Source organism: Solanum stenotomum, chromosome 6 (assembly GCF_019186545.1).
Source record: "Solanum stenotomum isolate F172 chromosome 6, ASM1918654v1, whole genome shotgun sequence".
NCBI classification, from domain to species: Eukaryota; Viridiplantae; Streptophyta; class Magnoliopsida; order Solanales; family Solanaceae; genus Solanum; species Solanum stenotomum.
In genome coordinates this window covers 35007732-35079820 of record NC_064287.1, presented here as the reverse complement: position 1 = coordinate 35079820, position 72089 = coordinate 35007732, and the positions used below count along the sequence as shown (strand labels likewise).

Sequence of the window (72089 nt, the reverse complement as noted above, 5' to 3'; positions counted from 1 at the left end):
CTTGAATATGACCTCAGACAATGTGGTGACTTTAAACAGAGTCTTGCATATTCCAAAATTGCAAAAGAACTTAGTTTCTATTCTAGTTCTGACCAAGAACGGATTCAAGTGTATATTTGTTTCTGATAAAGTAGTAGTGAGTAATAATGAAATGTATGTAGGAAAAGGTTACCTCACTAAGAGCCTCTTCAAACTCAATGTAATTGCAGTTGATATGAATAAGAACTATTTTTCTTCTTACTTGCTTGAGTCAAACTATTTATGGCATGAATGTTTGAGACATATCAATTACAAAACCTTGCGATAACTGATCAACCTAAATGTTTTGCCTAACTTTGAGTGCAACAAATCAAAATGTCAAGTATGTATTGAATTTAAGTCTGCTAAGCATCCCTATAAATCTGTTGAAAGGAACTCATACCCCTTAGACTTAATTCGCACTGACATTTTTGACCAGAAATCAATACCATCTTGTGGTGGAAAAAATATTTCATAACTTTTATTGACGATTGCACTAGATATTGTTATGTCTATTTTCTAAATAGTAAGGATGAAGCAATAGAAATGTTTAGGCAATACAAAACTGAAGTTGAAAATCAATTGCAAAAAGATAAAATGATTAGAAGTGATAGAGGTGGAGAATATAAATCTCATTTTGCAGAGATATGTTTGGAGAATGAAATCATCCATCAAACTACTACTCCATACTCACCTCAATCTAATGGAATTACGGAAAGAAAAAACTTAATTTAAAGGAAATGATGAATGTCTTACTTAGAAGTTCAAGTTCACCGTAAAACTTGTGGGGGCAAGTTATCCTTACGCAGATCAAATAGTCTATAGAGTGTCTCACATCAAGACTGTAACACCCCTTATCCGAAAACAGACCTCAATGCAGATTTCCAGAAGTTGCAGGTTTAACCCACGGTTGCCACCCACGGACCGTAGGGTGATCCACAGCCCGTGTTGGTGGTCCGTGGTTCGCATCTACAACCTTCCCCAGAAAACCCCCTAGAAAATTGTCTAAGTGTTGACCCACGGCCGAACCCACATACCGTAGGTCAGGCCACGGACCGTGGCCCGTGTTCGTGGCCCGTGTCCGTGGATCAAGACCCCAAGTCAGCCCCCCAGTCGCTACTGGAGGTTGACCAGCACGGACTGTCAGTCGATTGATGGTTCGTCGGTCCCGTCCATCGGTGACTCCGACAATAGTTAAGTCAGGGGTCTTTTGGTCTTTCCCTTATGAGTTGGACCCCTAAACTACGTCGTTTAAACCCTAAACTACATAGTTTTGGTCAGTTTTAGCCTAGAAACATAATTAGAACTTACTTAAGTCAGATCATTTATCAAACCTTAGAAAAAATAGAGTGTAAGATGAGAAAGAGGTCAAGAACCCTAGTTCAAGACCGTAGCAAGGTTCGATCAGTTCTAGCCCTAAAATCAAAAGATTTCTCCGTGGAATTCGTCACCAAGTAAGTGGGATTTCACTAGTGGGTTCCTTTCACCCATTAGGTCCCTAGAATTCAGTCAGATTCTTGATTCCCGTAATATTATCTAGACTTAGGGTTTTTAGAATTTCAGTAGATCATTATGAATTAGTTGGTTTAATGTTCCTAATCAGATTATCATGATTTTAGTATGGTTTTGTGTAGATACCTTCTTAAATTCAAAACCCTAGCTATGTAGTTCTTTTAGTTCATGAATTACACATGCTAGGTCAGTTAATTCAGTTACAGATGAACATGCCTCAGTTTTTAAATGCATTATTATCAATATATAAATGTTGCATTCTTAGTTTGCATGTCAGTTTTGACCTATCCAGTATTACAACATTTCAGTCATAAAGTGTTAATTACTTAATAATATAGGAAGCTTAATATCAAGTGAACTAGGGTCAATCACCCTCAAGTCCTAGAAATACGTGCCCTGTAGATTGTAAGTCCCCTATATGGGCACCATTTTAGTGATCACAGCAACATGCCTCTATACCTCTGGCAGTGTATATTCGGTCCTCTCAATCGGGCGTATACATCGGACTCCACATTTAGCTCATGTGGTTTTATATCGGTTATAAGTAGCTCCCTTACAGTTCAGTCAGATTCTATTGCATTTATCATGTTATCAGTATAGTTCAGAAATCAGTCTTAGCATGTTATAAACTTGGTCATTGCTTTCAGTATTTCATGTTCATTATTCTCAGTTTGTATCATACTTATTTCATGTCATTGCTCAAATATATGCTTTGATTCAGTTATGTTATTGTTCAGTATTACTCTATCCTTCATGCTCAGTACCTTTCAAGTACTGATGCATACTCTGCGCTACATTTTCTCGTGATGTAGGTTTAGTTCCTCAGCAGACAGATCACATATAGATCGATTCCCGATCTTCAGTTCAACAGTATCAGTGATGAGTCCTCATTCTTCGAGGACTAGTGACATGACTATATTTATCATTTGAAGAACTAATGACATGACTATCTTTATCATGTTTAGCTTTAGTTTCAATTTTGCTAGATCTAGCTGGGGCATGTCCCAGTATTTCTAGTCAGTTTAGAGGCTTATATCGGACATAGTTAGTTTCAGCTTTAGTCTTAGAGTTTGACTTTTCATTTGTATTCAAACTCTCAGTTTTCATATATTCAGACTTAGTATATGGGTATTCCCCATCATTTTAGTTTTATCATGATTTAGCTTCCGCACAGTAATTATTGTTTCATTTTATCTTTAGTATGCTTATGATTATGCCAGCAGGGTTAGCTTGGGGTCACTCGTGATCCTAGGTCTCGTGTTGCGTCCAGGGAGTAGCCTCGGGGCGTGACAAAGACACATGTCATTCCATATGTTAAATGGAAAGGTGGAAAACCCAACTTGAAATGTTTTGAAGTGTGCGGGTGTCTAACTAAGGTCCAAGTTCCTATACCTAAGAGGGTTAAAATAGGACCTAATACTGTTGATTGCGTTTTCATTGAATATGCCGCAAACAGTAAGACATGTGGATTTTTGGTTCATAAGTCTGAACATTTGGATATTCATGACAATACGGTAATGGAATCATATCGCGTTCAATTCTTTAAACACATCTATTCGTATAAAACTAGAGTCAAATCATCTAGTGAAGGGTCTAAACAACCTCGAGAAGAACCTAAAGAGAAAATACCTAATGAAGAGAGTCTAAGACGTAATAAACTTCAAAGGACATCTAATTTCTTTGGAACTGATTTTGGAACATTCTTTCTTAAAAATGAGCCTCAAACATTCAAGGAACATATGTTGTCTATGGACTCAACCTTTTGAAAAGAGACTATCAATAGTGAGATACATTCAATCTTAATAACCGTACTTGGGAGTTTGTTAATCTTCCTTCAGGAAACAAACATTTGGGTTTGAAATGGATTTTCAAAAGGAAAATGAAAGCCGATGAAACTATTGATAAATACAAAGCAAGACTTGTCATTAAAGGCTTTAGACAAAAAGAATATCTTGATTATTTTGACACATAATCGCCAGTGACTAGGATTACAAGAATTCGAAGGTAATTGCCCTAGCTTTAGTATACGGTCTTGAAATCCATCAAATGGATGTAAGAAAAGTCTATTTAAATGGAGAATTGGAGGAAGAAATTTACATGGAACAGTCTGAGGGCTTCGTAGTTCCTGGTAAAGAAAAGAAAGTGTGCAAACTTGTTAAGTCACTCTATGGACTAAAACAAGCACCCAAACAATGGCATGAAAAGTTTGACCAAACCATTTTGGCAAATGGATTTACGATCAATGAATGTGATAAATGTGTTTACATTAAAGATGATCCAAATCTAGAGGTTATTATATGCCTATATGTGGATGACATGTTGATAATAAGTAACGACATTGCTAACATAAATGCTACTATGCATATGCTCGCTAGTAAGTTTGATATGAAAGATCTGGGAGTTGCCAATTTGATATTGGGAACTAAGATTCATAAAACCACTCACAGTCAAGCATTGTTTCAATCTCATTATATTCGAAAGGTACTTGAAAAGCTTAAGTACTTGTGCAGAAAACACCAATTGATGTGAACCTTGATCTCGCTAAGAATAAAAGTGAAAGTCAGTCTCAATTGAATTATGTCAAAGTATTGAAAAGTTTGATGTACGTCATGAATTGTACACGACGAGACATAACATACGATATAAGTAAACTTAGTAAATGCACAAGCAATCCTAATTGAAATCATTGGTTGGCATGAAAAGGGTTTTGGGTAATTAGATGACACTCAAAACTATGTTTTGCATTACAACAAATATCAAGCAGTTGTTGAAGGATATAACGATCCAAATTGAATTACTGGGTCAACTGAAATCAAATCTACAAGTGGATATGTTTTACTATTGGTAGAGGAGCAATATCTTCAAAATCATTCAAACAAATATGTATTGCTCGTCTTACAATGGAGAGTGAATTCAAAGTCATAGACAAGGCATGTGTAGAAGTTTAATGGCTCTGAAGTTTCTTAGAAGATATTCCATTTTGGCACAAACCGACGGCCCCTATATGCATACATTGCAGTAGTCAAGTTGCAATAGGAAGGTCTAGGAGCATTTTATATAATGGAAAGTCACAACTATGTTAGGCAAATACTCTCTAGTGGAATTACCACAATTGACTATGTAAAGTCAAACGATAATGTGTCTAATCCACTTACAAAAGACCTAACGAGAGATCGAGTTGAGAGATCATCGAAAGGAATGGAACTATGGCTAAGGACAAGTCATCGTGACGGTAACTCTACCTAGAAGACTGGATATCCCAAGATCTAGGTTCAAGAAGATCAAACAAAGTCATGGATGACAAACATTGTCAAAAATTATTTTATGGTTCATTCTCATGATGAGACAATATTCAGTAACAAGGATAAATGCATTAGGACTTTTTAATGGTTTCTAAATTTGATACAGGGTATGTGAGATGGTGTATCTACGGGATTAGAGATTTAGAAATCACTTATGTAAGTGTAAAGTATAAGCCGCTTCAAGGAGAATCTATTAATGCCAGTTCTCTACGCACTTATAAACCAAGATGTGTTCATGGCTGAAACGAACAAAACAATGACAACCAAAAATAGTTCAAGGTTTGAGTGTGTGACTTATGTTGTCCAGGTATACACAAAATCTCGACGATTCAAAGATATCAAATCTACTAATTGACCGAGTGTATTTGGTATACTTTCAATATGGAAAGTTCAAAGAGATACCTACTTATCCAAATGCAATTAATTATTACTTACGAGACACACTAGTTTTGCATACATATGTTTTAAAAATAGTCATTTCCCATTCATGTTGGGGGTTGTTGGGTTTAAGAAAGGTGTGATGGGAAATGAGAAATTGGGAAATGTGGGGGAACTAATTGGAGGGAAAATGAAAAGTCATTTCTCTCATGTTGGTAGAAGAAAGGAAAATGAATGTCCTTATATTAGGAAATAATTTCTTTAGCTCTTAAAGGGTTAAGTATTGGGTACCCCTCTCGCTGTCGTTGTCACTCGCTCTAAGCACAGTCAATGCCGAACGCTTGAGGCTCGTCTAACATATCTTACACAAATTAATTATGTGTTTAAATATTTAGTTAACATTGTTGACTCTCATAATTCTTGAATAATTAAATGATACTTAATAATTTTTAATCTATAGAGATAAGAAAGTTGAGAATAACTCAAATAACAAGTTTTGGTACCGCATCTTTCCTATTTGGTAACACTATGTAAGTAATTATATATTACGTAACATTTCTTTTAAAAATACGGTGCGAAATTTTACTTTTTCACTTATCATTGATCTTCATGGTTTTGTCATATGTCTCAAAATTATTATATTTTATTTAGCTAGTTGAAAGTAATTTTATTTTTATTCATGATGGAGTGATATTTTTATCATAATACTAGTAAGGTTATTAATTAATTTCTTTTAGGGGGTTAAATCGTATAGTATGATAAAAAAAATATTTTTGAGAAATAATGATTCTTTTATTATTAGAAAGTTAAGATATTATATTATTTATACTTGTATAATCATGTTAGAACTTTTATTTTCTATTAGTTTATCTAATCATATTTGTAATTATTTCAAACTATTGATTTATTTTTATAATTTTGTGTTATTATATTATTATACTGTATTATAAATTTTAAAAAATTAAGATCCAAAGGGCTTACGCCCCACGTCTCGAGGGTTACGCCGCGCCCTATACTAAGTAAAATGCCTCGCCTCACGCCCTCGTCTTTTAAAACATTGTTCACACTTATAGATTGGCTATAAATAAAGAGGTTTTCTCTCAGTTTTCGACATTGAATTCTTCCCTTCTTCTGCATACATTTCTTAGAAAATAAAATCGATTGATTGTGTCTGTGTGTCTAATTTCTTTTTTAGTTTGTTGAAATTATCGAAGTTTGAAATACCAAAACTTCTTTAATGTTTAATTCATTTTATCTTGGGAGAAATTAATCTACAACCTCAGGTACTTGAGGGGATTAATTTTTTTAAGGGCACACAGTGGGTTATGTGGACTCAGATTATTTTATTTTCTGTCTTTCTTTTTCATCTCTACCTGTTTCTGTTTTACTAATTTGAAGACAAGAGATAACAAATTTTACTTTATGTTGATATAAGAAATATATAGAGTGCATAAAAGTGAGAAGAAAAGAGATTTTTCTTAGTTGAAGGAGTGTGTTCTTTTGATGGAGCTTTGGACTCAACTCTTGTCAAGAATTATTGAGTTATATAGTGTTATAAGGCTATTGTAACTTGAAGGTGATACGTCCACAAAATTATTGTTGGATGAGTAAAGTTTTGTTGAAGTGGACTTGAATTTCCTTAAAGAGAGATATCCACCCCTAATTCTGAAAATATTTTGTTTTATTCATTTTATTTTTCAATTGTAATTGTAATTTCACAAACATCTCATATGCATGCAAAAGAATGCCAAGGATTTTCAAGTTTTTCTCTATCAATATACATCATTTCATGAATAATTCTAACATCTTCTTCTTCTCCATGCATGTCGTATAAATTTAGCATCGTCGGTGGCTGTTAGAAGAAGATATACAGACACTTGTTAGGCAGAGGCGAAGCCAGGATTAAGAGTTTGGGGGTTCTAAACTTCTTTAACAACCGTCAATCAATTTTGTAAGGGGTTCACAAATTAATATACATGCATATTTAATTAACTTTCTAGTACAAATATAGGATCGACATAAAATATATTGGATTCATCCGAACCCATGAACCTCCACTTAACTCCACATCTGCTTGTTACAACATTTCTCTTGCACCTTTGTCTGATTGTAAGGATAATGGTACATGGGTTTTCAATTTCAGTTGGAGTGAATTGTAAAATAATATCTCAGAAATTGGAAGTAATTATTTATCATGTGTTGGGACGGATCCATTGATACTTGTATTTGACCCAATTAAATATACAGTGAATTCCAAAATATTACCTTAATTTTGATTTTATAATGTGCAACTCAAAAACATGAAATTGTTAGTAATGAACTTAGCTACATGCAAGGGTGAAGCCTATATATAGTTTGTAGGTTCATAGTAAATTCATGTTTAAGCTAGTGGTTATTTTTACCCGAATACACAAGGACTAGTAATTTTTTAATCTTTCTCATCTCTCGATACTTATATGGGGGGAAATGAAATTCCAATTCACGACAGAAAATAAACCAACTCAGATAAAAATAGAAATTGTTATAAATAATTGATGGATGTGGATGTCCTATAGCCCACACTCATTTAAGGCCTATCTCCACTTGCCATTAGCCTACTTCTTGGTGGCCAAGAAAACCATGCACTGTAGCAATTTCCTTTCCTCAAGTATGATCATTTTCCTTGGCTATAAATAACTATTCAAGTATATCATGTAATATATAGAAAAGAGAAGCAAAGTAAAAGAAGACTATATATTCCTCCTCTCAACTTCTTATATCAAATAATATACAAATCTCTTCTCTCTTCTTCTTTTGTTATTTTAGTTTAATAGTTTCCTCTTATTTTATAACACCTTATCAGCACGAGTTTCTAACCAATTGAGATAACTTCCAATCTTTTACTAAGAGGAGTTGAACTAATTTTCTTTTCATGGAACATATAAAGAAATCAAAAGGTATATGTTACTAGTTATCTAATCTTTGTTCATACATCTCATTTATGGAAAGGTATAAAAAAAAAATTCTCAACTCTAATTCTTCACTAATGATTTTTTATTGCCCTTGTCAATTGTCAAGATTCAAGATTATCATATATGAGATAATTACCTTTTATATTTCACATTAGAAGATGTTATGGAAATAAATTATTTAACTGTGCTAAGTCCAAAAAATATATATATATATATGTTTGATTTTTCGCATCAACCATTAAGAATTAAGGTATTTTAAAACTCAAGTTCACCTTACAATATTAATATTACCACGGTATGGAAACATCTTTCAATAATTTTTGCTACTCATTAGTTGCTTATAGCGTTTTCATCTTAATTATTTTCTTGCCTTAATTTATTGAACTAACCATGGATGTAAGAAGGAAAATATAAATTTTAATTTTCCTTCCTAATTTTGTGCTTGTTAAAATTTGATAGACTATCATATGGAATATGAAATTGTATTACTTATTATGCTAGAAATTTTCCTATTTCTCAAACAAGTTATTTAGATGTAAATGTTTGTTTCTCATTTGAATGGATCATGAACTACTAATTATAATAGTGATGAATCTATTAGTTTATCGTGAATTCATCGTATGATCTTTTGTCTTGTTAATTTAATTGATGATTTTGATATAAATTAATTTCTAGAACATATAGTATCTCTAAGAAACTGGGTTTATCTACAAATGCAATTATGTATATTTCAAGATAGTATTTTTAAGGAGAAACACATGTTAGTAGTGATGGAATTTGGAGCAATTTTTACCTACTATAATGTTTAAGTTAAAATATATATTTCTACATCTTAACATTTTTATTTGTCATCATGATGTGGGTTTAATACTCTATTTCTCATGGATAACAAAAATCCTAAACAATTTGGAAGTTTCAGTTGCTCATTTTTCTTGAAAAAATTTGATAATGATAACTACATATTTTTCTAAGATAAACAATATTTTTTGTTGTAGATAAATTCAATATTATGTGTATAATTATAAAGTAGTAATAAATAATAATGTTAAAGGCTCTAGGGTGAGTCCAATTGCATTTTGGCTTATTATGTCAATGGTTAAAGGTAAGATGATTAATTCAAAAGTTTCATCGCACCAAAAAGGTAAGACATTGATTAAAGTTTTGATGCACTATGATGATAAAATATTGGATCCAAGTCACACTAAATATGGCCTACAAGCCTTCTTATATAAAAAAACCTTCATTCCAAATTCTAATGCAATATATTGATGAGATAATGATGAATGAGCAAATTGATGCGCTCTTGATGAAAAATTATGAAATACATAATTTTGCTCCATTCTCTAAAATGAATGTGGTAGCAGTACATGATAAATATGAAAGATGACAAAATCACTATTGGGATAATTATAAAAGAAAGAGCATGCATTATGAGTTCTCAAAATGGCCTTTTAAAGAATGAAGGTAATTTTTTTCATCAAAATGGTATGAAAGGTCATTCGAAACATTTTTTTTATGAGACCTAATAATTTGAAAAGTTTATAAATCCTCCATCAAAGAAAAGGATGAAAAAAGTGGTGATACACTTGACTTTCAAAAGTAATGTCGACGTATGTCATATGAATATGACAAATTTCAAAGCATGACAATGAACTTCTAATGAAAAATAACTAATATATAATTATAAAGCATGTATATATATGATTATCGTCAATTTCTTGAAGAGAATGTGGCTTGTGATAAGTATCATGAGAAGTGGACCATTCTTGAAAGTGAATGTGTCAAGAGATGATGAATATTATAAATAAAGTCATGCTCATGTATGATTTAATAAATACCACAACTCACTCCTATGGGAGGTTAAAGAGAAATAAAAAAAAATTATGTTGGTATAAATGGTCACTGGTCAATTACTTTTAGTACATCACAAATATTGTGGTACGTTTTATTATGTACTATCAAAATGGCAAAAGAAGGAAATAATTCTTGACCACAAAAAAAATTGTCATTGATTATGTATCCCAATATGCCAAAAATATTCGTCAGATATTAAATAAAAAGGGAGGAGATACTAAAGACAAAAGTAAATCAAGAAACAAGTTTTGCTTGTAATGATTTTGACCATGACAATAATGATATAAATTTCTCCTTGAAAGAGATGTTCACCACACAAAAAATGTTATGAAATATGTGGTAGTACCCAATGTTAATTGTGAGCTTTGGTGAGCTAATGTGCTACTACTCAAAGAAATAAAATTGTTCATGATATTGAAATTGTAGTAAGTCTTGTAAGAAACCTTTTAAGTTTCAAAGAAGTAGTCAAAGAAAAAAAACTATATTGAGACTATAAACTATGGAAAGATTTAAGATCTTCATATTATTATAATCAAAGTGGGTTTAAATATTTACGTGAAAGATTACCCATATTTTCATATTGTTTGTGGTAACTAAATGTGGACATGATGATAAAATCACATGCAAAATAAATTAGAAGTTTATTGAAATAAATATCAGTTGGCATGACCCGTTAATGACCATCCTGATTTAAATATGATACGAAAAGAAATGAGAATTCATGTGGTTATATATATTGAAGAAATAATAAATTCTTCAAAAATTCTCTTGTGTTGTTTGTTCTCATGATAAAATTATCATTGCACCAGCTAAGGTTGAAATTGTATCTCCTGAAATTTTGAAATGTATAAAAAGGTGAATATGGGCCCGTTCACCTGCCATGTGGACCATTTACTATTATATAGATGCATCTATATTATGGTCACATGGACTTTATTATCAACTTGCAATTTGATTTTTGCAAATGTTGTTTGCTCGATTTGTTAAATCAAGAGCACATTTCAAATTATAATATTATATTGATAATGTTGGTTTATATCCAAGTGGTTTAAGAAGAAATTATATGCATCTAATTATAGCTAAACCATTGGTATGAGAACAAAACTCCCAAAAGAAATTTGGTATGAGATGTGTAGTTTAGAGTGTAGCAACACTTGTACGTATCAAGTCAATAAGGTTCCCCTATCACAATTGATTGGTCAGGAACCAAATAATTCTCATCTAGAAATTTAAATGTGCGGTATATTATTGTTCTACCGTTACGTAATGCAAAAATATGAGTCCTCAAATTAATAAGGTTGGGTGAATGTTAGATTCTCTAACATCAGGGGGAGAAAAGCAACTGGAAAATAAGTTACACATAATGAATTATCATTGGTATGATCCTCATTGAAGAGATAATTTAAGTCAATTGTCAGACTCATTCGTTGACCCTATGTTATAATCCAGTTATAATTGCTCCAATAAAAAGTCCTTGAAGGACATAATTTATGACACGCTTGAAGCGTGATAGATTAATTGATTCGAAAGATAAAATTTCTTGAAGAGGAAAAGAAATAAATGATCAAGATGGTCATAATAATGAGGCAAGTGCTTTAGAAATAGCACCATGACATAACACTTTATAAAAACATTGACAAATGTTCAGGTACCTGAAATGATAAAAATAAAGCGAGTTTGATAAGTTATGTCACATTAGAATCGACATCAAATAATCGTCGATAATATCTTTAATATAATATAGCGCTCAAAATTATAAATGGTGATGAGGATCTTGTTATTAAATCTATTGAAAGTTGACAGATAAATGATTGGCCAAACAAAATACAATTCAAGTATATATTATTTCACTTACAAAGTGATGTTTTGGACATATTTTGTCCATATACTAAAATATAATGTCAGTGGGGTACAAATTAACAATTGGGCGATAAGTAAAATCATAAAATATAAAGTACGACTTGTGCATTGGAAAATAAAGATTTTTCGCAAAAGTCCTGACATTATTTTATGGAGATGTATTCTCCTGAGTGGATGCAATGAGATTTCTTTTAGTCTGACAATATGTCACACCCCGAACCTACACCCTGGGCAGGACTGACACTCGAGAACCATTGATGGCCCCAAGCAAAGCCTTGGCCTGGCTTACTTAGTCAGCAGAAGACTCTAAGCATTATTACAATGATCAAATTCACTTTACTCAACTGTTTAATATAATAACTAAGAATGTTTAAAGGTCAAACATTCAACTTGGCTAAAATGGCAACTCAAGTCTTAACATATGAAATAATAATGTAAAGACAACTGACTACTAATTGTCTATGAAGCCTCTAAAACAAAGAGGGATGTCGGGATAGGACCCCCGATCATCCTAACAACTGAAAGTTAAACAATTATGAAAAAGACCCTCCGGAAAGCAAGGAGGCTCACCAACTGACTCTGAGTGCTCAACCTGATCAACGAGGCCCTGGATACTGATCTTGGTTATCTGCGTCTACATCATAAGATGATGTAGGCCAACTGGCATCAGTACATTGAATGTACGAGTATGCGAGTTGGAATGCTAAATACAACTTAAGTTTGAAAAGGATCTGAAAGAAACACTTACCTTGACTTTACTCAACTTATGAATAACTTAACTCAAAATGCAGTGTAAAACAACAATAATAGTGCAATTTATACAAAGCATTTAGAACAGTAAATAACAAATCAATTTGTTAAAGATATGCAATAACAAACTCACTTTACTCATATATCAAAGTAATATAGTTTCTGTGGGAGTTTTTCTAACCGTCAACCACTACTATGAGCCTAAGTGGTGATACAACGTCTTGCCCACGTTGCCAGAACTGTCCTATACTTTGTTGTCATATAGAACGCCTTAACTAAGTGGATCCACTAGTCTATGCCAAAAAGCACTTAAGGAGTCATCTAAAAAGTATGATCCTTTACTACCCATGATGGCTACATGGTTTATGGAGACGTGAGTTATCTGAACTCAAACTCGTCCCCATATCGGTGCTCAATACTAATCCAAAATATACTTAGCTCATATGTTTGTAAAAATAAAACTCTTTCTTTGGTTTGAGATAATAACTCAAAAACTTAGCTTAAAAGCTCTCTTGGAAATCGGTGTTTCCCTTTCTTGTTCAAATGTGAAAACATTTTAAACTCTTGTGAATACTTAGTTCCCTTATAACTCTTGGAAAAAATGAGTTTTACTCTTACTCTTCACTGAAAACTAGCTCAAAGGCTCTTTTGGAAATCTCAGTTTTCTTTCTTGTTTAAATATGAAAACATTTACTTTTTGGGAATATACAGTCTCGATATACTCTTTGGAAGAAATGACTTCAATTTTTACTCTTTGCTTAACTTAAAACTTAAGTCTTAAAACAAAGTTAAAAAGTTTGTAAAAGACTTTTGAAAAACTTTATAAACTTCTCTTAACTTGACTCTTAACTTTCCTTGAATTGAATTATGGGTTCAAGGATTGTGATTTGTGATAGGAAACATCTCATGATGTTTAGACGTGTTTTTAGATAGCTAAACATAAGAAAAGATCAAGAAATTACTGTATGAAAGCAGGTCCGCGACGTGGAGATGTATTTAAATTTTTGGTCTCAAAAATAACGTTTAAGGAAAAACGGTCCGTGACCGCTTCGCTCAGCGAAGAACTTTTTCTCAAATCGGAGGAGCAAGTCCGCGACGCGGCCCCACTGCCCAGATTCGCCTGACTTTTTCCTTCTTCATTTTCCAGTCCCAATTCACCTAAACTCGACTACTTTTCTCAAATTCTCTTTAGATTCAGATACCCAACATATTTACCCAAGAAACTAACTCAAAACAACTCTATAATTCGACGTAAAGATATCAAAAACTTCTCAATATCAGCCCAATTCAAGAATGACATCAAATTCAAGTATACATATCAAGAACATCAAACTTTCGAACTCTTTTAGGACGAATTCACGCTGAAATAAACATGTTTGGCACGTGGGTGAACGAACCCAACGTTATGAAAGTCTCACATACCTCGTAGGGATCACCCCTTGACGAAATCCATGAGCCTAGCTTCAAGAACTTGACGATTCCTTGTTCCTTCTCCTCTTTTCTCCTCTTCTTTTCTCTTCTCTCAAAACCCTAACTTGTTTCTCAAAAGCGTAAACTGAATCCAATCAGTTTAGACCCCAACTTAATTACCAAAAACGAAATTAATTAATTGGGTGTTGAAAAGACCATAATGCCCTTCTGAAATCCGGATTGGACTTTCCTTATTTGAACAGCCCAACTTCCAATGGGCATAACTCACTCATACGAACTCGGAATCATGCAAACTCAGCGGCGTTGGAAAGATTATTCCAAGATCTTTCCTAAGATATCTAGAAACACACCTAACTCATCCTGAGCTAGGAGTTATGGTCGTTTGAAGTTGACCAAAAACTCAAACTTAACTTAACCAATTTTTCAGATTTTTATTATTTCCAAAAATCACTATTTCTAATTCTAGCTCTTTCTATTTCTTTCAATTTGCGAGATGTTACACAATATATGAAAAACTTGAATACGCATGATGAATGATTATCATGTCTAGCTAGACAGTAAATAATATATGAAAATTCCTGAAGGATGTAAAATATTTTAAAGCTCTTCCATTAAATAGTACCCTAATGGTTGTGAGATCGCTTAACATAAAGATCAATTTCGATCTAATTAAAATGGTTAGAAAGTACCATGTCATAGTATAATTGGTTCACTTATATGTATCCTGCTATTATTCATAGTATAATAATTTTAGTGTGCATGCAATATATAACATCACTCTTATAGATGGAAATATTAGAGTGAATGAAATATTGATACAAATTATTTATTCTGATCAATCATGTCAAGGTTTATTAATTATGAAATTGCAGAAAATTATGAAGTTTGATCTTAAGAAAGTTATTTGTTTTATTTGGGAATACTAGCATATCAAATCATTCCACAAGTCAGACAATTTTATTGTCATACAATTGGAAGTGTCTGTTAGTGCTTGGTTGTTGCTACTAACAAGTCAAACAAACAATTTGTCTACGCCGACGAGGTCATAAACTAAGTGATTATCAAAAATGTATTTGGATGAACTCAGCATATTCAACGGACAAGAAAACGATATATCAAGATAAGCTCAAGAATGCAACATCTTCATGAATGTAATTTGGTCACAAAGATACAATCAATATCAACATTTGGAAGGCTAAGTATAAGGTTGAGAGATATTCTTTACAAGAATTAAGTGATGTTTTAATCAGTGGGAGTAAATACGTGTTGCACTCTTTTTCCCTTAACCAAGGTTTTTTCCCACTAGATTTTCCTGGTAAGGTTTTTAATGAGGCAGCTTTCAATGCGTATTACTAGATATGTGTACTATTTTTCCTTCACTAGGACTTTTCCCCACAGGGTTTTTCCTAGTAAGGTTTTAACGAGCCACATTATCTATTAATAAACTCCAATGAATAGTAAATACATCATATTGTTGACGCCCATTACACAGTTTTCTGAATAAGCTTGAAACAAGAAGGCAACTTACAAACAACTCTACTACCTACAAGTAGCTTACAAGTAGTTCCGCAAGTAGGTTCCTATAAGCAACTTATAAGCAACTATGTGAACAGGTTCTTTTAAGCAATTTACAAGTAACTCTGTAATTTTAACAATATATATTATCTATCACGACATGGACCTTCAAGGGAGAGTGTTATAAATAATTGATGGATGTGAATGTCATATGGCCCACACTCATTTGAGGCCTATCTCCACTTGCCAATTACCCTACTTCTTGGTGGCTAAGAAAGCCATGCACTGTAGCAATCTCCTTTCCTCAAGTATGTTCATTTTCCTTGGCTATAAATAGATATTCAAGTATATCATGTAGAAAAGAGAAGCAAAGTAAAAGAAGACCAAATATTCTTCCTCTCAACTTCTTATATCAAAGAATATATAAATCTCTTCTCTCTTCTTCTTTTGTTATTTTAGTTTAATAGTTTCCACTTATTTTATAACAGAAATGTAATTATCACTCAAACAGTAATTGTTGTTGGTTTCACTAGGACTAGTTGTGGCAGTCCTTTTTATGTTTGTGTCTTATTTGTTGGTGGTTTTTCTATTATATATAAGAGATAAGGGTAAAAATCACATCTAAACTATCTTCTTCTTTTTTAGTTTCATACCTAAACTATTGAGAGTGTGAGTTTCATACTTAAACTATCACTTCTTAGTTTGAAAAACACATATCTCTCTCTTTTAATACACTCTGATTTTGGTGTGTATAATACACTCTCTTTTATTTGAAAAAAATGTCACATCAGGCTCTACATGGACAAAACATTCCACCTTGGCAAAATTTAAATAAATTATTAGTATTAGTTAAGGATTGAAGATTAACGTATTACTATTTCCCAAAAACAATTATAAAATAAAATGTAAAATATTTTTCTTATCCCACTCCACCCATTTCTCTCACTGTACTCCCCACATTCCAAATTTTTAGTTTTTTTTTTTAAAAAAAAATATTTATAAAAGTTTTTTAGAAAATTCTTACTTCATCTCTACCCCATCCCTTCAAATAATAATTAAGATATTATTTTATTTTAAAAAAAAAAATCTACCCCACCCCACATAACCCTCTGCTTTCAATTTTTCTTCTCATTTTATATCAGATATATATTACTGGAAGTTATTAGGAATATTATTAGAATGATACAATAATATTTGAATAATTAAATGTTTTACAACTTTTTAATTTATAATAGGGGTAAGATCGTAATCCAACTTTTAACTTTTAGGCTGTTTACTTTTAATAGTATATATATATGTGTGTGTGTGTTAATTTTCTGACTGTATTTATTAGTCAGGTTGGTCTTAAACTTCTCTATTGTTTTACTACTCATGCTTGCTAGAAATTTGCACTTAGTGCCTTTTAATAGGCCTTGTTCTCTCAATAATTCATGGTACATAAGTCAAAATTCGCCTTTCTGGATAGTAGCTAGTTTAATAAACTCTACAGATTTTCTTTAAGTTGCGGTTCTTTCACAAGGAATAAAATATTTTTCTTTTTCTTGTTATATTATTTTCTTGAACCTTTTTGTGTCGAACCGGATTGGCGTTCTCTATGATAGATTAAGAGGCTACTTTCTTGAGAAAAAATATCAAGTTTTATTTTAAAATTGAGTCTTGTGAGTTGTGTCACACCTCTTGCAAGAGGGACCACCAAAAGTTATTAATTAATTGGCAAAAGAAGTTTTAAAAATGATTTCAAAAATGGGAAAAGTGAATTGAAAAGCACGTACATTCTTTATTTGGATTTATAATTTAAAAGTGGTATCTCAATTGTAGTTTGTCAAAAGTTATTCGATTTAATTGATTTTGGGACTAGTTTGAGATTTTGTTGGATTATAATGACTTGTGCGGAAATGATTTGATTTATTCTTGTATGTGCATGTTATCTAGAACTTGCCCCAAAATGTATTTCAAGACGAAATTATAGATTTGACTTGGCTTGAAAGATGATCCTAGTCCCTTTATGAGAAGACACACTATTCCAAATTTTTCATCCAATGACGTAATCTTAATCAACCCCATTGAGCCTAAATCGATTTTTTTGCCACCATGTTGCATACTTGAATCTTTGTAACCCTCTCTCTTGACACCCTCACGTCTCCCTATTTGCTAATGATTTATAATATAGGCTAAAAGCCTATGGTTGGGGGAGAAAAAAAAAGGTGAATGAGTTGAAATGTAGGACAAAGCCTAATTTTTGGAGTTCGTGTGCCAATGGAACAAAGAGATTTGAGCTAAAAGCATAGAGCACCATAAGCTTTAATTTGGAAAGTCCTGAAAAGATTCCATGAATGAAGAAAAACAAAAATGCGGGTGTTAGCTCAATGTATGTACATGCCTCAAATGAAAAGAAAAATGAAAGTTGAAATAATTGAACTTCTTAAAAAGGGAGAAATAAAGTAGAAGGCAAAATAAAAAATGTGAGTGGTATGCTCAAGTGAAAAATGGAAGCATTAGGGAGGCATCTTAGTCACTTGACCAAATGATACCTAACATTTTTTCCAAGCCAAAGCTAAACCCGCAAGTCCTTGAAGATTTATAGTCTTTTCAATCTACATTAGTGGTGATCTACCTACAGGGCAAGTCTATGAGTCAATGTGTGTATACTTGAATTTATTTGTGAGAGTGAATGTGTTTTTGGAACAAACGGCAGTGTTTTGTTGACGCTTCGAATCAAGCTTTTATTGCAACATGAAGAAATGTTTGATAATCCTTCGAGGGCTGGTATGTCCTTTCAGTTCTGGTCTGGGGGATTTCTAGAGGTTTGGGTATAAAAGGATTTTTGAAATCAAACAACACCCTGCTTATCAAATGATTGTAGAGATTCAATAAGGAACATCAGATTTCTTATGAAAGGAAGTGGTCCAGTATTTTCAAAAACATTTTTTGGGGCGAATCTTGGGTGAGTCTCAGAACGGGGCGTACAAAAAACATTTGCCCCTAGGCACAAATTGAAGACGTAGATCCATAGAGCATAAGTTCTAGAATTTGGAGCGTAAGCTTCAAACTTAAATCCTAAGCGTAAAAAATGTACTCCCTATGAGTTTTTTGTTTTTTTAAACCTATTTTTGCTATAAATCATTTTTTTAAATTATTGGTGTGATGATATTTCTCAAATAATAATTGTACTACTTTTATTTTCTTTTTCTTAGCAATAAAATTATAAAGTTGAATATATATGAGACTACGCTTCGTAGATCCACAAGCCTTACGCCCCATGACTCAGAGCTTACGTCTCACCCCGTACTGCATAAAACGTCTCGCCTCACGCCATCCCCACCTTTTAAAATACTGAAGTGGTCATAAGAAAATAAGGGCAAACAAACCATTGATGATTGATGTATTGATTATGGAACCTCAATGTGGATGAAGGAAGATCTGATCCGGTCCCTCAATGACTAGCAACGAAACCATATTTTGCTCTTTGTCAAAACTTTAAACCTCCCTTACCCAACAGTCAGTATTGATAAGGAAAAACGTAGATGACTTCAACATAAGAAACAACTGTAAAGATCTTTTATCAAGAGAAACACACAAAGCCCTCCAATGCCAGTAAGACTGGCAGGGCAATATCATGGAAAGGACCTGTTGCTCTAGACCACAAACAAGAAAAAAATGGACACTCTATTACTCACATTTTCGTACCAAAATATCTTTGCAAATTCAACAGTTATGCTCTACCGGAATACTATATAAAACTAGCACACCTCTAGGTAGAGAGCGTCACCAGCACCAACGCCCTGATGCTTAATCATTAAAGACTGGCTGTCTGAAAATATTGAAGCACAAAACAACCTGTCAAAATGGGAAATATGGGTTTCGTTGCTCTATGTGCACGTGATGCACCAAGTCTTCTTGGCTGTAATATATCGGTGTCAACCCTGTTTTGGCAAAGACCTAAAATGTCTTTGCTTTGACAACAATCAAACCCCTCCCTGCAAACACTGACAACTTTAAATTTCTTTTTAATCTTCAGTAGGTGATTTATAAAGTAAAGGGCATAACTGCAATACAATTTAAAATCCATCAACAATAATGCCTCATCCCATAAAACTAACTCAGTTAGAATAACTTGATCATATCTGGATAATCCCATTTGACAATACAACATATCCAATGAAATTCCACAAGTGAGGTATGGGGATGGTAGAATGTACGAAGACATTATTATTACCTCATGGAGGTAGAGAAGTTGTTTCAAAAAGACCCTCAACTCAAGTGCAGCAAATCCAGATACAAAGAAGAAAAGAACAGTTAAGAAAATATTGCAAGTAACAAGGAACCAGTGTAAAGTCTACAAGAAAGGAGCAAAAACAAAGAACAAAATAGGACAATAATCAAGACACAATAAACAATAAACAATGATAAAAAAAAAAAAAAAGAACTACAATAATACAACTAGTACAAATGTACAATGATAAACACCAACCAACCTAAGCAAGACAACACCACACTACCTACTAACCTTCTTCCCTAATATTGTGTCCTCCACACTTTCCTATCTAAGGTCATGTTCTCAGTAACCTAAAGCCTCTCCCCAATACTTCTTCCGCCTACCTCTACCTCTCCTCGTACCCTCTATAACAAACCTCTCGCACCTCCTCACCGGCTACATTTCCTCTTAACATATCCAAACCATCTCAGTCTTGCTTCCCTCATCTTGTCCACCACGGAGGCTACTTTACTTGATCCCTCATAAGGTGAGTTTAGAATATAGATTAATTCATATGGTGTTTTGATGTCAAACTAGTTTACCTTCCTGGCAAAATAAACCCACTATACCCTTGTCACAACATACCTTGTGGCTCCCATTCTAGGTCCCCCTCATCCTTCTCTAGTAAATCTTTGCATTGTTATTTAGCTTATGACAAATCTTATTAAGTTCTACCAATTTCTAACTAAACTAAACCTGAATTCATACATCAAACTCGCTGCTATCCAATAGTCACACGCAAAATAAGAGCTATCAGACTTCATCAATAATTCGCTCACAAACAACCAAATGCCTAATGGAATAGTTAAAAGCAGATACGGCCATACCTGAAACCAGTGCCACTAAAGCCTTAATAAGGAAACTTAACATCCAAACGACTGCATATCAAGTTCTTAGTCTGAGAATATATGAGATCAGCAAGCTAATAACAGCTATATATCAAGCAGTGAAAGAAAAGACATTGTCAGAAAAGTGAGCCATGTCAGTCAACTTTTGAAGATGGAAATGAGACTACATCTCCTTCATCGCAGCATCTATTATTCTCACAGTTGAAATTTCTCTCCCCCCACAAACGCTCTCCATTCCAAAAGAAAAGGGAGGGGCGCAAGGTTGGGTGGGGGGTGGGGGGTGGGGGGGGGGAGGGGGGACATCTAACAACACACAGTATGAACCAAAAAATTGTAATTAGCAAAAAATATATCTGGCTAGGAAACATCTCTTCGATCGCCTGAAAAATGAACAAATGAAAGCAGAACGAAGAGACTAGAAAACAAAAGCAGTGACTGACTAGTGCAACCATTTGCAAGCAAAAATGAAAGCAGAACACATGAAACAACACAATATGAACCAAAAAACTGTAATTAGCAAAAAATATATCTAGGCTAGGAAACATCACATTTTGATCGCCTGAAAAATAAGCAAATGAAAGCAGAACGAAGAGACTAAAAAACAAAAGCAATGACTGACTCGTGCAAGCACTTGCAAGCAAAACTGGAAGCAGAACACATGAAACAACACAATATGAACCAAAAAACTGTAATTAGCAAAAAATATATCTAGGCTAGGAAACATCACATTTTGATCGCCTGAAAAATAAACAAATGAAAGCAGAACGAAGAGACTAAAAAACAAAAGCAGTGACTGACTGGTGCAACCACTTGCAAGCAAAAGTGAAAGCAGAACACATGAAACAACACAATATGAACCAAAAAACTGTAATTAGCAAAAAATATATCTAGGCTAGGAAACATCACATTTTGATTGCCTGAAAAATAAACAAATGAAAGCAGAATGAAGAGACTAGAAAACAAAATCAGTGACTGATTGGTGCAACCACTTGCAAGCAAAAAGGGTAAAAAATTGAGGTCAGGAGAGAAACTTTTAGCCATGTAGGTGAGTGCAGTCAAGAATGGTTAGTTAAGGGAGATGGGCAGATAAGCATTATCTCACCTAAAAGCCTTTTTCAACAATCCGTCACAAAGCTGGGAAAGTTATATATGAAGTTAGTTCCTCCCTTAAGAAGCATGTGTTCAAAGATGTCTGTCACAAATAGCATATATATTCCACAAACTGGATTTCTCTCTTTCCAAGCTAACTAACAGTGTGCTTTTCAGCTGAATGAGAGTTGTGACAGAATACAGGAGATGAAGCCTTTTTTTGTGATCAGTAATTTGTAACTATCATAAGTAAACCAGCAAAAGAGAATGCTGGAAGCAATTACGACCAAAAGAGAATGTCATCACAAGAAAAATGATAAAGCTTTTCAATCTATGAACTGAATGAGATGAGGATCAACGACCATATAACGGTACACAAATTATTCTACAACACAACCATCATTAAGCATGAGGAAGCCTCTTCTTTACAAGTTATATCAACTTTCCTTCAGAGGAGACGAATTAGAGTCTCCGGAGAAAAAGGCTAAAGCTGCAAAAGTGATTATCGATAAGACCGTTAACGCTAGAAGATGTAAGGTTTCTACAAGGAAATCCTTTATAGTACAGTTGGAAGCTAATAAAGCAGATACTATCTGAACCATGCTTTGGTGAATGACTTAACTCAAGTCTAAGATATGTGCTCTTATTTCATGTACTTCTCTAGCAGGTCATTCTTTGTTTCATCAAATGATTCACCATTTTTCTTTTAGTTAAAATAATTCACTCTTCATTGTTTACAAAGTAATTCAAATTTCCAACTACACTTAAGAAAGATTTTTAAGCTCTATGCAAGTTAATACAAGAGAAGATCCCATTTTGATAATGAATAAAAGGATCTAATTGCAGGAAGTGGAACTAAACACAGGTAAAACGAAGGTTAGAGAGGACATCTAGCGGTTAAAGTGCTACAGACGTATATATAGTCTAACCATTTTGCACACAAATAAATATACTAGATTCGAAAGGTAGTTTCCTTTATTTCTTTTAATTAAATACACATTGAATCTAAGAACAGACCAACTTCTTTCAAACTTATACACTTCATTTAGACACACTAGAACTTAGTTTAATCAATAAAAAGTACTTGTCATGTCATTCTCATTTGTATATCAACTATTACATTTCACAATAACTAACATACTAAAGGCAGAAGGAGGAGAAAAAATAAATCTAGCTGCAAAACTAATACCACTTGAATTATCCATGTAAGCGGCAAAAAGTAACGAAAAGGAAAGTAAGCAGTAAATAAAAGCTAAACATACATTAAAACCATTAAGGCTAAACTCACGAAAACCCTTTCCGCAGCTTCAGTATGGCATTGAACATTTTTCGCCTGGAACCAACAGCATTAATCCCCATATCCTTGAGATCCTCCAGAGTCAACATGGGTAAAACCTCATCATCAACCTCGTGTATCTCGAAAACAGGAGCATATCTCCCCAGACCCAAATCAACCAACCAGTCCCTTACTCCAATGCTCTTATCCCCAGAATTCATTTCGTTATGAACTCCTCCGTTGTTGAGGTCATCGTGTTGGTCTCTGCTCTCCGACACTCTAGTCCTAATTCCTCTCCGATCCCAATACTGAAGCCCCATATGTTCCATTGAGTTAATTGGACTGTGCTCTTTCACTGGGCTTTCTGAACCCTCGAGCTCGAATTCCCGAAACTCTTCGTTATCATTGTTATCTTCTCTGAAAAAGTTCTCTTCGTGAATTCCTCCGCCATTAGGCGTCTCGAACTTAGCTGACGAGGAATGCCAATTTGTCCTCACTCTCTTCGTGGGTTTCCTCGATTTAGACTTGCGATTTCCCAAATCAAGGTTATAATTGTTCTCCTCGATGTTGTTTTCGTCATAACTATCCCCGCCACCGTTAACGAGATTAGTTAGAGGACGGGTCTTTGATGTTTTAGCTGCCAGAGTGGGGTCCTTGTGGAAACGCCAGGTTTTAGGGCCTCGCCGGAAGTGAGTGTCGGAAGGTGAGTCGCCGATCTCCCCTAATCGAACACTTGGTCGGCGCTGTCGTTTCGGAGCCAAACTGGGGCCTAAATTATTGTTATTAACGTTGTTGGTTGGATGGTTATCGGATGGGGGAGGTGGTGGAGCTATAGATGTCGGATTGGAGGTGGTGGCTGTAACGGCAGCAGAAGGGAGGGGAGCGGCGGTGATGGCGGCATCGGGCGGCTGTAGCTCGGCCATGGAAGCAAGTAGAGAGTAAAGAGGAGTGTGAGGGAGCGTGAGATAAGGCAAGTGATAAGGACGCGGTTGCAGTTTCTGTGTTCAAGTTGCAGCAGTCCGATAAAGATGTTGATTATTTTTCTCTCCAAAAAAAGGTCTACCCGCGGCCTATATTAAGATGCGGAAATGTTTGGAGGTGTACCATGGACCTACTTTAGGGCGAGCATGAACGGATATGATAAAGTCAAGACTTTGATAAGGATAATAGGAGAGAGTCGGAGGACTTCCCAATTATGATAGAGTTACATTATGACGTATGCTATTTGAGGATGACATAGTTTTGATTGACGAGACTTTGTGGTGAAGTCAACACTAAGCTGGATGTTTGTAGCTCTTAAGCACGAGTTATTGCCTCGTTTTGATGCCAATTAAAGTATGCTAAAGTATGTGTTTTACGAGCTTCATCTACGATCCGTAAAAGAATTTACGAACCATAGATGGTTATCATAAACCAACTTCAGAAAACTGGAGAATTTGGTCTGAGATTTTCGAGCCTAGTTAGGGGCCGTAAATCTTTTTACCATTTGTAGACTTGGTCATAGACCAAACTTCAGAAAGTTGGATTTGGGGCTTGATCAGGATGAATGGGTTTCAAGGGTTGTAAAAGGTTTCACGGGTCGTAGAAAGGCCTCATAAACCAAAGTCTTGAAACCTAATAAACTCAGATTTTCCCTAACTTTTACGAACGACTAGTATGGGTCGTAGGACCTTTTTTGAGTTGTAGATCGGTTTGCACAAAGAGACTTCATAAACCAGAAAATGTTCTCTGTTTTCTACGGATCCTTTCACGGTCCGTAGATTGTTCTATGATCTGTAGATGACTTCCGACAGCTTTTAATGATGGCCATTTGGTCTTTTTCTATTCTTTTAATCCATATGCTACATTGTTTTGGACTATTCTAAGTGAAATTATGGGGTTCCTTGAGACCCTAACCTCCCATTCTCTCTGAACTCTCCCTAAATCAATGTCTTCTCTCTCAAGGCAAGAACTAGGTTCCAAGCTTCAAGTCTTCATTCTAAGAATCAAGTCAAGGTTTCTACTCTGGGTATGTGAGATTTCATCAATGGATATCCCTTTACCCATTCAGTCCCAAGAAAACCATAATTTCTCAAGTTTATAATTTCTACGAACTTAGGATTTCTAGGATCTTCATGGGTTCTTGATGAATTTTAGATCTTCTTCATGATTGGTCGTCAGTTGCATGATTTTAATTATAATTTCATGTTTTCAATGGTATTATTCATGCATCCATAGCATACAAGTGCTTTCAGATTTAGAATTATGTTATTTTATATGCATATCTCATATTATCAGACCATCACAATTTCAAATAAAGTATCTTTTTAAATTATTTTCCAGTTATCATGATTCATTAGCTACTCAATATTTATCGGTTATCAGTATGATTCAGTATGTTTAGATTATTGTTATTTACAGTTTATATGCATATTTCAATGAGAGTTATACTTAGCACCGCGTGGCTTTAGGGATGAAGGATATTGGTCGGCATCCATGAACCTTTAGTAGCTTCCTAAATCCAAGAATTGTGTGCCTCTGTAGGATTGTTCATTACAGACATTAGCTTAGTGGACCCACATTAGCTTAGATCAGGTCCCTTACCTTGGCAAGTATTGGACACTCTCTTTTTGGTGTGGGTTAGTACAGTGAACTCTATGTAGTAGCTCACATGGTTTATGTCAGTTTTAGTATCTCCCACATTCAGACTTTCAGTTATTGCATGCCCTTGGCAAGTATTGTATACCCTCTTTGGAATAAACAAGACGCATGAAGAAGAAGTAATACAATATTAGTAGCCATTGGTGTTGTTGGCAATAATAAATGAAATTATTATTATAGCGTATATTCTATACATAGAGGTATCAATCTTAGGGTGTGAATTTGAGTAATCTTTGTGGGTTCTTTTTGTATGACAACCCTAATTTGGTCTAGCAGAGCCATAGGAATATCTACTGTCATGATCCAAAGTACACTCTAGACGTGACATGTCGTATAAGACCCCGAGAGGCCCTACACAAGTCACTTGACATACATACAACACAATATAATAGAGAAAAGTAGAAAATTGCATATTATCAAAGAGTTTGACATAAAAGCAGAAGTATACTCGTAGTCTTGACAAGTCAATCTAATACATCAAAGAGTGGTGGGGATGTAACACGTATAACGCCTAAAAACTAAAACATAAGAAAGCAAAGTAAAGGTGGCATGGTCCTCGAGAAATGACAACTCACAAAATTTTCACGATCAAGCACTGAATCACTAGCCACGAGCGGGAGGAAAAGAAGCGTTGGAACCTACATTATGAGACAATGTAGGCACAAGTATGCATTAGTACTTCATGTACTAAGTATGAGGGATATGCATAAGAACGTAAAGAATAATCATAAGGGAATATAAAGGAAAACATGATATGCATGACCAAGCTAAAACATAGTAAAACCTTTAAAGAAGAAATGTAAATCATGTGATCATTGCATCTTAAAACATAATTAAAGCTTCATAAAATTTTTGAAGGTAACTTAGTTCATTTTGTGGGATAATTACCATTAACCGACATAGACCACTTGATCTATAACGTAGAATCTAGTGTCTTTCTCCCACATCGAAAAGAGATGTCTTTACTTGCCAAGGTAGGGACCTTAAACTTCTAGCTTAGGTGGATCCACTAGCTATGTCTTTCTAAGACAAGTTTTACGGGGGCACATAGTTAGGGGTAAGGAGATTGCTTCTAGAAACCCGATATTTACTAACGGGAGATCCTCCATCTCAATATCCTCTCGGTGCTACGTAAAAATTCCAATGAAATAGTCATATTAATAAACATATCATCATACATGGAAAATCACAATTAAGTCACTAATTCAAGCTTAATCTTCATATAGTAGCTCCTTAAATAATAAATCATGCATGTGTGAGAAAACTTTTCACCAATAATGATTTCTTAATATGTGAGAAAATCTTTCACAATTTTCATTGATGATTGTCTTAAAAACAACCTCAGTTCACAGTTCATAAAACATTCTTTTTCATAAATTATGCATATATAGCATTTATAAATCATTATTCATAATCATAGTTTTCTTCAAAAACTCATATCTTCATCAATCCAAAGTGAAAATCATGAATAATGCAAGGGTCCATATGAAATCAATTGGAAAACATGTAATTGAATCAAATTATTCATACGAAGACTAAAATCAAACTATTGAATCATAGAAATTGATACCCATGGAGAATTGGATGAAATCCTAGCCAATTTTGATGAAATTGAATTGGAAACTTGGAGATCTTTTGGGACCCAATAAATTAATGGAATCCATTGGTGAATCCCATATAACTTGATGATCAAAGTCCAAAAACAACGGAGGGGGAAGGAGACTTTAATCTTCAACCCTAGATTCCTTCCTTGGACTTAAGAGAGCACTGAGTGAGATTTGGAAATTTGAGAGAATGAGAGGGTTTTGGGTAGATTTAGGGATTAAAAGGTAGTTATATGACTTAACTTAAGATCGAAATAGAATAGTATAGGTATTAAATGCATAGGAAAATATCCAAATTGTAATACCTAAGAAACTGGGAAAGAAAAGGACTTCATGTTTTGGCTAATGGTTGTGTCCTACTAAACCAGTATGCAGTTCGTAGATGACACTTGTAGGAATGACCTTGAGTTCTTGGAAATTTTATGTTTCTGATGTTTTACCTATGAGTGAACAGGACGAGGCGTAGGATGTTTGATTGTCACGACCCAGGGGTACACCTTAGATGTAACATGGCGTATAGGACCTCGAGAGACCCCATACAAGCCACTTAGCATCCATAATATAAGAAATAGAACATACTAAATAAAGACAACATTTCAAGTCCATTATTTTTCATAAAAGTAAAGCGGAAGTCTAAAACACATTGTCTCATCATTGCCATCTAATACAATAGAATGAAATTGGGCCTAGCCCATACATCATGTTCAAAACTGAAAATATGAAAGAAACTGAAATCAATGAGAATCCATCCTCGAAGCATGAGGACTCACCAAATCTCAGAAATCAACCTCTAACCACTAAACTGAAAAACCTGAATATCGGAACCTACATTTGGGAAAATATAGGCAAGAGTATGCGTTAGTACAAAAATGCACTAAGTATGATAGACATGCATAATAATATTTAAAACATGCTAAATAGGGAGATTTTCAAGAGTAAGAAATGATCAAGCTAAAACATGCATCTTGAGAGTTCAGAAATCATAAGTCATAAAACTATTATCAATGCAAGTAAACATCATGTGAAAACATATTTACGATACTTCCTTGAAGCAACCTTGGTTCATTATTAATATGGAAATTGAGCCTTAACCGACATACAGACCATGTGAGTTATAACATGATCCCCCAATGTCTCCCACACCGAAAAAGGTTATCTTACTTGCCAAGGTAGAACCATGGGTTTAGCTAAAGTGGATCCACTAGCTAATGTCTCTTGAGACAATCATCGTCTATCTTAAAACGACCATCCTATGGTGGCACATAGGTAAGGGATAAGGAGATTGCTACTAGAAAACCCAACCTCAACACGGAAGAGCTTCCATCTCAATATCCCCTTGGTGCTAAGCATAAATCCCACGGAGTAGTTATTAAGTCTTGACTTATATCATGATCCATGGAAAGGTACCCTAGGATAACCAATCCAAGTTAAGTTTCATTAGGATAGCTCCTTAGACTATGCGTGAGAAAACCTTTCACCGTCCATGATCTTTTCATAATAGCTTTTAAGGCCCACATTCACTCACTTCATGATAGAGATGCCCTACTACTAGTGGAAATAGTTTTAAAATCGTGGCCTATAATCATTGATGGCATATCTAGATATCATACTAATTAAGACCTAATTTAGGAAAATAGCTCGAAACGCATTGAAGGCAAATCTAGATGTCATTCATGTCATGTGGTCAAACTTCATAGAACATATAGACACTCTCATCTATAAGCTTTCTTGAGTCATAAACATACTTTCATGATCATGCATTCTTTTCAATAATTCATATGCTTCATCATCTTTTCAAAGTCAAAGCATCTTCAAATTCATTTACATCTATTTCATAAAGAGAAGACATGCATATTTTCATAAATTCATCTTTAATAATTCAAAACCCACATCACATCATCATAATTGGAAAACTTGAGGATTACATGGGTTCACGGGGGAATCATCATAAAACCATAGTATTTCATCAATTCATGCATAAGAAATCATAATTCAATCATTTAAATCAATATTTAAGAGAACCCATGGTAATTGAAGAAAACCCTAACTCGATTGGGGAATTCTAACTTTGAAAATAGGAGAATTTGAGAACTCCATGAATGGAAGGAATCCATGGACGAAAACTATCATATCTTACTATCAAAGCCCAAAGCAATTGACGAATGGAAGGCTTGATCTTGAACCCTAGCCTGAATATTCTTCTTCTTCTTCTTCAAGTATCTAGAGAGAATTATTTGGGAGGAAGAAATCCAATTTCTTTTGGTGAATTTAATAGAATGACTTGAATGAATAGAATTTGGGGTCAAAATCACTTATATAGGGGTCCTAGGCTTGGGTAAACGACGTAGTATCAAATTAAAATAATCTGAAAAGAATTTTAAGACCCTAACTTAAAAACTGAAGACTCACATGCTGGAGCTCGCCAAAGGCCACTTGGCGACTCGCCAAGTGAGCCTTTAGCTCACCAAAATTTACAGTGAGACGACTTGGGGGCTAAGTCAACTTAGGCGATGGGGGATTCGACTTCGGTGACTCGCCGAATAGAACAACGAGCCCGACTTGGCTCGCCTAAAGTTACAGAATGTAGGACATCAGGGATCAAGCCAAAAGGCAAGGAGGTTCCACTTGGCGGATCTCCAAGTCGACTCGACGGATCGCCTAGTCGACTAAGAAGTGAATATTTTCCCTTCTCTGAATTCGATGTGTTACATTGATGGATCGTAGAACTAATCAGTAGGGTTGATTCAGAGAAATTGATTGAGATCTTTGTTTATGGTGAGGGTTTGATGGGTCGTGGTTGGTTCTATGGGTCCTAGGGAGGTCTCGTAGAACTAATCTTTTTGATAGGTCATGGTTGGTTCTACGGGTCATAGGGTGGTCTTGTAGAACAGATCTTGACTTAGTAAAATTTTGGACTTAAACTTGTTGCAACATCTCGCAAATTGAAATAACTAGGAAGAAGCTAATAATTGGAAATAGTTATTTTTGGAAAGAATGAAAATCTGGAAATTTTGTTAAGCTAGAATAAGTTGAATTTTGGTCAACTTCAAATGAATATAACTTCTAGCTCAGGATGTGTTAGGTGTACTTCCAGATATGGTAGGAAAGCTCTTGGAATGATCTTTTCGATTCCGAGTTCGTATGAGTGAGTTATACCCTTTGGAAGTTGGGCTGTTGGAATTAGGAAAGTCCAATCCGAATTTTTAAAAGGTAGTTTGGTCTTTTCCTTGCCCAATTATTTTATTTCATTTTTGGTAATTAAGTTAGGGTCTAATTAGAATTAGATCAGTTAATGCTTTTACCAAAATACGCTAACACTTGGAGAAAAGAGAAAAGAAGAGGAGAAAGGAGAAGAGAAGCAAGATCGACAAGATCGTCAAGTTTAGCTTGTGGATTTCGTCGGAGGTAATCCCTACAAGGTATTTGAGATCACATAGCGTTGGGTTAGTTCACCCACGCGCCCAACTTGATTCAATTTCAGCAAAGTATATTGATTTGGAAGTAAATCCCTTAAATTATTGATGAAGTTCGTTTGAATCCTTGTGGGTTGTGTTATTGGAGTTTTCTTAAGATTAATTAACATTTTTAGTTGTATTTTCGAATGGAATCTGATGTTATTTGAGGGTATTGATGAGTCTAAGTGTTTTGGGAAAGAACCCATGGAATTTAGAGGATTTAGAACTAGAAAAAACGAAGAAGAAAATTTCGTCGGACAAATCTGGGCAGTGCCTCCGCATCGCGGACCTGCTCCCCAGATTCGAGAAAATCATTTTGCGTCATGGAGCGGTCACGGACCGTTCTGCCTCAAAAGTTATTTTCAAACCAAAAATTTAAATACATCTCCGCGTCACGGACCTACCCTCAGACAGTGAATTGTTGATTTTTTCTCATGTTTAGCTATCTAAAATCATTTCTAAACATCATGAGATCTTTCCTATTACAAATCACAATCCTTGCATCCATAATTCAATTCAAGGAAAGTAAAGAGTCAAGTTAGAAGTTAAGAAGCAAGTCAGGAGAAGTTCTTTAAAGTTTTCAAAACTTTGTTCGAAGACTTAAGTTCTAAGTTAAGCAAAGAGTAAAGATTTGAAGTTCATTTCTTCAAAGAAGTATATGGGGACTATGTATTCCCAAAGAGTTTAAAATGTTTTCACATTTGAGCAAGAAAGGGAACATCGATTCCAAAAGAGCTTTTCAACTAAGTTTTGAGTAATTATCTCAAATCAAAGAAAGAAGTTTGTTTTAAAAACGTATGAGCTAAGTATATTTTGGGAGTAGTATTGAGCATCGATATGGGGATGCCAGTTCATAGTAACTCAAGTCTCCATAAACCATGTAGCCATCATGGGTAGTAAAGGATCATACTTTTTAGATGATTCCTTAAGATGCTTTTATCATAAGCGAGTGGATCCACTAAGTTAAGTAGTTCTATATGATGGCAAAGTATAAGACAGTTCTGGCAGAGTAGGCAAGACGTTGTATCACCACTTAGGCTCATAATGGTGGTTGTCGGTTAGAGAATCTCCCACAGAAACTATATTACATTATTATATGAGTAAAGTTGAGTTTGTTATTGCATTTACTTTTACGAACTGAGTTGTTTCTACTGTTTTTACATGCCTTCTATATATTGCATATGCTTTATTGCTTTATATTAAGTTAAGTTATTTAGGAGTTGAGTAAAGCCAAGGTAAGTGTTCCTTTCTGATTCTTTCAAGCATAAGTTATATTTAGCATTCCAACTCGCATACTCGTACATTCAATGTACTGATGCCAATTGGTCTGCATCTTATTATGATGCAGACGCAAGTAACCAGGATCAGCATCCTGCGCCTCGTTGATCCAGTTTGAGCACTCAGAGTCTTGTGGTGAGCCTCCTTGCTTCCGGAGGACCCCTTCTATTAGGATGTGTGGGCCTGTCCCGACGTCCATCTCAGTTATTTAGAGGCTTCATAAACAGACAGACAGTTAGTTAAATTCATTTGTCACTACTTTATTATTGGCTTATGTTTTTAAGACTTGAGGTTGCCATTTTGGATAAGTTTGAATGTTTATTTAGAGACATTCTAAAGTATTTTCACAAGTTTCTTTTTAGATTATTTCTTGTGTTTAAGTCTTCCGCTGAGTAGGTAAGCCAGGCCAAGGGTTCTCTTGGGGCCAGCAATGGTTCTCGAGTGCCAGCCACGTCTAGGGTGTAGGCTAGGGGCGTGACAAACTTGGTATCAAAGCACAAAGTTTAAGAGTCCTAGGGAGTCAATGAAATCGTGTCTGTAGAGTCCTAGTTATTGGTGTGAAGCGTGCCACATCTATAATTAGGAGGCTACAACACTTAGGAAAAATTTCTCACTTCTTTCACACTCATTTCATGCGTTAGAGTTTGATCTCTAAAAAGTTTCTTCTAATTCCTGCTTACGCGTGTTTTTAGATAATCATTCCTCTACGAAGAACGGTCAGAGGTCATCTTGCTAGACGTAATGTTGAAGAACAAGAGTTACCAAATGCACCCAAAGTGCAACCTCAAGGAGAAGTTACCAATGTTGAGTTATGTGAGGCTATCTGGATGTTGAGCCAAGTTATGACCAACCAAGCTGGGCAACAAAGAGGAGCTAGACAAGAAGTGGCTGATACTTCTAGGATCCGAGAGTTCTTGAGGATAAATCCTCCAAGTTTCACGATTTCGAGCACTACCGAGGATCCGAAAATTTCATTGAGGAACTGAAGAAGGTATTTGAGGTCATGCATATTGCCAATACCGAGCGAGTTGAACTAGTTGTATATCAACTGAAGAATGTTGCTAGGACTTGGTTTGATCAGTGGAAAGAGGGTAGAGCTGAGGATGCACCACCTGTGAGTTGGGCATATTTTGAGAAGGCTTTTTTGGGGCATTTCTTTCCCTGAGAATTGAAAGAGGCTAAGGTACGGGAATTTCTTACTCTTAATCAGGATTCCTTAAGTGTTCATGAATATGGGTTGAAGTTCACCCAACTATCCCGTTATGCTCCGGAGATGGTTGTGGACATGAGGAGTAGAATGAGTCTATTTGTTGCTGGGTTGTCCCGTCTATCAAGCAAAGAGGGCAGGGCAACTATGTTAATTGGGGACATGGACATATCAAGGTTGATGGTCTATATGGAGTAGGTTGAGGAAGAGAAGCTGAGGGATAGGGAGGAATTCAGGAACAAGAAGGCTAAGACAGGAAATGAATCTGGCAGCAAAAAGGTAATGTGAATCGTTCGTCCTTTCGGTAGAAGCAAAAAAGACCTGCTCCATCATCTGCTAGTGCACTTGCACCCAGAAACAAAGGCGAGTATAATGGTCAGAATTCGCAGAACTTCAGAGCTAGAAATGCATAGTCTTAAGGTAGTGTGGCACAAGAAGGTAATTAGGCATCTGCATGTGCAAGGTGTGGTAGAATCCACTCAGGTAAGTGTCATGATGGCCAGTCAAGTTGTTTCAAGTGTGGGAAAGAGGGTCACTTCATCAAAGAGTGTCCTAAGAACAAACAAGGTAGTAGAAGTCAAGGCAATAGAGCCCAATCTTCATCAGTTGCTCCACCAGACATGGCTGCACCTAGAGGAGCTACTTCCGGTACTAGCGGAGGAGCAAACTGGCTTTATGCGATCACTAATCACCAAGAGCAAGAGAACTCTCTAGATGTTGTCACTGGTATGATCCAATTCTTTGACTTTACTGTTTATGCTTTGCAATACCTAGGAGAGAGTTTATCTTTTGTAACTCCATATGTTGCTATGAATTTTGATGTTATCCCTGAGCAACTTAGTGAACCATTCAGTGTTTATACACATTTTGGTGAGTCTATTCTAGCAGAGAGAGTCTATCGTGATTGTCTCATTTTCGTCAATCACAAGAGTACCATGGCTGATTTAATTGAGTTAGACATGATAGATTTTGATGTCATTCTTGGTATGGATTGGCTTTATGCCTGTTATGCCTCAGTTGATCGTAGAACTTGAGTTGTCAAGTTTGAGTTTCCAAATGAGCTAGTCTTAGAGTGGAAAAGTAGTTCAGAAGTGCCTAAGGGTCGTTTCATTTCGTACCTTAAGGCAAATAAGTTGGTTTCTAAGGGGTGTGTCTATAACTTAGTCCGAGTTAATGAATCTAGTGTTGAGATACCTCATATCCAGTCAGTTGCAGTAGTAAAAGAGTTTCCAAAAGTCTTTCAAGATGATCTACCCGGAGTCCCTCCTAAGAGAGAGATAAACTTCGGTATAGATGTTCTTCAAGATACTCGTCCTATATCTATTCCGCCATATAGAATGGCACCAGCAGAGTTGAAAGAGCTTAAAGAGCAGTTGAAATATCTTTTAGAGAAAGGTTTCATTCGACCAAGTGTCTCACCTTGGGGCGCTCCGGTCTTATTTGTGAGAAAGAAAGATGGTTTCCTTAGGATGTGTATAGATAACCGCTAGTTGAACAAGGTTACCATTAAGAATAAGTATCCTTTTTCGAGAATTAATGATCTTTTCAATCAACTTTAGGGTGCTTCTTGTTTTTCTAAGATAGACCTCAGATCTGGCTACCATCAATTGAAAGTAAGGGAATGTGATATTCCAAAGACAACATTCAGGACCCGTTATGGTCATTATGAGTTTCTGGTCATGTCGTTTGGTTTAAATAATTTATTGTTATCATCTTCATTGATGACATACTAATCTATTCAAGGAATGAAGAAGATCATGCTAGCCATCTCAGAATAGTTCTTCAGACTCTGAAAGATAAGGAGTTGTATGCTAAGTTCTCAAAATGTGAGTTTTGGCTTGAGTCTGTGGCATTCTTGGGCCACATAGTTTCCGATGATGGAATTAGAAGTTTATACTCAAAAGATAGATGCAGTGTAGAATTGGCCAAGACCCACATCTCCAACTGATATTAGGAGTTTCTTGGGTTTGGCTGGATATTATAGAAGGTTCATAGAGGGGTTCTCGTCTATTTCATTCACTTTGACCAAGTTAACTTAGAAGAGAGTAAAATTTCAATGGCCTGAAGCTTATGAGAAAAACTTTCAGGAATTAAAAAAAAAGGTTGACTACTGCCCTAGTGTTGACCTTACCAGAGGGTACTCAAGGTTTTGTGGTGTATTGTGTTGCATATAGAGTTGGTTTGGGTTATGTATTAATGCAGAATGGTAAATGTCACGCGCCAAGCTACACTCGAGACGCGGACACGCTACATAGGATCACAAGTGATCCCAAGCAAACCCTGCTGGCATGACATGAGCATACTAATGATAATAATAACTGATGCGGAAGCTAAATCATGAATAAAACTGATATAATGGGGAAAACCCATATACTATAACTGAGACAAATAAAAACTGATGAGTTTAATACAAAGAAGATATTAACTCAATACTAAGCTGAATCTAACTATGTCTGAAAATAGCCTCTAACTGACTAGAAATGCTGGGACAGACCCCAACTTAGTCTAGCAATATTGAAACTAAAGGACTGAAAATACTGAACGGAAACTCATGACTATTGTCCTCGGAGAATGAGGACTCACCACTGATTCTGCTGAACAGGAGATTGGGAACCGATCTAAGTGTGATCTGGATGCTGAGAACCTAAACCTACATCACGAGAAGATGTAGCACAGAGTATGCGTCAGTACTTGAAAGGTACTGAGCATGCAGGATAGAATAAAGCTGAAATAACATATAACTGAACAAAGCAAATAAGCAATGATATAATCTGACATGATATAGATACTGAATAATGAGCTAACTGAATGCAATGACCAATTTATAGCATGCTGAGATTGAATACTGAATATACTGATACATGATCAATGCAATAGAATCTAACTAAACTGTGGGAGCTACTAATAACCGATAATAAAACCACAGGAGCTAAATGTGGAGTCCAATGTATACACCACATCGAGAGGACCCAATACACCCGGCCAAAGGTGTAGAGGCATGCTGGCATGATCACTAAAATAACTCCCACAGAGGGGACTTACAACCTACGTGGCTAGTGGTTCTGGACTGTTTGGGTATGTTGAACCCTAGTCAAACTCAGTATTATGCTACTCCCAATGGATTGAGTAATTTACACATTATGACTGAATTTCTATAAGTTACTGGATAGCTCAAACTAAACATGCAAACTGAGGATGCAACAATTAAACTGAAATTGATGCATTAATAATTGAGGCATGTATAACTGAATAACTGAAATATCTGACCTAGCATGTGTAATTCAAGAACTAAAGAAATACATAGCTAGGGTTTTGGAATTCATGCAATAAACTGAATATTAACGTATTAATCTGATTTGGATCATTCTAACAGCTAAGAACCTAACAATTCTAACATTCAAGAAACCATAGGTCTAGTCATAATAAGGGAATCAAGAAACTAACTGAAAACTAGAGACCCAATGGGTGAAAGGAACCCACTAGTGAAATCCCACATAAGGAACCCACTAGTGAAATCCCACATACCTGGTGACGAATTCCACGGAGAAATCTTTCGATTTTGGGGATGGAACTGGAGGAAACTTATTGCGTTCTTGAACTTAGGGTAGGTCGCCTCTTTCTCTTCTAATTTTCTAAGTTTTGAATAAAGATCTGACTTGAATAAAGACGGACTGACCACGGCCACCTTCACGGACCGTGAAAGGGACCACGAACCGTGAAGTCGGTCGTGGTCTGGACTTGGTGACTATTAGTTGAGGGTCTGAGTCCACGAGCCTTACCACGGCCCATGTGAAGGACCACGGACCATGAAAGTGTATGTGGTCTCCACTTAGGCTGTGGTCTGGAGGGACTGGCTAGGGGGCTTACTGGTAAGGCTCCATGGGCTCCCCCACGGGCCGTGTGAAGGACCATGAACCATGAAGGTCCTCGTGGTCTTCACTTAGGCGTGGAGGTCCAAGGGGCTAGCTAGGGAGGTTCACTGCCTCTACTCTACAAGTGCCACCACGGCCTATCATCAATACCACGGACCGTGAAGGTACTCGTGGTCTGATGTCTGGGCCTGGTGACTTCCAAGTCAAGGCCACGGCAGGTCTACGGACCGTGGACCCTATCACGGTTCATGAACCCTGTCGTGGTTCACTGCTTCAAGTATATTTCTGAAAAACAAATTTGTGTCTGCTTTTCGAGGTGTTACAATATCTCCCTCTTGGGATCATTTGTCCTCGAATGAATACTAAATTAGCTAAAATAGAGGGAATGAGTTGCAACCCTACCACTAAACATTGAAGGTTGATTTCTGACTGAACTGAGTTCCAAAAACATGCAAATACGCTGAAAATGCAAGTACAGACTGAAGAAACAAAATACTAAGACTGAATTAGCGCATGAATGACTGAAAAACTGAAGAGGAACTATTACCTCAAACTGGAATGGAATCGAAAGGAAAGAGGTGAGGATACTTGGACTTCATGGCTGGTTCTGCTTCCGAAGTAGCTCTCTCTACGGACCGACTCCTCCAGAAAATCTTGACTGAAGCGACTTCTTTGTTTCTCAACCTTCGAACCTGACGATCAAGGATTTCAACTGGTACCTCTTCATAAGTGAGACTATCCTTCACAGCCACACTCTCTAATGGCACTACAGATGCTGGATCACACCCACACACTTCTTCAATAGTGAAATGTGGAAGACTGGATGCACTGCTGCCAAATCTGCTGGCATCTCTAACTGATAAGCCACTTTACCAATCCTTTTCGAGATCCGGTAAGGGACTACATATCTAGGACTGAGCTTCCCTTTCTTGCCAAAACTCATCACCTCCTTCATAGGTGACACCTTCAAGAAAACCCAATCATTAACTTGGAACTCTAGTTCCTTTCTCCTTACATCTGCGTAAGACTTCTGGCGATCTGTCTCTGATGAGTTGCACTTTCTCCATAGCATAATGGACTGAATCTGGCCCTATCAAGGCTGCTTCACCTACTTCAAACCAGCCCACATGAGATCTACATCTACGCCCATACAATGCCTCATAAGGGGCCATCTGAATGCTGGAATGGTAACTATTGTTGTAGGCAAACTCAATAAGAGGAAGGTGATCATTCCTACTACCCTTGAAGTCTATCACACAAGATCTCAACATGTCTTCTAAGGTCTGAATGGTACGCTTTGCCTGACCATCCGTCTGTGGATGAAATGTTGTGCTAAGGTTAACCTGAGTACCAAGACCCTTCTGAAATGACTTCCAAAAATGAGAGGTAAACTGAGGACCTCTATCTGAAATGATAGACAAAGGAACCACATGCAACCTCACAATCTCATTAATATAAAGCTTGGCATAATCCTCTGCTAAATTTGTAGTCTTGACCGCCAAAAAGTGAGAAGACTTAGTAACTCTATCAACAATCACCCAAATGGAGTCATGATGTTTGCGAGTACGAGGTAAACATGTGATGAAGTCCATGTTAATCACTTCCCACTTCCAAGTAGGAATGTAAATTATTTGAGTCATACCTCCTGGTTTTTGATGTTCTACCTTAACTTGCTGGCAATTGGGGCACTTAGCCACAAAATCTGCTATATCTCTTTTCATACCATTCCACCAATAGATTTCCCGCAGATCGCGGTACATCTTAGTGGCACCTAGATGAATAGAATATCTGGAGTTATGGGCCTCTGCAAGAATATGTTGTCTCAACTCACCCACATTAGGAACACATAATTGACCCTAGTAGCGAAGCACACCATCTCCCCCTTGGGAGAAAACCTCAACTCTCTGTTGGTGGACTACACCCTTGAATTCAAGTAATATCGGATCGTTGTCTTGCTTTTCCTTAACTTCCACTACCAAAGAAGATTCTGCTTCATTCTGAACCGTTACACCACCATCTGATATGCTCATAAGACGAACTCCTAGGCGAGCAAGTCTATGAACATCCCTTACTAGCTCCTTTCTTTCTTCCTCTACATGTGCTACACTACCCATGGAGAATCTGCTAAGAGCATCTGCTACCACATTTTCCTTACCTGGATGGTAATGCACGCTCATATTATAATCTTTAAGGAATTCAAGTCACCTTCTCTGGTAAAGATTCAACTCTTTCTGGGTGAATACATACTGGAGGCTCTTATAGTCTATGAAAACATCTACATGAACACCATACAAGTAGTGTCTCCAAATCTTGAGTGCAAACACCACTGCTGCAAGCTCGAGGTCATGAGTCGGATAATTTTTCTCATATACCTTAAGTTGTCTAGAAGCATAAGCTATAATCTTACCTCGCTACATCAACACACAATATATGCCAACTCTGGATGCATCACAATAGATCACATAACCATCTGAACCCTCTGGTAGAGTCAAGACAGGAGTTGTAGTCAAACTAATTTTCAATTCTGCGAAGCTTTTCTTACAATCATCTGACCATCGAAACTTGACCATCTTTTGAGTCAACCTAGTCAATGGTGAGGCTATGGATGAAAATCCTTCCATGAACCTTCTGTAATAACCCGCTAGACCCAAGAAACTTTTTATATCTATAGCAGAGGTAGGTCTGTGCCATTGTTTCACTGCTTCTATCTTATGGGAATCTACTCGAATTCCTTCACTAGACACAATATGCCCAAGGAAAGCATCTGATTGTAACCAAAACTTGCACTTGTTAAATTTTGCAAATAACTAGAGATTTTTGAGGTTTTGCAGAACAACTCTCAAATGACTCGCATACTCTCAAATGACTCGCATGTTCTTCCTTATTCCTAGAGTAAATGAGGATATCATCAATAAAGACGATAACGAACAAGTCCAAGTACTGCTTGAACACTCTGTTCATCAAATCCATGAAAGTTGCAGGAGCATTGGTTAGTCCAAATGACATGACTAAAAATTCATTATGACCATACCGAGTTCTAAAGGCAGTCTTCGGAATGTCACTATCTCTGACTTTAAGTTGACGATAACTTGATCTGAGGTGTATCTTTGAGAAATGACTAACACCTTAAAGTTGGTCAAACAAGTCATCAATCATGGGGATAGGGTACCTATTCTTGATTGTGACCTTGTTCAACTAACTATAGTCAATGCACATTCTGAGAGAACCATCTTTCTTCTTTACGAACAACACTGGTGCACCCCATGGCGAAATACTAGGTCTGATGAAGCCCTTATCTAGAAGGTCTTTCAACTTCTCTTTCAATTCCTTTAGCTCAGCTGGAGCCATTCTGTAAGGAGGAATAGAGATAGGGTGGGTATCTGGAATGAGATCAATTCCAAAGTCGATTTCCCTATCGGGAGGGACTCAGGGAAGATCTTCTAGAAACACTTCTGGAAACTCATTAACCACTGGAACTGACTCAAGAGTTGGGGTTTCGAAGTTTGAATCCTTAACCCGAACTAGATAATAGAGATAACCCTTAAAGATCATCTTTTTGGCCTTAAGGTAAGAAATGAATCGACCCATAGGCGCTAAACTACTAGGTTTCCATTCTAAGATTGGTTCATCTGGAAACTAAAAACGAACAATCCTAGTTCTACAATCGACTGAAGCATAACAGGAATGTAACCAATCCATGCTTAGAATGACATCGAAGTCTACCATTTCTAACTCTACAAGATCTGTTGAGGTTACTTTTTGAAAAACTGTGACAGGGAAATTTCTATATACCCGTCTAGCTATAACTGGGTCACCGACTGAAGTAGAGACTGAGAAAGGTTCTAGGAGAGTTTCTGGACTAACACTGAATCAGACTGCTATATAAGAAGTTACAAAAGAAAGAGATGCCTTTGGATCTAATTAAGTATAAACATCGAGATCAAAGACTCGTAACATACCAGTGACTACATTAGGAGAATCTTCCTGATCCTGGCGAGCTTGAAGAGCATAGAGCCTATTCTGGCGTTGTCCGCCACCTGAACCAGAAGAGTTACCATGCTGAGTTGTGCAACTTGTTGGTGCTGCTGAAGTTGTAGACTGGGCTCGATTAGCATTGCCTCTTAGACTCTGTTTAGAAGGACAACCCCTCAACCTGTATCCAGACTGACCACACCCAAAACATCTTTATTTTCCTGCAAGACACTAGCTCGGATGGTTCTTACCACACTTAGGGAAAGTTGGGTAGGTTTTGGTGCCTGAAATACTACCTTGAGACTTAGATCCTGATGCTCCACCTTTCTGATTATTCCAGAACTTGGAGGATGGGACACTGGATGATGAAGGTGCTGGAGTCGAAGACTTCTGCTGAAACTATGAGCGATTTCCACCACCTGATTTCTGTTGAGAATAGTCATAGTTGCATGTCCTAGCTTTCTTGCTCTCCTTAGCCTGTTCACTAAGCTTATCACCTTCAACCTGCTGAGCATGAGTCATGAGCCTAGAGATGTTCATATTTTCAAGTAACATGGCATTTCTACACTCTGTTTTCACCAAGTCTAACACTCCATATAGAAACTTATTCATATGAGCCCTGGAATCAGCAACCATGTGGGGAGCATACCTGGAGAGTTGGTTAAACTTGAGCCCATACTCTTGGACCGTCATGTTACCCTGCCTTAAGTTCATAAATTCAAGGGCCCTTGCTTCTCTCAACTCTATAGGGAAAAACCTGTCCAGAAATGTTTCGCTGAAACAATCCCAAGTAATAGGAGTTGCATCCATACCCTTGTTCTCCTTCCACTGAGTATACCACTTATGAGCTACATCTTTCGGTTGATACGATGCTAACTCAACCCGGTCATTCCTATTTACCTGCATCACTTCAAAGATCTTTTTGACCTCATCAATGAAGTTTTGGGGATATTCTCCAACTTGCGATCCGAAGAACTCTGGCGGATTCATCCTAACAAAGTTTCGCACTCTAGCTGTAGCTGACCCAACATTAGCATTTGACTGAACTGGAACCCGCTGATTGTTCTGGTTGGCCACACTCTGAGCCAACATCTGAATGGCGTTCCTGAATTCTGCATTCGAGACTTCTTGATCAGGGACTTGAGGAGTTGCGTTTACGTTCCTGGCATTTGCATTTCTAACATTAGCTCTACACTGAGGCATGATCACTGAAACGTAGAACGTCGAGTTAGAATAGAATTAGATCATACCTTACGCACGATAAGAGTAACAAGAAAATGAAGATTCTTCCTAAAACACTTTGTAGCCTCCTTCTCACTAGATAGGTTGCACTTCACACCCATGAAAAGGACTCTACTTAGTGTGGCTTTTCAGACATACTAGGACTCTTAAACCTAGTGCTCTGATACCAAGTTTCTCACGCCCCGAGCTACCCCCGAGACGTGGACATGGGACCTAGGACCATAACTGATCCCAAACTAACCCTACTGGCATGACATGAGCATACTAAGGATATTAATAACTGATGCGGAAGCTAAATCATAAATAAAACTGATATGATGGGGAAAACCCATATACTATGACTGAGATAAATGAAAACTGGTGAGTTTAATACAATGAAGATATTAACTCAATACTAAGATGAATCTAACTATGTATGGAAATAGCCTCTAACTAACTAGAAATACTAGGACAGGCCCCAACTAAGTCTAGAAAAACTAAAACTAAAGGACTGAAAATACAGAACATAAACTCATGACTATTGTCCTTGGAGAATGAGGACTCACCACTGATTCTGTTGAATTGGAGATCGGGAATCGATCTTAGTGTGATCTAGATGCTGAGAACCTGAACCTACATCACAAGAAGATGTAGCGCAGAGTATGCGTCAGTACTTGAAAAGTTCTGAGCATCCAGGATAGAATAAAGCTGAAATAACATATAACTCATCAAAGCAATTAAGCAATGATATAATCTAAACATGATATAGATACTGAATACTGAGCTAACTAAATGCAATGACCAATTTATAGCATGCTGAGACTGAATACTGAATATACTGATACATGGTCAATGCAATAGAATCTGACTGAACTGTGGGAGCTACTAATAACCGATAATAAAACCACATGAGCTAAATGTGGAGTCTGATGTATACACCCCATCGAGAGGACCCAATACACCCGGTCAAAGGTGTAGAGGAATACTGGCGTGATCACTAAAATGATGCCCACAAAAAGGACCTACAACCTACGTGGCTAGTAGTTCTGGGACTATTGGGTACGCCGAACCCTTGTCCAACTCGATATTATAGTACTCCTAATGGATTGAGTAATTTACACATTATGACTGAATTTCTATAAGTTACTGGATTGCTCAAACTGAACATGTAAACTGAGGATGCAACAAATAAACTGATATTCATGCATTAATAATTTATAACTGAATAACTAAAATATCTAGCCTAGCATGTGTAATTCAAGAACTAAAGAAATACATAGCTTGGGTTTTGGAATTCATGCAATAAACTGAATACTAACGTACTAATCTGATTTTGATCATTCTAACAGCTAAGAACCCAATAATTCTAACATTCAAGAAACCCTAGGTCTAGTCATAATAAGGGAATCAAGAAACTGACTGAAAACTAGGGACCTAATGGGTGAAAGGAACCCACTAGTGAAATCCCACATACCTGGTGATAAATTCCACGGAGAAATCTTTCTATTTCGGGGCTAGAACTGGAGGAAACTTGTTGCGTTCTTGAACTTAAGGTTGGTCACCTCTTTCTCTTATTTCGCTTCTAATTTACTAAGTTTTGATTAAAGATCTGACTTGGGTAAGTTCTGGTTATGTTTCTAGGCTTAAACTGACTAAAACCATGAAATTTAGGATTAAAATGACGTAATTTAGGTTTCCAACGAATAAGGAAAACACCGAAATAACCCTGACTTAAACTGCAGACGGACTGACCACGGCCACCTTCACGGACCGTGAAAGGGACCACGGGCCTTGAAGTCGGTCGTGGTCTGGACTTGGTGACTACTAGTTGAGGGTCTGAGTCCACAAGCCCTACCACGGCCCGTGTGAAGGACCACGGACTGTGAAAGTGTCTGTGGTCTCCACTTGGGTTGTGGTCTGAAGGGACTGGCTAGAGGGCTTACTGGTAAGGCTCCACGGACTCCCCCACTGGCCGTGTGAAGGACCATGGACCGTGAAGGTCCTCGTCGTTCTCACTTAGGCATGGCGTTCTAAGGGGCTGGCTAGGGAGGTTCACTGCCTCGACTCTACGAGCGCCACCACGACCCATCATCAAGACCACGGACCGTGAAAGTGCTCGTGGTTTGATGTCTGGGCCTGGTGACTTCTAAGTCAAGACCACAAGCAGGTCTATTGACTGTGAACCCTATCACGGTCCGTGAACCCTGCCGTGGTTCATTGCTTCAGGTATATTTCTCAAATTTTTTTTTGGGTCTGTTTTTCGAGGTGTTATAGTAAAGTTATAGCTTATGCCTCCAGACAATTGAAAGTTCATGAGAAGAATTACCCAACCCATGACTTAGAGTTTGCCGTAGTATTTGCTTTGAAGATATGACTTCATTATTTGTATGGTGTTTATGTTGATGTATTCACTGATTACAAGAGTCTTCAATATGTGTTCACTCAGAAAGAGCTTAATCTCAGACAAAGGAGGTGGTTAGAATTATTGAAGGATTATGACATGAGTATTCTTTACCACCCAGGTAAGGCTAATGTTGTTGTTGATGCTTTAAGCAGGTTGTCTATGGGTAGTACTGAGCATGTTGAGGAGGAAAAGAGAGAGTTAGCGAAAGATGTGCATACACTTGCACACTTAGGAGTCCGTCTAATGGATTCCACAGAAAGAGGAGTAGTGGTGATGAATGGGGTTGAATCATCATTAGTGTCAGAAGTAAAAGAGAAGCAAGTCCAAAATCCCATTTTGCTTGGATTGAAGGCAAATGTTTATAAGCAGAAAGTTATGGCTTTTGAACAAGGGGGAGATGGCGTACTAAGATATCAAAGTAGATTGTGTGTACCAATGGTGGATGGAATCCAAGAGAGAATCATGGAGGAAGCTCATACCTCCAGCTATTCCATTCATCCGGGTTCTACAAAGATGTATCGCGACTTGAGAGAAGTCTATTGGTAGAGTAGTATGAAGAAAGGAATTGCAGAATTTATTGTTAAGTGCCCGAATTGCCAAAAAGTTAAAGTAGAGCACCAAAGGTCTGGTGGTTTGGCTCAGAATATAGAACTTTCAGAATAGAAGTGAGAGATGATTAATGTGGACTTCATCACCGGTTTACAAAGGTCTCGCAGGTAGCATGATTCCATTTGGGTGATTGTCGACAGAATGTCAAAATCAACCCACTTTTTGATGGTAAAGACTACTCATTCGACAAAAGATTACTCTAAGTTGTATCTTCAAGAGGTGGTAAGACTTCATGGGGTTCCGGTCTCCATTATTTCAGACATAGGTGTGTAACTTACTGCACAATTTTGGAAGTCATTCCAAAAAGGCTTGGGTTCAAAGGTGAACTTAAGTACTGTATTTCATCCTCAGATAGATGGGCAAGCAGAGCGCACTATTCAGACCTTGGAAGATATGTTGATGGTTTGGGTGTGATTGATTTTAAAGGGAATTGGGGTGATCACCTACCTCTCATTGAGTTTTCTTACAACAATAGTTACCACTTGAGCATCCAAATGGCTCCTTATGAAGCTCTTTATGGGAGAAGATGCAGATCTCCTATTGATGGTTTGAAGTTGGTGAAGCAGGGTTGATAGGACTAGATTTAGTTCATCAAGCTATGGAGAATGTGAAAGTGATTCAAGAGAGGTTCAAAACAGCGCAGAGTTATCAGAAATCCTACACTGATGTTAGGAGAATGGAGTTAGAGTTCGAAGTTGATGATTGGGTATATCTTAAAGTTTCACTCATGTAAGGTGTTATGATATTTGGTATGAAGGGGAAGCTTAGTCCTTGGTATATTGACCCTAATAGAATATCGAGAAGGGTAGGTAATGTAGCTTCTGAGTTGGAGCTACCACAAGAGTTAGTCGCGGTTCATCTGATGTTTCACATCTCTATGTTGAAGAAGTGCATGGGCAATCCTTCATTAGTCATACCAACTGAAGATATTGGGATCAAGGATAGTTTACCTTATGAAGAGATTCTGGTTCAAATTCTAGATCGCCAAGTTCGCAAGTTGAGAACAAAAGAGGTAGCATCAGTTAAATTCCTTTGGAGGAACCAATTTGTTGAGGAAGTTACTTGGGAAGCTGAGGAGGATATGAAGAAGACATATCCACATCTCTTCGAATTCGGAGAATTTCCAAATTAAGGTACTAATCCTTTCTTAGTATTTATTTTTAAGTTAGCATGTTGTTTTGCATTTGCTTGTGGGTGCTTGAACTGAATGTTGCATGTTACACCCTTAGCCTAGTAAAAGTAATCTCATTCGAGGAAAAATGTTCCCAAGGGGGAGATATTGTAACATCTCGCAAATTGAAATAACTAGGAAGAAGCTAATAATTGGAAATAGTCATTTTTGGAAAGAATGAAAATCTGGAAATTTTGTTAAGTTAGAATAAGTTGAATTTTGGTCAACTTCAAACAGCCATAACTTCTAGCTCAGGAAGAGTTAGGTGTACTTCCAGATATGGTATGAAATCTCTTGGAATGGTCTTTCCAACGCCGCTAAGTTTATGTGATTCCGAGTTCGTATGAGTAAGTTATACCCTTTGGAAGTTGGATTGTTGGAATTAGGAAAGTACAATCCGAATTTTTAAAGGGTAGTTTAGTCTTTTCCTTGCCCAATTATTTTATTTTGTTTTTGGTAATTAAGTTAGGGTCTAATCAGAATTAGATTACTTTACGTTTTTACCAAAATACGCTAGGGTTTGGAGAAAAGAGAAAAGAGAAGAGAAGCAAGATTCGTCGAGTTTAGCTTGTGGATTTCGTCGAGGGTGATCCCCACAAGGTATGTGAGATCACATAGCGTTGGATTAGTTCACCCATGCGCCAAACTTGATTCAATTTCAGCAAAGTATATTTATTTGAAAGTAAATCCCTTGAATTCTTGATGAAGTTCGTTTGAATCCTTGTGGGTTGTGTTGTTGGAGTTTTCTTGGGAATCTGATGTTATTTGAGGGTATAGATGAGTCTAAGTGTTTGGGGAAAGAACCCATGGAGTTTAGAGGGTTTAGAGCTGAAAAACGAAGAAGAAAATTTCGTCGGGCAAATCTGGGCAGTGCCTCCGCGTTGCGGACTTGCTCCCCAGATTTGGGAAAAATTGTTTCACGGAGCTGAGCGGTCACAGACCGTTCTGCCTCAAAATTTGTTTTCGAACCAAAAATTTAAATACATCTCCGCGTCACGGACCTAACCTCAGACAATGAATTGTTGATCTTTTCTCATGTTTAGTTATCAAAAATCATTCCTAAACATCATGAGATCTTTCCTATCACAAATCACAATCCTTGAATCGATAATTCAATTCAAGGAAAGTTAAGAGTCAAGTTAGAAGTTAAGAAGCAAGTCAAGAGAAGTTCTTTAAAGTTTTCAAGAGTCTTTCACAAACGTTTTAACTTTGTTCTAAGACTTAAGTTTTAAGTTAAGCAAAGAGTAAAGATTTGAAGTTCATTTCTTCAAAGAAGTATATGGGGACTATGTATTCCCAAAGAGTTTAAAATGTTTTCACATTTCAGCAAGAAAGGGAACATCGATTCCAAGAGAGTCTTTAAGCTAAGTTTTGAGTAAATATCTCAAATCAAAGAAAGAATTTTTTAAAAAAACATATGAGCTAAGTATATTTTGGGAGTAGTATTGAGCATCGATATGGGGATGCGAGTTCACATTAACTCAAGTCTCTATAAACCATGTAGCCATCATGGGTAGTAAAGGATCATACTTTTTAGATGACTCCTTAAGATGTTTTTAACATAAGCTAGTGGATCCACTATGTTAAGTAGTTATATATGACGGCAAAGTATAGGACAGTTCTGGCAGCGTGGGCAAGATGTTGTATCATCACTTAGGCTCATAGTGGTTGTTGTCGGTTAGAGAATCTCCCACAGAAACTATATTACTTTATTATATGAGTAAAGTTGAGTTTGTTATTGCATTTACTTTAACAAACTGAGTTGTTTCCACTGGTTTTACAAGCTTTCTATATATTGCATATGCTTTATTGCTTTATATTGAGTTAAGTTATTTAGGAGTTGAGTAAAGCCAAGGTAAGTGTTCCTTTCTGATTCTTTCAAGCTTAAGTTGTGTTTAGCATTCCAACTCGCATACTCGTACATTCAATGTACTAATGTCAGTTGGCCTGCATCTAATTATGATGCAGACGAAGGTAACCAGGATCAACATCTAGCGCCTCGTTGATCCAGTTTGAGCACTCAGAGTCTTGTGGTGAGCCTCATTTCTTTTGGATGACCCCTTCTATTGCTTTCATTTTTATTATTAGTTCATTAGGATTTCGTGGGCCTATCCCGACATCCATCTTAGTTATTTAGAGTCTTCATAGACAGACAGTCAGTTAGTTAAATTCATTTGTCACTACTTTATTATTGGCTTATGTTTTAAAGACTTGAGGTTGCCATTTAGGCTAAGTTTGAATATGTATTTAAAGACATTCTAAGTTATTTTCACAAGTTCCTTATTAGATTATTTCTTGTGTTTAAGTCTTCCGCTGAGTAAGTAAGCCAGGCCAAGGGTTCGCTTGAGGGCAACAATGGTTCTCGAGTGCCAGCCAAGTCCAGGGTGTAAGCTCGTGCGTGATGCTTGTGTTCTACGGATGGGGTCTACGGATCATAGGAATTTAGACGGACTGTGGAAATGTCTTTTGGAAAGTAAGGTAAATTTTGGATTTTTGAAGTTAGTTCTACGGTGACCAGTGATATACCGTGAGTTTACGGTATTTCTAATGCATTTCACTTACAAGTTGTGTGTGTCTAGGGCCTTTTTATATTGGTTTTTATGTGTTTTTATCATGTTTTGCAGGAAAGGTGTTCAGGCGCGGAAGTTTAGAGACAATTGAAGGAATTGCAGAAAAAGGGCATCCACGGAGGTGATCTACGGATCGTAGGTCCATTCACGGTCCGTAGGTTATGACCGTAGATCAGCAGGCATAGTGTTGAGGACAAATCAGGGAAATCTGACCAAGTGTGGAACCACGGTGCCCATTGACGGTCCGTATATAGATCTACGGACCGTACTGTTGATCCGTAGAGTGAGACTGCGAGGGTTCCAGTACCTGATTTTTGAAGATTCTAAGTATGGAGCTACGGAGGGGATTGACGGACCGTAGGTTGATCTACGGTCTGTACTACTGGTCCGTCGTTTGCTTCAGAGAAGCTGATTTTTGGAAGCTGAAATATTTTCTAAGTCCCGAGTGACGGAAAGGACTTACGGACCGTAGATCCATCGATGGTCCGTACGTCAGTCGCGTGGATCGAAGACGCGTACCTGAACAAAACTTTCCTTAATTTGTTTCCTTTTTTATTTAGGATTTGTTTTCTATAAATAGGACATGTAAACCTCGTTTTTGGGGGGTTAGACACAATTATTTTATTTTTGCTTTGTAACTTTGGAGATTAATTTGCAACTCTAGCAATTATTGATTTTCCAAGTTCGTTTTGAAGATTTTGGCTTTGCAATTCAAGTAAAATTTCTGGGTTATTATTCTCTCTACGTAAGTTCATGAATTCTTCATCTACGATTATGAATTGTGCTCTTGCTAATATGAGTAACTAAATCCACAACTAGGGTTGTGGGAATCATGATCGATTAACAAAGTATGAATAGTAAATAAGCAATTCTTGAATAGGGTGTTGCATGTATTGATAATTCTTTCGTTTAGAAGTCTTTTTAACGGTGGCCAACGTTAGAACTCGCCTTGTTGCTACTTGCCAGACCAAGGAGGTAATTAACAAGAAAAGAATTATCAACATAGATTTAGTGTGATACTATCTAATAGGCTAGTTTCGATTGGTGCGAAGTAATAACTAAGCCAAACATCGATTATGATGTCTAATATGAGGTAAAGGTAAGGGTTAGTAATATACATACGTAGCTGTACCAAGGGTGCGTGAGAGAGCTGCAGGGGCATCGAGCTCTGCCCCAGTTGTAGAGGTTCAGCCTATTTTGAGGGGCGTTGTGAGCACCACTGATGGTGCGGAGCGGTTGATAGAGAGCACTACTGAGGGTGCTAGGATTGCTGAGGTGGGCACTACTTAGGGTGCCCCCACTGATGTTCCCGAGGGCTCCGGAAAATCGGACCACCCTGCTTGTTGATGATTCGCCAGCGCTTTGCGCCACAGGTTTGCTTCACCCAAATCCATTTTCTTTTACTATTTATGTATGCATTGTGGACAATGGCATTTATTTTTGTTGGGGGTGGGGTAAATGGATTATGAGTGACAGGGTGAAGTCTTGAGTAACCCAACTCATGAATCCTCTCTTGGGGTTTTCTTGCCTGTGTTCTTTTCCCCAAGAGACTGTTTAATTTTTGTTGAACCGGCATGTCTTAGGATTGTGTGTGTAGAAGCATGATACAGAATGAAGCATGTCTTAGGAAAAATGATACCCGTCAGATTCTGGGTTGTATGCTAGAAGTAGGCTACGATTAGTTGATTGTGTTGGCTCTGAGTATGACATAGTAACAATCGACTTGATTGCATGATTAAACCTGAAACTTGAACTGGGTAATCTGATAATTTGATAATGAAACTATGTGCCAAGAGTGGGTGAGAATCATTGACTGTTCAAACAGTTTTGTTCAAAACTAGAACTTGCCCGGTTAGTCCTGCTAAGACAATTCAATCTAGAGGATAGGAAGTGATCATAGGCCATTGTTCTGAGAAATCCACAAATTGCCAAGAAAGATTCAACCAAATGAAATAATTGTTCCCTTTGATCCAACTTTGAGCCTAAAAATAAACCATTTCTTTCTAAAACCCCGAACTCACGTTCCCATAATCTACTATGTTGGCCCCGGTCCCTCCTTGGACATGTGCACTTTGACTTAGGCCAAAAGCCTAAGTTGAGGGTGGCTAATGTAAAAAGTAACTTCAATCTTGGCCCTGACCTGACATCGGGTATTGTGCACCTCAACTAACGGAAAATCCATGAGTTGAGGATGGCTATGAAAGAGGAAACTGAAAGAAAAATGGGTATGAAAAGAGTGTGAAAATAAAAAATAAAAAATAAAAGATTTTAAAAAAAAGAAAGGAAAAGGTAAAGGATGTGACTTGTTAAAAGCGAAAGGAACAATAAAATAAAAGGAAAATGAGCTACAAAGTCTAAAGTCACATCCGTGGTTGAAGAAAATCAAGGGAAAGAAGGTAAAGCAATAATATGACAAAAATAGGGCAAAAAGAGGTTAAAAGCCTAGTGTAATGACAAGGAGGGCAGAAAGTCACTAAGCAGTACTCAAATGTACCACACCTAACCCTGAGCCTACGTTACAAGCCAATAAAGTCCTATAGTGATCCTAGAGTCTAGTTTGGAGAGTCTAAGCAGTGAAAATAAGGGCAAGCTTATGACAGTAAGCACTAACTGTATTTGAAATTACTTCTGAGCGTGAGTGTTGAATAAATCCTTGTACCATGAATGAAATTAAATTTTTGCGAAAAGAGGATTTCGTTTGAAGTAAGGGCACTAGTTAGATCGTTGGAAAGTTGGTACCTGGGTGACAGTGAGAAGGTGTATGTTCTGTGTCAGTTGGTTGGTCTGTGTCATGATGTGATCCACATGAGTTAGCTTGTCGAGTCTAAAAGAACAAATGTGCACCCGAACAATGAGGAGGTAGAGAGCCATGTGATTGCTTGAGTTTAGAAATGCTTGCTTCTATACAAGTGTCGTTTAGAGTTGTAGTGCGTCGCTTGAGAACAAACAACGAATTTAATTTGAGGGTGTTGATATACCGTGAGTTTACAGTATTTCTAATACATTTCACTTACAAGTTGTGTGTGTCTAGGGCCTTTTTATATTGGTTTTTATGTGTTTTTATCATGTTTTGCAGGAAAGGTGTTCAGGCGCGGAAGCAACTGAAGGAATTGCAGAAAAAAGGGCATCCACGAAGGTGATCTACGGACCGTAGGTCCATTCACGGTCCGTAGGTTATGACCGTAGATCAGCAGGCATAGTGTTGAGGACAAATCAGGGAAATCTGACCAAGTGTGGAACCACGGTGCCCATTGATGGTCCGTATATAGATCTACGGACCGTACTGTTGATCCGTAGAGTGAGATGCGAGGGTTCCAGTACCTGATTTTTGAAGATTCTAGGTATGGAGCTACGGAGGGGATTGACGGACCGTAGGTTGATCTACGGTCCGTACTACTGGTCCGTTGTTTGCTTCAGAGAAGCTGATTTTTGGAAGCTGAAATATTTTCTAAGTCCCGAGTGACGGAAGGGACTTACGGACCGTAGATCCATCGACGGTCCGTAAGTCAGTCGCGTGGATCGAAGACGCGTACCTGAACAAAACTTTCCTTAATTTGTTTCATTTTTTATTTAAGATTTGTTTTCTATAAATAGGACATGTAAACCTCGTTTTTGGGGGGTTAGACACGATTATTTTATTTTTGCTTTGTAACTTTGGAGATTAATTTGCAACTCTAGCAATTATTGATTTCCCAAGTTCGTTTTGAAGATTTTGGCTTTGCAATTCAAGTAAAATTTCTGGGTTATTATTCTCTCTACATAAGTTCATGATTTCTTCATCTACGATTATGAATTGTGTTCTTGCCAATATGAGTAACTAAATCCATAACTAGGGTTGTGGGAACCATGATCGATTAACAAAGTATGAATAGTAAATCAACAATTCTTGAATAGGGTGTTGCATGTATTGATAATTCTTTCGTTTAGAAGTCTTTTTAACGGTGGCCAACGTTAGAACTCGCCTTGTTGCTACTTACCGGACCAAGGAGGTAATTAACAAGAAGAGAATTATCAACATAGATTTAGTGTGATACTATCTAATAGGCTAGTGTCGATTGGTGCGAAATAATAATTAAGCCAAACATCGATTATGATATCTAATATGAGGTAAAGGTAAGGGTTAGTAAATTATACACATGTAGCCGGACCAAGGATTTAGAGCTACCTAACTTATCACTTTGCATGTAATACACTAGAAATGGATTGTTATTACTATGATTACTGCATTATGAGATTGTGGGGAACACGTATACCCTAGTTATTTCTCTTATCTTGATAACAACCAAAGTTGAGTTTGAATATTGATTACTTATTAAGTTCTTACTATTTGTTTCACACAAGCACAACCCCCCTTTTATTATCTGTTTCTGGAAATAATTTGACTAATTGAATATAATTGTTAGTCAAAGTAAAGTCTAAACTATTTTCCTCGTGGGATCGATCCCAACCTACAAGTTGGGTTCTTTACTTGATAACAATCGCTTATACTTCTGTAAGGAGGTGTAATTTGAGCGTATCAACCAGTAAGTACCGTAGAAAGTTCTATAGATCATAGGTCCAAACTGTAGGATTGTTCAATAGTTATTTTTAAGGGTATTTGGGTATTTTTCTATGCACGTAATACCTATACTATGTCTTTTTGACCCAAATTCTAAGTACTATAACTAACCTTCTACCTCTAAAATTACCCCAACTCCCTCGTTCACTAAAATCCCCAAATCCCATCCACATTAATCTTCCCAATTCTCACTTAAGTCCAAGAAGAAGACTATGATTTCAAGTTTCCATTCCTCTCATTGCTTTTGAACTTTGATTCCTAAGTTATGTAGGGTTTAAATCAATGGGTTCCATTCACCCCATTTAGCCCCAAAGATTTCTCAATTCTCCAAGTTCAATTTCATCAAATTGATTAGGTTTTCATTAAATTCTTCATGAATTCTTATTGTGTTGATTCAATTGTTTGATTTTGATCCTGTCATGATTATTTTGACTCAATTAGATGTTTTCAATTGATTTTACATGAACTCATTGTCATGATTCGAGCCTACACCCTGAACGTGGCCGGTACTTGAGAATCATTGTTGGTCCCCCAGCGAATCATCATCTTGGCTGACTATAAGAGGAAGATTAACTCAAGCATACAAAAGCTTAAAACTGAATTTAAATCCATTAAACTCAATTACTCAACTCATAAGGTATGGAAAATACTTTATAGAAATACTTATAATTTGTAAAACAACTCAAAAGAATCTATGAAGCCTCTACTATTAAAGAGGAATATCGGGACAAGACCCATGACATCTCAAAGCTAATAAAATTAAAGTAAATGTGAAATCCTCCAGAATATAAGGAGGCACACCAAAAGCTAACTAGAGTGTAGAGTGATCTCAATGAAGCGCTTGTTGATAATCTTGAACACTTGTATATGTATCATAAAATATTGTAGGTAGAATGATATCAGTACATTGAATATACGAGTATGTAAGGAGAACTGAAAACGTAGATAACTGAACTGACAAGACTGAAAAAGTACTCATCTCAGCTTAACTCATTAAAAAAGCAGTAACAAAAGATTTACATGTTTAAAGCTTCATAAATGAAAGGTATCAACTCAAGAATGTATATCAAAATACAATAAAAATACTCTTTACTCTTATTTGGGAGATTTTCTTACCGACAATCATCACTATGAGCTATGTGATGATACAACGTCTCTCTCACGCTTCCAGAACTGTCTTATACCTTGTCGGGGGTATAGAACACCTCAACTAAGTGGATCTACTAAGCTATGCCGGAAGGCACTAAGGATTCATCTAAAAAGTATGATCCTTAACCCATGTTGGCTACATGGTTTATGAGGAACGTGAGTTGTCGAAACTCATCCTCATATTGGTTCTCAATACTACTCCTAATAAATACATACCCATGCTCAAATGTATAAAACATGTTCTTTCTCTGGTTTGAGATAATTTCTCAAACTATCCTCTTAAAAGAGGTAATTGCTCTAAAATATCTCTGAACTCATAAACTCGTTTAGAAATCAAAGTTTATCTATTCTCAAAATAATACTCTTTCTTCATGTAAAACTGAAACATTTGGGAAATGCTTAGTTCCCTTATACTCATTCTCAAACTCCTCTTTACTTCCTGAAGAACTCAGTTTAAAACACAATTATTGGCTTTAAAGGATTCTCAAGATTTATAACTCAAAATAGAGTTCATGTTGAACGATAAACATGAATGAATCAACTCAAGGATCTCAGTGACAAAATAGGAAACTCAATACTCAGAACTCAAGAATTCAAGAATTCAGAACTCAACAATACTACTTATCTCAAGAATACTTTATTCATAGGGTTCATGCTGAAATATAGACATGAACAAATCAACCCAAGAACCTCAATTCATAACATATAGCAATTCAAACTTTAGGAATAGAGCTTCAAAAAGGATCAAGAACTCAAGAACTCAAAATCAACTCAATAAAATCTTTTGAACTTTTCTCTTAAACTCACTTTAGTTTGGAATGTAAATTAAGGCATGTGATTAGGACATTTAGGATCTCTCAAGTATTAATGGAGTCTTTAGGATGTAATAAAAATAAGAGAACGTAATCACGACTCAAAGGAACATGTTCGGAAAGAGTACAGAAAGAAAAAGGAACAGGACGACCCTAGCGTACTACTGGCGCGTCCCCCTAGGGCCTGAACTTCATAAGTCAGGCCTTGGCGCGACAGGGCCTAAACTACTGAAGTTAGGTCTTGGCGCTACGGTGGTGCGCCGCCCCAGGCCTCTACCTAGAAAATCCGACTAATTTTTCTTCTCATTTTTGGGTCCTAACTCATCTAGAATCAAGTGATTTCTTCTAAAATCTTTTTGATTCACCAACCCAACACGATTTCATCAAAATCTCAATCAAACTCTATCCAACAACCCAACTCATACTCAAGATCATCAACTCAAGAAACTCAAAACCCTCATTGTTAAAGAATGAGGTTAAAATCAAGAACTACTCAAAAATTTCTCAATAAATGATTTGATGGATGAAATAAGATGTATGGCATGAGGAAAAACAAGTCCAACACTATGAGAAGTCTTACATACTTGGAAAGAATGATGTTCTTGGAGAAATCTTCAGTTCTTCAAAGAACACTTGAAACCCTGCCATTTTCTCCTCTTGAAACTTTGCTCTAATCCCTAAGTGTTTGGAACGTGAATGGGTGATTTAGAGCCTAAAATAACCCTTAATTGGGTTAGTAAAAACGTTCTAAGACAAGTGGTAAAATGAAAAGACCAAAATACCCTTTCCTAAAATAGATGGAATGCCTTAAATGAAGAGGCTTCACTCAAACAGCCATAACTTTTTACTCGAAGCTTGAATTTTAGCAAACTTGGCGGCGTTGGAAAGAGAACTCAAAGACCTTCAATTAATAGGTCATGGTCCACCTAACTCTTTATGTGCTGAAATATATTTTCGTTTGAAGTTGACCCAAAACTATAAACTGGTGGCTTACTTGAACGAATTTCTCTCAAGTTTCTTTTTTGAAAACATAGGTGTTACATCTAGTGACCTTAAATTAGAATCACTCGGTATAATATTATTCACAAACTAAGAATGATTCGAGCCTTAACCTAGAAATTTTTGGTATGTTAGATTAATGCATTAGTTCATGATTTTAGCTATGAACTCTTAAAGGCATGAATTTATGGAGAAGCTATGAATCTATGTGTTTTCATGAAAGTTATTCATGATTCATGTAAAGGAATATTTTATGACATAGGTTGCTTTAAGATAAGCATCAATGGAATTGTGAAATAATTTTCTCACATATTAAGGAATCATGATTGGTGAATGGTTTTCTCACACATGCTTGATTCATGATTTAATGAGCTACTCTATGATATTTTAAACTTGGATTATTAATTTAATTGTATTTTTCATGTATGATGATATTTTATGAATATGACTATTTGTTTGGAATTTTACTTAACATCAAGAGGATATTGAGATAGAGTCTCTCCCGTTAGTAGAGGTCGGGTCTCTAGTAGCAATCTCTTTGTCCCTAACTAAGTGCCCCTGTAAGATTTTCTTAAGTGACATAACTAGTGAATCCACCTAAACTAGAAGCTTAAGGTATTTGTCTTGACAAGCAAGGACATCTTTTTTGGTGTGGGGGCAAGACACTAGATTTTGCATTATAGCTCACGTGGTCTATGTCGGTTAATAGTAAATATCCCACAAAATGAACTAAGTTGTTCTTATAGGTCTATAAAGCTTTCAATATCATTTTAAGATACATTGACCATGTTCATGATGTATGATTCTTCTTTAGAAGATTTTACTATGATTTAGCTTGGTCATGCATATCATGTTTTCATTTATATCCTCTTATAATCATGTTTTACGTTTATGCATATCCCTCATATTTAGTACATTTCATGTATTAATGCATATGTGTGCCTACAATGTCTAGTAATATAGGGTGTCATGATTCATCTTCTTCTACTCGTGGTTATTTGTGTGATCTTTTAAAGTTTGAAGAGTTGGTGAGTCTTCGTGTTCCGAGGACCATGTCGCATTTACCCTGCTTTCTTATGTTTTAGTTTTCAGACATTATATATGGTGTACGGTTATGTATCGACCACTTATTTTGATTTACTAGAAGTGATTGTCAAGACTATGATTAGATTTTCACTTTTATGTCAAATTATTTTATGATATGAGACTTTCTTCTCGTATTTTCTATTATGTTGTGTTGTATGTATGTCAAGTGGCTTGTGTAGGTCCTATTGGAGTCTTATACGTCATGTCACGTCTAGGGTTACTTTAGGTTGTGACAAACTTAGTATTCAGAGCACAAGGTTTTAGAAAAGGCCTTAGGATGTCTGACAAGTCCGTTGAGTAGAGTCTTGTTATGACTGTGAAGCTCGCCATATTTATGAATAATTGGCTACAAAAATATTAGTAAACTTCACTTCTTTCATTACTCTAAAGTCGTGCCATAAAGTCTATCTCTATAAAGATCATTCTCCTAAATCTTGTCTGATGCTTTTTAGGATATGGCCCCTCGAAGAGCTTACGTGAGAATGTGTAGCTCAAGGTTTCTCAAGTTTGGGTCGATTCATTGGCCAATAAAGTGACTCATGTCGAGTTTCGAGCCGTTTTTCAAGTGTGGTCTCAATCTATGATGTCCTAAAATAATAGAGAGTCCATTGCTCCCGTGAACCCAAATATGGGTATGGTGGCGATAAGAATAAGGGACTTCACTCGAATAATCCCTCCGGAGTTTCATAGTTCTGAGTTTGATGAGGATCCTCAAGAGTTCATTGATGAGGTTTATAAGATAGTTGAAATTATGGGATTGTCTACGATGAAGAAGGCAATTTCAGCCTAGTGGTTCCGATTCTGGTGCTCCGAAGCAAAATAGATTTTATGCTCTTCAGACTTGACAGGATCACGAGGATTCTTCAAGTGTTGTGACTATTATGTTGAAAGACTTTCACCTTGATGTTTATGATTTACTTGATCCGGGTGATACCTTATTGTTTGTTACTCCCTATATGGCCATGAGGTTTGATGTTGATCCCGAAATCCTTTCTTATCTCTTTTATGTCTATACTCCCATTTGTGATTCTATTGTTACTAGGAGAGTTTATAGAAATTGTCTTGTTTCCTTTTTCATAGAGTCACTCATGTTGATCTTGTAGATCTCGATATGTTATATTTCAATGTTATCCTTGGGATGGATTAGCTTCACACATGTTATACTTCCATGATTGTAGAACTTGATTGGTTACATTCAAGGTTCCAAATGAACCTATCATGTCATGGGAAGGGGGAAAATTATGTTCTTAAGGTCAGTTTATATCTTTCCTAAAGGTTAAGAGGATGATTTGTTATAGGTGCATTTATGATCTTGTTTGGGTTAGGGATATAGATTTTGAAACCCCATACTCTTGAGTCTGTTTCGATTGTAAATGGGTTTCTTGAAGTGCTTTCCAATATTCCTCCCAAAAGGGAAATAGACTTCGATATTGACCTTATCCTAGATACGCAGCCTATTTCTATCCTTCCTTATCGTATGGCCCCAATAGCACTTAACAAATTAAAGGATCAATTGAAGGACTTGTTGAATAAGGATTTTATTAGACCGAGTATCTCATCATGAGTGCTCCAGTGTTGTTTATTCGAAAGAAGGATGGTTTTCTTTGAGTGTGCATTGACTATTGATAATTGAATAAGGTTACAATTAAGAATAAGTCTCTTATTTCAAGGACTAACGACTTGTTTGATCAACTCTAAGGAGCGAGTTACTTCTCTAAGATTGACCTTTGGTCGGGTTATCACCAATTGAGGGTGAAAGAGAATGACATTCCGATGCATTTAATACTAATATTGTTCGACGGTTATTTATTAAGAGTATTTAGGTCTTTTCCTCTGTATTTAATACCTATACTATGTCGTTTTGACCCAAATTCTAAGTCCTATAATTATCCTTCTACCCCTAAAATTACCCAAATTCTCTCATTCACTAAAATCCTCAAATCCCATCCACATTCATCTTTCTCAATTCTCTCTCAAGTCTAAGAAGAAGACTAGGGTTTCAAGCTTCAAGTCTCCAATTCCTCCCATTGCTTTTGGGATTTGATCATCAAGGTATGTAGGATTTTATCAATGGCTTCCATTCACTGAGCGCTAAAGATTTCTCAATTCTCCAAGTTCAATTTCATCAAATTGATTAGGTTTTCATTCAATTCTTCATGGGTTCTAATTGTGTTGATTCAACTATTTGATTTTGATCTCGTTATGATTATTTTGACTCAATTACATGTTTTTCCATTGATTTTACATGAACTCATGCATAAGTTCATGATTTTGACTATGAACTGTTAAAGAGATTGATTATTGTGATCTGATGCATTTTGATGTTTATGTGTGACTTACTTGTGAATTGAGATAGATGTATTTATTACTTGTGATTGATCTACTTGATATTGAGATTGATGCACTTGTTATGTATGATTGATCTACTTGACATTGAGATTGACTTACTTGATTCGGGTTGGTTGTTGGATTATGACTATTGAACTGTGTATATTGAACCTTGTGATCTATGTATTATGTGCAAATTGTAGTTTGAGGAGGTTCGGTTGGGATGAAAGGAATATTCGGTTTCTAGCTAGATGCCTTGTTTATTAAGTTGTTTGTTGGGTACTGTGTTGTTGGTACTCACTCCTTACTCTACAGTTGTGTAGGTTCCGAGCCCGATATAGCATGATTGCTCTTCTTCTCTTACTCTCCGAGGCTTGTTGAAGGACTTGAGAGGTAGTTGTTTGCCATCCCAGCGGACCCTCTTTTTCATTTTCTTTATATTTTATTCTATTTGAGGAACAAAGGTTGAGACTTGTAATTATTTCAATTCTGCACTTTACGTATTTAGTGGCTTGTACATGTGACAACCAGATTTTGGGAGTTTTAATAGAAAGAATAAGTTTCCCGCTTTATCTTGTTCTTACTTTATATTTCCGCATTTCTTTCGTTTCTGTCGGGTTGAGGCTGACTTGTCTTGGTGGAATTAGACAAGTATCATCACGTCCATTTCTGGATCGTAACACAAGCCTAAAGCTATTAATATAGAAATAGCTAAACAACCTCTATGTGGGCAAGTAAGCATGTCAACCAACACATGTTTGCTTGTAGCCACTTCAATACATTAATTAATAAAGTAAATTTGTTCTGAAATTGCAATTGAAAGTTTTAATTGCACTTCAGTATTATTTCAATTTATTTTTTCATCATTTATCAAATACTTCTAGTCTTCAAGTAAGATGTTCACTATCACCAAGACAAGAAAGTCAAAAAAAGATGCATTCAGAGTAATCCAATTGACTTTCTACACATGAACGAATTGAGCAGTGAAGTTTGAAAAACCCCGACTAAATCCTGAAAGGGAATAAATGGTAAAATATCATGTCATACAAACGAAAAGTTATAAAAACATTTCATTGTATTGGGATAACACAACAACCACACCAGTGTTAACACCAAACCATAATGCCTACTGCTTATCATATTTTGAATCCAAGGTTAAGACTTTCTGAAAACACTAACAAACTAGTTACCATCACTATTCACAATCAGTTAACATTTAAATATTTTCAGAGAAAAAATTGTCGAATATGTTACCAAGTAATATTATAACAAGCTCAAAACAGAGCCTCGACAATGTACGCACTTACACCAGGACCGGAATAGAACACTATCTAATCTAATACAACACAGCCTCACGGCCCCAGACAAACATATCTAATAACCAATCAATAATACAAGGAAGCAGCAAATAAATCCTCAAACCACAAAAACAGAATTCCAAATATAGAAAATTTAAGGACAAGGAAATGGAAAGGTGCAACAGTGAAACTGATCCGCTCTGAGCTATGCCTTCTATTCAAATGCTTCATCATCGTCATCTGGAAGTGGCTGATTAGCGGCTTGTTGAAGCTCTTCTTCATGCCTGAATAGACATAGTATGGTTAAAAATTAGAAATAGTACAACGAGAACAAAATTTCAAGCACAAGGAACCTACCACATCACAGAGACAGCAAGCAACAGACTAAACTTGCATGATCTAAACCTACAGGAACCTAATACTTATTCCTATTCTGTAAGATACAAGGGTTGCTCATGATCAAAATCGACAGTTCTAACTATGATAAACATATTAAGATGCAATGGCCATTGTCTAACTTTATTATTCGTATTAAGCAGTGAATATCTGATATTTTTCAGAGACTTGATGACAGTTCTCAATCCTATGGAATACGCATATAAAACGTCGATATTAGCAGAAGCACAAAACAATGAAGCACCAAAAGTACACAGATATCTTACAGTGCCTGTGCAGCTAAGTCAATGTGTACTTCTGGGGGAGCAAGTGCAGGTGATTCCACAAAGTGAAGATTACCATCCCTACAAATGGGACAAGAAATTAGGTTCAATACATCAACAGTACATATGGCTTGAGCAAACAGGAAATATATTTATATTTATAAGCATTACCCAGCAAGCTTTCTGGCAAGGTACAGAAAAGGCTTCTCAAAGTTGTAGTTACTCTTTGCTGAGATCTCATAGTATTGCAAATTTTTCTTCCTGTGGAAGGTAACTTGCTTAGCCTTAACCTGCCTGTTCTTGACATCAACTTTGTTTCCACAGAGAACAATGGGTATGTTTTCACAAACCCTGGAAGAAGCAATGGAAAAGCCATTTCAGATTCAATTGCATATCATCAATTAAGTTGAGTATAATGCTGGCAGTCTATGAAGAGTTCCTCACCTGCAAAGATCTCTATGCCATGTAGGAACATTCTTGTAGGTCAGACGAGCTGTAACATCAAACATGATAATTGCGCATTGCCCATGAATGCTGCACGATTGACGTAGAGAAATATGAGAAGCCAAAATACAGTCACCAAAAGCTTCAACCAAGACAACTAATGGCAAGGCAGTCATCCATGTGATTGACATAAAAAGGAATAGCAAGGTATATGTTCAAATGTGATATCTCAGCTTAAAAGAGATGCAAGTGTGAGCACAGTTATACAAGACCACATTCTAGAAATACAAATAGTGGCATTTTCTGAATAACAACACATGTCATCAACTATTCTACACAGTCAGAACAAACCACCTAATTTCTGATATCTCTTTTTTCTGGAAACTTTGAAGTTTGAACTTTACAAACTATTAGGATATGATAGTAAAAGCGTTTCATCAGAAATAACATCCATCGAGCAGCAGAGACTTGCAGAAACTAAAGGTTTTAAACTGCCTAGAACCACTTACTAGTAACCATCTCTGAGACCTCCAAACTTCTCTTGTCCGGCTGTATCCCAGCAATAAAACCGAATCTTCCCACAATTTGTGAAGAAGTCTAGTGGATGAACCTCCACACCAATAGTGGCTGTATGAAAATGAAATTTAATAAATAATCGACTCATGAGAATCCAACAAAATAAGAAACAGAGCAAGCCTATTGAATACGATAACAACCCAAATTATCGAAAGACTTTCTGTCAGTATAGGAAATCAAAAACTTACGTTCATATTTTTTCTCGAATTCACCAGTGAGATGCCTTTTGACAAATGTTGTCTTTCCTGGAAATCCATTTACAACAGGAACCATTAGGATACTCTAACAAAAGGAAGCAAGCCACCGATCTCAATGAAACATTCACTTCAATTTACAAAGATCAGAATGGATACAACAAATAACAGTTATCCCATAAATTTGCAGTGTAAACTCATAATGATTACTTCACTATTTGAAATAACTCTCATATAAAACCATTACAAATCAAAATTTCTCATTAGTCAATAATGTTTTTCAAATGAATGAAGAAATCAAAACAAAATATCTGCACGACATCAAATGTTAATACTGATATTCTCTTTGAAACAAAAGACGCTAGAAACAAATCTCAGTTAAACATAGAAACATACCAGTTCCTCCATCACCCACAATAACAAGCTTGAAGCTTGGATAATCTACAGTTTGCTGGTTTGGTAAAGCCTGTAATAATAAATTCATGAACACCACCACAAGAAATCAGCCAAAACAGTTACAATCCAACACTGATCACATACCAAATATAACTCATCTACATCTTCAATCAAAGTTAAAAACCAACTTCCTAGAAGAAAAAAAAGGAGACAAACTCAACAAAGCGTATAAGCACCTCAATCTCAAACCTAAGTTGAGATTTGTTCCCGTCGACATGACACGGGGTATGGGGGTGGGGATTTTGATTTCTCAAAATAAAAGATAAAGCATATATAAGACATGGAAGATGGCATACTTCCAATCCTTATAAGCGTTTCCTCTTGGTCAACATTTACTATTTATAAATGCATTCTTTCTCATAGAAAAAAAGGAATAGTTTCTAAATTAATTATTAGCATGCGGGTTTTTAACAATTAATTTATGTTTCTTAACTCCCATCTTGGAGAATTAATGATTGAATTCTACAACATACCATCTAAGTTTTCCACAGGCTATATCTCAAAATAAAGAATACCTTTATAGCTCCATTTAATAATTTTGATTTTTTTTAGCTGATATGTATTTATACCCGGATCCATATAAATACAAATCTTAAAATTCAGATTTTGCCCAATCCTACCCCAGATACGCATCCTAAGTGTATACACACCTCAATCTCAGACTATTCAGGGTCGACTATAAATCTCATCTAAATTAAGATCAGTTATCATTTCAATACTGATAAATACTTTGCGATTATACAAAACTCATCCAAGAAAAGCTAAATCCAACTTATAAACGAAGAAAAGGAACAACTTGACCAAAAAAAAAAAAAAAAATTCGATAAACACTCAATCGCATCCTCTACACAAATTTTCCTGTATCTAACAGTCCTCATTTCAATTAAGATAAATACTTTGTCCAAATTAAAGAGAACAACATACAACTAAAAGCCGAAAAGCACAAATTCGTCCAAATCAAAGCTCAAACACACAATAAATCAACAAATCGTATAAACACCTCAATTCCAATTCTATTAAAAAAACATGAAAATTAAATGCCATACGGAGTACAAAAATTGAAACTTTACTCACCATTGTCGAAAAGATGAGAAGAAAAAATCGCAGCAAAGCTTCGCAAGAGAGAGCGGTAGGGTTTATTTTGAGAGAAGAAAAAGTATAATGCGTAGGGTTTATAAATTGGGGAAATTTGCTTAAACTTGACGCCTTGGGGTCTTTTTTATATTCTAGAAAGATACCAAATTTTTTAATTTCAAAATTGTCTACTATCTTATTTTTTTGTGTCGGAAAATAAATAAAATAATTTTAAAATTTATTTTAAAATTTTATTTATATTTGTCTTGCTTTTATAAGTTTTAAGCTAACTTCTACTATATGATAAATGACAATAAGCACACAGCTCCTCAACATGTTTGTGTCGTCAAAAAGGGCATTACGATCTTTCCAATTATATAGCTTTGCCTGCCACGTGTAGCCCAAATCTTTTACAGCTATTATCTCGTCACTTCGTCTTCCTCTGGTCAACTCCATCATTCATCATCTCTGTTGAAATTGTTTACCTTCTTCGCACCTCTTAATAGTTCGGCTTGTGCATAAAATTTTCGGGTGAGCGCTTTGCTCCTATAACTGTGAGTTCTATGTTTCTTCTTCGTGGTTTGTCGCTTATTGTCTTTCTTGTATGTGTTTTATTTTTTCTCTTACCCTGTAAATAAGCTTTAGCCGCCAAGTGTTTACCAAAATTCCTCATTGAATCTTATATACAATTTTGCGTAGCTGAGGAATTTTTTTATAAAGTACACCTGCTAATTTTGTCGTCGGTTGAATATAATAACCACATTTTCGCGCAACAGAGAGTTTCTCAACGCCCAGAAACTATATCTATGATTAGTCAGCCGAGAATATGTAATAAACCAAACTCTAATATTGGTTCCTTGGAAGAGCAAAACCGAGAAGTCTGGCAGCTTGTTGTTCATCACTATTAGTATTAATCTATTTATGTATCGACAAAGAAAACAAGTGTGTAAAGCTAATTAGAAAAATTTACTAACTTTTAATTAATAGCGAAAGAATATCATCTTGGTCATGCGCTTTACGACTTAGCTAAACTATTCTGCTCATTGTGACTTTCTGTCACGCTCCGAGCCTACACCCTGGACGTGGCCGGCACTCGAGAACCATTATTGGCCCCAGGGGCCGAAGTACAGTGTTTCCAGAGGAGTCATTCGAGCCCCTCGGTAAAAAAATTACACTATATATATAAGATTGATTTTTTTATGTACATGTATATATTTAAAATTGAACCACCTGAATATATATCAAAAGAGTAGCCCAATGGTTGAGGGGGTTCAAGATTTCGCTCAAGTGAGCTTTGGGTCGCGGGATCGATTCCAGGCAACAACATTCTTTTGTTATAATTTTTAGCGATTTTGCAAGCTTATTTTTATTTTTATTTTTAGTTAAAGATAGGCTAGGCCCATTTTTATTAAACAAAAGGGGCAAAAAACGCCCAGATCAGCCCATGTCCACTAAAGGACAACAAAGCCTAAAGCCCTAAATCATTCTTTCTAATTACAAAATTGGAAACTATCCTAACAAAGAAAATCAGCAAAACAGAGAAATTTTCAACCATTGAAAATTTAGAGACATTGAAAACCAAGTCTGTTGATGTTGTTGCCTGCTGCTTGCTACCGCTGGTGAAGGAGTGGTGGTACTCTGTGGATTAATTTCATTCTCTCCTTCAGGCTCTATTTGTGATGGCAACCTCTGTAAGTTTTCTTTTTCCTTTTTTTTTTTCAGAATTCTATGCTTTGATTCTGGTATTTGTTGATGTGCTATTTTATTTAGCTGATTGAACTCGGATATTCACTTCTCTTAACAATTTTTTATTTTTCATATGAAAATTTCAATTCTATTCACTGATTATGAAAGATATAATTTTATTTGTTTGGGCTTATTTGTTGATTTTATATGTTTATTATGGACATTCAACATTTGTTTAGTAGATATTAACTTTTATTTATGAGATTCAAACTTTTGTTCATTGTCTATAATTTTGTTTTGGTGCTTATTGTATATTTACTTTTTGTAAGTTCTGACTAAATTTTTATTTTACGATTCAGTCTCAATATTCAGTGAAGAAGTATTTTACACAAGTACCGAAATCAACTTTAGCCTCTCAAAGTCATAGTCAATCTAATCAAAAAGAAAATACTAATCATTCAGAAGTGTCGTTAGATTCTTCTCAAGAATTTGATTTGAGTTCTTTAATGTTTGATCCTGGTGAAAGAACATCAATATTGAACTATCATCCAAACCACCGTGATGTTATTAGAAGAGCATACCTTTTGAATGGTCCTTGTCAACCTCGTTTGGCGGTGCAAGAGTATCCTCAAACAAATATTTTTGGATCAATGCGTCGTTTTAATCATGAATGGTTTGATGATATATATCACGATTGGTTGGAGTATAGTGTTAGTAAAGATGTAGTCTATTGTTTGTATTGCTATCTTTTTAAAGATCATAACACTAATCAAGGAAGAGGGGAGACATTTTCAACTATAGGATTTAAGAGTTGGAACAAAAAGGGTGGTCTTGACAAACATATTGGTCTACCGAATAACATACATAATCAGTCAAAAAAGAAATGTCAAGATTTACTACAACAACCCCGGTCTATTCAATTTGCATTTGAGAGGCAATCTAATCAACTCAAGCATGGATATTATATGCGCTTAAGTGCGTCGATTGATGTAGTAAGACTTCTCATAAGTCGGGGATTTGCATTTCGAGGTCATGATGAATCTAAATCATCACTTAGTAGGGGTAACTTTCTTGAAATTTTCTCATAGTATTCAAAAAAATGTGATAAAATTCGTGATTATGTTTTGAAACATGCTCTTGTAAATGATCAAATGACTTCTCCAATGATTCAAAAAGATATTGTGAGTGCATGTACGATAGAGACCGTTAAAGCTATTCTTGAGGAATTAAATGGTGACTCTGTTGTTTTACTAGTTTATGAATCCTTTGATGTGTCACGCAAGGAGCAAATGGCTATCATATTTCGTTATATTGATAGAATGAGATTTGTAATGGAGCGGCTTATTGACATTGTTCATGTTGAAGATATACTAGTGCTTCATCTTTAAAGGAGGCAATTTTTAATTTACTTGCTCAGCATTCTTTGAGTCCATCAAGTGTGCGTGGACAATGTTACGATGGGGCAAGTAATATGCAAGGTGAGATCAATGGCCTTAAAATGTTGATTAGATGAGAAAGTAAATCGGCTCATTCAATCCATTGGTTTGCTCATCAACTTCAACTAACTCTTGTTGGGGTCTCTAAAAAGTGTGTTGAAGTGGGAAAACTTGTAGTATTGATCTCAAATATTTTTAATGTATTGGGATCTTCTTTTAAGTGTATGGATAATTTACGAGATTCTCAAAAATCAACAATTCAAGTGGCATTAGATATGTGTGAACTTACAACCGGTAGGGGCTTGAATCAACAACTTGGTCTTTCAAGAGCTTGTGATACTCGTTGAGGATCTCATTATAAATCCTTTAACAATTTTATTATTATGTTTGGCTCTATTCTTGAGGTTCTTGAATCACTTGCTCTTGACGCAAGGAGTATGGATGAAAGAGCCAAGGCAATGAGACATCTTGAAGCTTATCAAACATTTGAGATTGCGTTTATGTTGCATTTGATGAGAGATGTCTTAGCAATCACAAATGAGCTTAATAAATGCTTACAAAAAAAAGAGCAAGATATTGCAAATTCCATGCTACTTGTTGAAGTAGTAAAGAGAAGGTTGCAAGTCTTAAGAGATGATGAATGGGATTCTCTTATTGCCAAGGTATTTACATTTTGTATCAAACATGATGTTTTGATACCTAACTTTGAGGAGCCATATGTTAGCTCTTTAAGATCACGACGGAAACTTGCTAACAATACAATCTTACATCATTATCGTGTTGAAGTGTTTTGCAATATCATTGATTGGCAACTTCAAGAACTTAATGACCATTTTGATGAGGTGACTACCGATTTGCTCCATAGAATTGCTTGCTTGAATCCAATTAACTCATTTTCAAGTTTTGACATAAGAAAAGTAATGACTATGGCTGAGTTATATCCAGATGACTTTGATGAATCCAATATGAGTATTCTTGAGAATCAACTTGCAAGTTACATTGTTGATGTTCGTGATGTTGATGAAAGGTTCTCCGATCTAAATGGACTTTGTGATCTTTCCAAAAGATTAGTTCAGACAAAGAAACATTCAAATTATCCTCTTGTATTTCCCTTAGTGAAACTTGCTCTACTTTTACGAGTTGCCATTGCCTCCTTTGAAAGAGTTTTTTCGGCAATGAAGTTTATCAAGAATGACTTGCGGAGTCAAATGAGTGATGATTTTTTTAGTGGTTGTTTGGTGCCTTATTTAGAAAAAGATGTATTTGATAAGATTTCTAATGATGTTATTATTAAGACATTTCAAGATATGAAACCTCGTAGAATACAATTGTAAAAATGTATGTAGTTGTATTTTCAAATGTAAAACTATGTTTTGATAGGTTTATCCGCATGTTTGGTTTCTTAACCTCCCTTCAAGGTTGTGTAGTTTTGTAATGCAATGAAGTCATTTTCTGCCAAAAAGAATTTTTGTGAAGAAATAGTATTTTCGCTTTGATTTGTGTTTTTTATTAGTCTTTCTAATGTTAAATTTGTGTTTACTCTCCATTTGCACTTTCAGGAGCCGAAGAGAATTCTAAAGTAATTGAAGAACTTGTAGAACTTTTTGAATGAGATGTGCTACATTATTATCATTTTATAGATATGTACTTTAGATTTGTTTCTTAAGATAAGTTGTAATTGTAAGAAATTATTTGAACTAAGGATTTTTTTGTCAACCCGTTTGTTAATCAATCCGTGCATACATGACCCGACCCGTTTACTTATGGATAATATTAGCGTGGTTAATTTTTTTTGAACCCCCTTGATAGAATTCCTGCCTCCACCACTGATTGACCCTTGATCTGGCTCAATACTCAGTGGAAGACTTATTCAACATTAGATGAACTCAAAAGTAAAGATTTTCTCAAACAGTCTCAAAATAGATAACTCAGAATATTATAAAGAAAACATTCAACTGGCCACAAGAGGCAACTCAAGTCTTAAACATTTAGTAATGGAAATAAAAAGAGTCCTCAAAATATTACTATCTACGAAACCTCTAAATACTATGATAGACGTCAAAAAAAGACCCACGACTTCTTAACAAAACTGAAAAGTAAACGGGGATCCTCCGGAAGCAAGGAGTCTCACCAAAGCAACTTTGGACTGCAAGTGGTATCAACGGAGCGCCTGTTGATGACACTGGTTACCTGTATCTGCATCATAAAAGATGCATGCCAAATGGCGTCAGTACATGGAATGTACAAGCATGCAAGGGGAACTCTAAAACACATACATAAGCTTGAACTGATAAAAAGGAAAGAACATACTGACCTCATCACAACTCAAGGATACTCAAAAATACTCAAACTCAGAAATACTCAACTCAGTTCAATATAAAAGCAACAATAAAGATGTATTATAAAGAAAGCTTTTAAAACAACAGATAATAATTCAATGTATTTAAAAATATGATAATAACTCTTTTACTCTTAACTGGGAGATTCTCTAACCGACAAGCATCACTATGAGCTATAAGGATACAATGTATCGCCTACGCTGCCAGAACTGTCATATACCTTGCCGGAGTATAAGACATCCTCAACTAAGTGGATTCACTAAGTTATACATAAAAAGCAATAAGGAATCATCTAAAAAGTATGACCCATTACCTATGTTGGCATACATGGTTTATAAGGACTTTAAGTTGTCTGAACTCATCCACATATTGGTTCTCAATACTATTCCCAATAATATAATTCATGCTCATATGTTTATTCCTCATCCTCAAACTTTGAGTTTATTACTCAAATGGTTCTCTTAAAAGAGATAGTGCTCAAAAACTCCTCATGAACTCACTTGGAAATCAAAGTTTCCTCTTATTTTAAATGTAAAACATTTACTCTTGGGAATAGTTTATTCCCATATATTCATTTTGAAAAATGAAACTCAACTCTCCTCATCCTCATACTCAAGTACTCAAGTCTTAAAACAAACTTTAAAAGTCTGCAGAAGACTTCTCAAAAATGACTCAAAAGAACTCCCTCGAACTTTACTCTTAACTCTTTCTTGAATTTGAAAATGTGAATTCAAGAATTATGATTTGGATATACGGATTTCTCAATGATTAAATGTAGTTTGGATAGTTATAATCAGTAAGAGAGCAAGGATACATTTTAAAAGAACTTAGACGGAACAAACGATTAAACACGGACGGGGCAGGGCGACAACCCCAAACTTCAGAAGCCCAAATCTAACGCACTGCAGGCGCCACGCGCCAACCTCACTCCCTGGCTGACTACAGGCATGACTATAGAAGAGATGGAATTCCTACCAGACATAGGGTACTGTAGCTGTACAGCCATAGTACCATAGGGATGAGAGTTCATAAGAGTCAAAACCTTACCCATAAAAAAAAAGTACATAGACCTGATCCTTGTCGTGAAGACCACCAAATACCTATTGATCAACCAAGTGTTCACTTTAAAATAGAAAACGGATTCGATGCAATTCAACAGAATCTAAGAAATGATCAAAATAGAAATGATTTTCTAATTTGATTCTATAAAAATTCCAGTTTAATTTTTGAATGAAGTTAGATGATACAACTCTTATTAGTTTAATAGTTTACCTAAGAGTTACTCAATAAACGTCATTGCAGCACCCATTCCCCAGAACTTTCTAACAAATTTTTCTTCTCGATTTTTTGCCCTATTTCGCCTAGAATCAATTGATCTCTTCCTAACCCTTTTAGATTTGTATACCCAACATAAGTAAATGAAAATCTACTCAAATCTTCTCAAGAACAACCCTCAAACTCAAACCCTCGCCTCAAAAACTCATCAAACTTCAATAATAAAGATTTAAGAACGAAACTTCAAGAAAACTCATTAAGAACTTCATTACACGAATTTTCATGGATGAAATCAAATCAAGAAACTCATGATCGGCGTGATGGTGAACGAACCCATCACTATGAAAGCTTACATACCTCGTTAGGATCAAATCCTTGGCGAAATCCCTCGACGATCGCAAGAAAATCTTGAACGCTTGAATCGTTTCTCCCTTTTCCCCCTTTGTACTTTGCCCTAACTTTCCAAATGTTGTAGACTTTAGCGTAAACTGATTTTAATCAGCTTTGACCCCTAATTTGGGTGGAAAATGTGTGGACTAAGTGGGGTAAGGAAAAGACCAAAATACCCCTACATAATTCGGATGAATTTCCTTAACTGGATAGGCTGAACTCAAATAGGGATATCTCCCTCATCTAAACTTGGAATTTAGCAAACTTGGTGGCATTGGAAAGAAGACT

General features: G+C 36.2%; 3 protein-coding genes across 3 annotated transcripts; 1 reads left to right on the top strand and 2 right to left on the bottom strand.

Annotated features, from left to right (window-relative positions):
* Positions 1 to 22807: 22807 nt before the first annotated feature.
* On the bottom strand, positions 22808 to 24085 carry LOC125868283 (uncharacterized). The gene has a single exon (XM_049548917.1). It carries the CDS (start codon positions 23960 to 23962, stop codon positions 23048 to 23050), a length of 915 nt encoding a protein of 304 aa, XP_049404874.1. The 5' UTR covers positions 23963 to 24085; the 3' UTR covers positions 22808 to 23047.
* Positions 24086 to 61308: 37223 nt separating this feature from the next.
* Positions 61309 to 64788, bottom strand: LOC125867362 (GTP-binding nuclear protein Ran1). The gene is made up of 8 exons (XM_049547832.1): positions 64676 to 64788; positions 63542 to 63611; positions 63140 to 63196; positions 62885 to 63002; positions 62376 to 62465; positions 62103 to 62282; positions 61935 to 62012; positions 61309 to 61556 (listed from the first exon to the last, which is right to left on the bottom strand). Exons 1-8 carry the CDS (start codon positions 64676 to 64678, stop codon positions 61487 to 61489), a joined length of 666 nt encoding a protein of 221 aa, XP_049403789.1. The 5' UTR covers positions 64679 to 64788; the 3' UTR covers positions 61309 to 61486.
* Positions 64789 to 68180: 3392 nt separating this feature from the next.
* LOC125868689 (uncharacterized) lies at positions 68181 to 69131 on the top strand. Its single transcript, XM_049549281.1, has one exon. It carries the CDS (start codon positions 68181 to 68183, stop codon positions 69129 to 69131), a length of 951 nt encoding a protein of 316 aa, XP_049405238.1.
* The last annotated feature ends 2958 nt before the right edge of the window (positions 69132 to 72089 follow it).

What these genes read in the sequence shown, in the direction of transcription:
- LOC125868689 (XM_049549281.1), top strand. Translation starts at nt 68,181, where the DNA reads ATGTTTGGCTCTATTCTTGAGGTTCTTGAATCACTTGCTCTTGACGCA.
- LOC125867362 (XM_049547832.1), bottom strand. An exon ending in TGTGGGTGATGGAGGAACTG is followed by an intron (nt 63,197 to 63,541) that starts GTATGTTTCTAT and finishes ATGGATTTCCAG; the next exon opens with GAAAGACAACATTTGTCAAA. An exon ending in TGGCATAGAGATCTTTGCAG is followed by an intron (nt 62,283 to 62,375) that starts GTGAGGAACTCT and finishes TGCTTCTTCCAG; the next exon opens with GGTTTGTGAAAACATACCCA.
- LOC125868283 (XM_049548917.1), bottom strand. Translation starts at nt 23,962, where the DNA reads ATGGCCGAGCTACAGCCGCCCGATGCCGCCATCACCGCCGCTCCCCTC.